We start from the raw sequence: 65,736 nt of genomic DNA, 5'->3' as shown, positions 1-65,736 counted from the left end.
CCCTTTGGCCATCTGTGTGTCTTCTTTGCAAAAATGTCTGTTCAGGTTTTCTACCCATTTTTAAATCAGATTGTTTGTTTATATTGATGTCTTGTATGAGCTATTACATATATGTATATATGGTATTAACCTTTTATTGGTCATATCATTTGCAAACATTTTCTCCCCTACAATAGGCTGTCTTCTTGTTTTGTTGATGGTTTCCTTTTTTTTTTTTTTAAAGCTTTTAAGATTAATTAGGTCCCATTTGTTTATTTTTGATTTAATTTCCTTTTCCTTAGGGGTCAGATTCAAGACAGTATTGCTATGACTTATGGCAAATAGTGCTGCACACTTTTTTCCAGCACTTTAAATATATCCCTCCATTCCTGGTCCTGTAAAACTTCTGCTGAGCTTATATTCTTATGGGGCTTCTTTTTTATGTGATTAGCTATTCCTCTCTTGCTCCCTTTAAGATTCTCTTTATGTTTAATTTTGTCATTTTAATTATAATATATCATGATGTGGTTCTCTTTGGGTTTATCTTGTTTGGGAACTTCTGTGCTTCCTGTATCTTGGTGTCTGTTTTTTTTTCTCAGAGTAGGAAAGTTTTTATTCATTATCTTTTCAGAGAATTTCTCTGCTTCCTCTCTCTCCTCCTTCTCAGACCCTTATAATATGAATATTACACATTTGATGTTGTCCCAGAGTTCCTTTAAACTCTTATCATTAAAAAATTGTTCTGATTAGGTGCCTTTCACTATTCCATCTTACAGATTGCTTATCTGTTCTGTACTATCTAGTGTCCTATTGATTCTCTCCCATTACGTTTTGTTTCAGTTATTGAATGCCTCAGTTGTGATTAGTTTTCTTATGAAAACTAATGATGACATTCTAATGATGGCATTTAACTAATGATGAGAATGATGACATTCTCATTGAGTTCTTTTTTTTTTTTGAGATTGATAAACATGCTTACAACTATTTTTAAAAAACTCTTTTATCAGGTGAATTACTCACCTCCATTTCATTAGGGGTTTCTATATTCTTTCATTTCATTATTTTGTTTGGAACATATCCCCCTTGTCTTCTCATTTGGTTTCACTGACGATTCTTGCTTCTGTGATAGGTGAAATAGCTACCTCTTCCTGGTGGCTGAGATAGTAAAGAATTTGCCTGCAGTGCAGGAGACACGGGTTTGATTCCTGGGTTGGGAAGATCCCCTGGAGAAAGAAAGGCAACCCACTCTGGTATTCTTGCCTGGAGAATCCCATGGGCAGGGAGGCCTGGTGGGATATAGTATATGGGGTTGCAAAAAGTCAGACACGACTGAGTGACTAACACTAACACTAAGCCTGGTCTTGAAAGAGTGACCTTTTGTAGGAGCATACTTTGAGTTGACAGCGTGTGTCTTGGGGCTTTGGCCATTAGGCTGGAGTGTGAGCCTTATACTGGGAATAGTATCTGGGGAATGCTGTGCCTAAAGCCACTTTGGAAGGAAGACTGGGGATTGAAAAGGTGCAGACGAGGGAGATCCCCAAGGCTCACTAGCAACTTTGATATCCAAGAGGGTTCCAGAAGTTCCCTGCTCATTTGACAAATGATCTAAAGTTATTAAATGAATTTTTTCCCATATAGTCCAGGTGCCCGTTAAACTATTTTCTTCACTGGGCTTCCCTGGTGGCTCAGATGGTAAAGCATCTGCCTGCAATGCAGGAGACCTGAGTTCAATTCCAGGGTCGGGAAGATCCCCTGGAGAAGGAAATGGCAATCCACTCCAGCACTCTTGCCTGGAAAATCCCATGGACGGATGAGCCTGATAGGCTACAGTCCATGGGGTCACAAAGAGTCGGACATGACAGAGCGACTTCACTTTCATGCAGATGACACCACCCTTATGGCAGAAAGTGAAGAGGAACTAAAAAGCCTCTTGATGAAAGTGAAAGAGGAGAGTGAAAAAGTTGGCTTAAAGCTCAACATTCAGAAAACGAAGATCATGGCATCCGGTCCCATCACTTCATGGGAAATAGATGGGGAAACAGGGGAAACAGTGTCAGACTTTATTTTTTGGGGCCCCAAAATCACTGCAGATGGTGACTGCAGCCTTGAAATTAAAAGATGCTTACTCTTTGGAAGAAAAGTTATGACCAGCCTAGACAGCATATTAGAAAGCAGAGACAATACTTTGCCGACTAAGGTCCATCTAGTCAAGGCTATGGTTTTTCCTGTGGTCATGTATGGATGTGACAGTTGGACTGTGAAGAAGGCTGAGTGCCAAAGAACTGATGCTTTTGAACTGTGGTGTTGGAGAAGACTCTTGAGAGTCCCTTGGACTGCAAAGAGATCCAACCAGTCCATTCTGAAGGAGCTCAGCTCTGGGATTTCTTTGGAAGGAATGATGCTAGAGCTGAAACTCCAGTACTTTGGCCACCTCATGCGAAGAGTTGACTCATTGGAAAAGACTCTGATGCCGGGAGGGATTGGGGGCAGGAGGAGAAGGGGACAACAGAGGATGAGATGGCTGGATGGCATCACTGACTCGATAGACGTGAGTCTGAGTGAACTCTGGGAGTTGGTGATGGACAGGGAGGCCTGGAGTGCTGCAATTCATGGGGTCGCAAAGAGTTGGACATGACTGAGCGACTGAACTGAACTGAACTGAACAGTGAGTTTGTATTCTGCCCTTTAGCTACATCTCTCCCTGCCACAATTTGCCATGATTGTTGTAGGTTTCCCATGGGTACCATGTTCCATCATTCCTACCTGTTTTGTGTATACTACTTCTGTGCAATAGCTGTTCAATCAGCTGTTTAATCTTCAATACTTGCTCCATATGTAGGTACAGATTCAGTGTGCTTATAGGAGGAGCTGAGTTCAGGGTCTTTCTAAGCTGTCATTTTGCCCTTCCCCCAGTCAGGGAATACCCTGGTTGTACAGTTCCTTGGAAGGAAAGATGACCTATGGTACAGATCTTACTAATCTGTGGACAGGGTTAATTGCTGATTTGTTAGTTTAAGACCTAACAAAGAACAAGAGTATAAGTTTCTTGAGATGCAATCTAGGCTGAATTATGTGGATGGACTTTTCAGAGAGGGTAGAGAATGCCCATATAAAAGTCCATTAGAGATTATTCACTATACAGGAGCAAGGTAACTTGCCTCTGTGATGTAAATCAGCCTCTTTTCCTTAGGATAGTACTGCTTCATTGATACCTTATACTGTTCATTCTTAATGGATTCTAAAGTGTGGCCATAGAAACATAGTTGAAGTCTCTACATAGACACAGCAACATGAGTTTCCCCTTACTACGGGTGATCTGACTACCATCATGACTGACTGTGCAAGTTTGTAACGCAGAAGTAAAGCCTGAGCACAATGGATGGTGCCACACTTCACCATGCTCTCAGTATACTCGCCATCCACCTGTTCTGGAAGGATTACGGACTTGTCTTCATAGGGTATAAATTTGTTCTGGGTACTGATTTTTCTTCCCCAACCATAGTGCTTCTGCTAGTACTACCATTATGGACTAACAGAACATTTTTGGCCTTATCTATTCCTATGCAACTTTGGCTCTGGAGACATTTTTTAAAAAAGTGAAGTGTCACAACAGGCTTATGCCCCTAGAATTCACTAGACTTATTCTCACTCAATAACCGAGAAACATCTCATGGATATAGTGGAGGAATGGCATGATGAATGGTCAGATTTTTTGTCAAATGGGAGGTGAACAGCTTAAAAGTTTATGAGGCTGCCTATTTGATGCAGAAAATAACTTAAACCAGTGGCTGCTCTATTGTCCTCTGCCTGATAGCTAGCATATATGAATCCCAGGGGTAAAAAGTCACCAGGGGAAGGAACTATTTACCAAACTATTTACTATGGGAATTTATGTTTTTTATTGGAGAAGGAAATGGCAACCCACTCTAGTATTCTTGCCTGGGAAATCCCATGGACAGAGGAGCCTGGTGGACAAATTCCATGAGGTCGCAAAGAGTCAGACATGACTGAGCAACTGAAGATGAAGATGCTTTTTATTATTGTGAACTTTGGTTTAGTAGGTTCAGAGGTCCTAGCGCTCCAGGGAAGAATATTCCAAAGGGAGCATAGCTAAGACTGGCCTCTGAAAACTTTGAGCTCTTCATATCGCTGAATCAATAAATGGAAAAGGGCTTGCCTCTGACAATTGTGGGAGCTAAGGAAACACTGAAAATGAAAGCTCATAAGCCATTTACTATAACATTGGAAGATTATAAATCAAAGAAACAAAATCTTGAGTGCAGTGTGTTCTATCCTTCAGCGTTGATAAATGTAAATGTGCTGTTTCCTCTTTGTCTCTAGTGTCTTTTTTTGGCTGCACTGCATGGCTTGTGGGATCTTAGTTCCCTGACCAGGGATTGAACCTGGGGCCACAGCAATGAAAATGCCAAGTCCTAATGCCAATTCCCTGGACCACCCAGGGAATTTCCTCTAGTGTCTTATTATGAGTCTTTAGGACCTTTGTTCTGGTCCACCCAAATAGGTCCCTTTGGGGTAAAGTCCCTTGATCCATGAACTCCTTCTAAATTCTGATCTTTGCAGTATCACTTGGTTATTGTCCCCTAGAGCTGTTAATAACCTTCGTTTACCACATGTGGCAAGATATTATGGAATTTTTTGTTAGCACAAGAAAATCTAAGACTCTATGAGGACTCTTTTCTTTGTACAGGTAAAATAGAAGACTTAGAATAAATTTAACATTAAGGCAAGTAGCTATAATGTTATACATGATACTGTTTTGGAATTGCTACGGACATGAGCCACATCTTTAGGTTTGCCGGGGTCCAGCCCTGGTGGATCCAGGGTGATTCGAAGGTGGGGACGGAGTCGGCGTCTTTGGAAAAATACATATTTAATCACAGATATAGAGAGATTAGAAATGGATAGTGTAGTAGGAAAATTAGTGGAGAAAAAGAAGCTGAATAACTTGGATTACATGGAATAGCATCCATGCTCCAGATGGGAATTCAGCCAGAAAAACAGGGAGCAAGAAAGAAACGACACGAGGGAATCAGTCTTTCCGGAAACTGATCCGATTTCTTTATTTTTGGGTTTGCTTATATACCTTTTGTTACACATAGGGATGAATACAGAGTCACGCGGGGGTCAGCAGTCCTGACCTTTATCAAAATCAGGTGCTTCAGATAAATGTATAAAAAAGGGTACATCATCTTCTGGCCATGAGTGAGACCTGCTGACATTTTATGATCCTTTCTTTCTGATAACCAAAAAACTTATTTCTTCCAAGGGTGTTTTTTCTTAAACCAGGCACCACCCTCCAAATAAAGTTACATTCCTACAGGGTGAGGATGTAGTGAGTTACAATCAAGAAAGGAATTTATTTAACCCAAGGTTAACATGATAAGTCTTAAAGGTTAATACTTATTTCTCCTATATGCTTAAAGGTTAATACTTAATTCTTCCTATATGTTAGTTATATTCATTATAAGGGTAGGGAACATGGAGATTTAGCAGCAAACATCAGCCCAACAAATGAAAATCCTTTCACCAATGCTCCCCTTTAGATCTATTTAGTCTTAAGATATGATAAAGTTACATTTTTACATAGCAAGGACACAGTGATTTATAACAAAGTACAGTGATCTGTTACAAAAGAGAAAATCCATTAACTCAAAAAGTCTAGTATTGCTAACATCAAAAACTACTATATTTCCTTTGCTATATTCCAAATACATTGATTAATATATTCCCAGGTGCCTAAGGATATAGAGGCCTGGCGGCAATCATTGACTCAACAAGAAGAAAAAGCTCTGTGCTAATTAAGACTCAAAATACTCCAAAACTCTCTGTGCTGTTTATGGTTAAGAGGTAGTAAACAATCATGTGGCAGGAGTATGGATAATCCTGTCACACAAGCTAGTCTGTCAGCAGAGAAGTTTGACCTGAGACATCCTTGTCCCACCCAGAGCAGGGAATTAGCAGCAATTATTGACACAACAAATGAAGAACCCTTCACCAATATAATTCCTAACCAACACACTATACTAATAATTTCTAATTCCCCAAAAGAATTTGCCTTTAGTAAGTCTAAAACATCTCATGCCTCTCAGATTGGGAGGCTGTGAACAATCACATGTGGCCAGACGAACCTATACAGGTGGGCTAGATAACCTTCAGAGGAGTCTGTAAGCTGAAACACTCTTGTCACGCCCAGGAATTTTTATTGCCTTGGAGCTGCATGTTTACTCCTTCTCCGAGAGAAACAGTTATGGGGGAGAGCCCCCCGTAAAGTCAGAGGTGTAGGTGAGAGCATAAAACAGACTCTGTTTTTGGGGTTAGATGCTCGGGAACAGGGGGTTTTCTGAGGCTTGATCACGCCTTTGTGTATGCCAAGCCTCCTTCCTCATGACCTTTGCCATTGGCGGAGTTCCTCACGCTGGCCCCCAGCAAGGTTCATGAGTGGTATCATAAAGCAGGATAGCTAGTGTCTGGGGGTAACAAATTGACCATTCAGTTCAGTTGAGCCACTCCATCATGTCCGACTCTCTTCGACCCCATGAACTGCAGCACACCAGGCTTTCCTGTCTGTCACCAACCCCCGGAGTGGGCTCAAACTCTTATCCATCAAGTCGGTGATGTCATCCAACCATCTCATCCTCAGTCATCCCCTTCTCCTCCTGCCTTCAATCTTTCCCAGCTGCTGCTGCTGCTGCTAAGTCGCTTAGTCATGTCCGACTCAGTGACCCCATGGACTGCAGCCTACCAGGCTCCTCCATCCATGGGATTTTCCAGGCAAGAGTACTGGAGTGGGGCGCCATTGCCTTCTCCGAGTCTTTCCCAGCATCAGGATCTTTCCCAGTGAGTCAGTTCTTTGCATCAGGTGGCCAAAGTATTGGAGCTTCAGCTTTAGCATCAGTCCTAATTGACCATTAGTGAAGCATAATTGTGAAAAGGGTATTGGCATACTGAATAAGGTAAACTGACCTTGAATTTAACTAGAATCACAGTGCCAGAGTACAGTGAAAGACATTAGGAAAAGTGAAATGACTATAATGTTGGGGGTAAGCATTCTATTGTTAGTGATAATTACATGAGTGATTCTCAACCTCTGCAATTTGATAAACAGGTAAGGAAAATTGGTGACACATGAAACTAAGAAACCAAGGGTTCTTATTATCTCCATTCATTTTTCAAAAGAGATAAAGTATAAACTGATTCTCTTCTGTGAAAAGAGAAACAAATTCATTTAGTACATGCAAAATTTTCAAGCTGGAAAAGAGTATAACTGATACATGAATATAAGAGAAACCCAAAGCCCCAAAGCTGAATAAATTATTTCTAACTATGTCACTTTAAGTTATGAAGTGGAAAATATACAAGTGATATGAAAATTACCAAGAGAGCAAATTGGTTCTCCTGCTCTCATATGTGCTTTAATATTTTATAATTTTTTAATGTTGTCCCTAAACTATAGATAGAAAGCAGAAAATTTTAGAGAAAGCTGACAAAAGTGAATTTTTTTGGGGAAGTGAAAGATAGGGGGTAAAGTAATCCTAAGAGGAAATATAAAAGGGATTGAGTTTTTGAGTCTTAGAAATATAAGTGGTGATATAGTTTGCTGGGTTTATATATCGAGAAAGTTAATTCAAAAAGACACAAAATTATTTATATTGCATGTAGTCATAAAAAGTAAAAGAAGTGGTCTTAAATTAGAGAAGGTAGATTTTTACTTGGATGTGGAGAAGAATTTATGGCAGTTTGAAAGATAAATTGCTGGACATTTTAGCTGATGGAAGTTACAATGTCTCAATATTTTTAGATTGAGAAGGAAATTTATACAGATGACAGTTTAGATTTTCAAAACCAAGATATGTCTATAGGCCTCATTCAGACTGATAATTCTATTACTTGGAACACCAGCTACCAATATTTTTCTCATCTATAAAGTTAAATGTCTGGGAATCTGTTTCTGGAAGATTGATCAGTTCTATATGGGCCAAGACAATGAATTAATCACCATAAAAGACAAAGAGCTAGACCTCTTCTTTCACATCATGAACACTTAATTAACTAAAACAAATGGTTATAATTAAGTGTTGAGAAAAATAGCCTAACAGCTTATTCTTTTGAGCAAAACCATCTTGTAAGAGAATGTGGTTTCAGAATCAATCAGGAGATTGATTGTAGGTATTTGATGACTTCTAGGTGAATAGACATTATATCCTGGTGTCTCCATCTAGAATCCCTGAGCTCAAGGCAATAATCAAAAGATACCCACTTTAAACTATGAGTTTTTTTAAAAGGCTTAAATGTTTTAATAGAGATCAAATTGCCATAACTTGATGTTGTAGGTGTATAATGCTTTGCTGTTAATATTGTACAATGTGCTTAACTATTTACCATAGGCGAAAAAAAGCATCAAATAATCAGTAGCATAATAGCATTCCAAAAAAGCTCTTGAGAAACTGATAACTCTGAAGCTAGAACTTCATGTAGACATGAAACAACAAAAAAACCCCAAATTTCTGTCTAAAGTAGTCAAGCTCACAGAGACAACATAGGATTGTGGTTTCCAGGGAGGAAGAAATGGGAAGTTGTTTAATACATACAGAGGTTCAGTTTTGCAAGGTGAAAAAGCTCTAGAGAAAAAAAAGAAAAGAAAGAAAGATCTATGACATGACACATGAGTTTTTAAAAAGAATACCACTTCACAGATGACTATTAATACCAGATACCGAAAACTACTGGTTTAATTGGTAGGCAGAGAAGTGGGGCTTCCCTGGGGACTCTGTGTAAAGAATCTGCCTGCAACGCAGGTGACACAGAATAGGCAGGTTAGACTCCTGGGTCGGGAAGCACCCCTCCCCCGCAGAAGGAACTGGCAACCCACTGCGGAATTCTCGTCTTTAGAATCCCATGGACAGAGGAGCATGGAGGGCCACAGTCCATTGGATCACAAATCAAACTATGAATCTTTATATTCTCTGATATTTGGTTGGATATTTCTCTCTCGCTCGCTTTTTATTATATATAGGTAAAATTTACTTTTGACTACTTCTAGATAGCATATTCAAAAGCAAAGACATTACTTTGCCAACAAAGGTCCGTCTAGTCAAGGCTATGGTTTTTCCAGTAGTCATGTATGGATGTGAGAGTTGGACTGTAGAGAAAGCTGAGTGCCGAAGAATTGATGCTTTTGAACTGTGGTGTTGGAGAAGACTCTTGAGAGTCCCTTGGACTGCAAGGAGATCCAACCAGTCCTTTCTGAAGGAGATCAGCCCTGAAGTTGATCTTTTAAAAAACTTGGGGGTAGGGCCACCAACATCCTGGACAGTGGAAAATATAGGTATAATTTTTGTCTCCCCCTGAACTTAAGTACTAATAGCCTATTATTCACTGGAAGGCTTACCAAAAATATAAACAATGGATGAACACATAGTTTGTATTTATGTGTAATATATACTATATTCTTACAATAACATAAGCTCTAAGAAAGAAAATATTTTTAAGAAAATCATAAGGAAAAGAAAGTCTGTCTACAGTGCTATAAGTTTGTATCATCTGTTTACAAGATGTATCATCTGTTTACAATATAAATCATCTGTCAATGACTACATCTACATGTCTTAGGGGATACCATATATTGTGGATTTTATCAGTTCACTTCAGTTCATTTAGTTGCTCAGTTGTGTCCAACTATTTGCTACCCCATGAATCACAGCACGCCAGTCCTCCCTGTCCATCACCAACTCCTGGAGTTCACTCAGACTCACGTCCATCGAGTCAGTGATGTCATCCAGCCATCTCATCCTCTGTCATCCCCTTCTCCTGCTGCCCTCAGTCCCTCCCAGCTTCACAGTCTTTTTCAATGAGTCAACTCCTCGCATGAGATGGCCAAAGTACCGGAGTTTCAGCTTTAGCATCATTCCTTCCAAAGAAATCCCAGGGCTGATCTCCTTCAGAATGGACTGTTTGGATCTCCTTATAGTCCAAGGACTCTCCAGAGTCTTCTCCAACACCACAGTTCAAAAGCATCAATTCTTCGGTGCTCAGCCTTCTTCTAGACATCAAAAATGAAAAGATAATGGGAAAAGAAATTCATATTTAATTACAGTCATAACAATTTATGTACTGTCAACAAAGAAGCAACAATATAATTGCTTTATGGTAGCTTTGGGTAGTTGATGCAATTTCTTCATGGCAGCCCTGCCTATATAATAGTGAATAAATCATTATAAAATTTTAATGGCATATAGTATTGCAGTCATAGTCATAACAGTGTTGGAAACATTGCTGTATTTTTAAAAAGCCCAGTTATCAGTGACTATAGGCAGTATGCAGTTTCTCCAGTTGAGAGAGATAGAGAGGCATACTGCATGGTAAAGTAATTTTCTGGAAGCACTTATAAAAGAGTAATAAAACTAACAAATAATAATTTTATATTCAATATTACTCACATAATATCTATATAAGGATAGGCTATCCACTTCAATACAAGCCATGCTATTAATACATGTTCTACATGTAAATTTTTGCATCTTCATATATTTATTGCAAAAATCACATCATGGAGACTTCGACTGTTCAAAAACAGGTTGTATGAGTGTCAACTGTACATATTATTTACCCTTTCAACAAAAATTTCTTGTGATTTTAATTTTTGATACACTGGGTTGAAGAAGAAGTTTTGGTACTTAGTTTTATGGGGCTTGCAGTCCAGATGGAATGGAGAAATTGAGTAAATAATAAATTAGGAAAGGAGAAATTGAATAGATAATAAATCCCATTTGTGACCCAAAAGACTGGAATGCACCAGGCTCCTCTGTCCATGGGATTTGCCAGGCAAGAACAGTGGAGTGGGTGCCATTTCCATCTCCAGGGAATCTTACCAACCCAGGGATCAAACCTGCTTCTCCTCCTTGGCAGATGGATTCTTTACCACCGTGGCTTCAAAAAGCCTGTGGCTCAGTGGTAAGGAATCCACATGCAATGCAGGAGCTGCAGAAGATGGGAGTTCAATCCCTGGTTTGGAAAGATCCTCTGGAGGAGAGCATGACTACCCACTCCAGTATTTTTGCCTGGAAAATGCCATGGACAGAGGAGCCCAGCAACTACAGTCCATTGGGTCCAAAGGGTTGGACACGACTGAAGTGACTTCACACCAGGGAAGACCTTTCATCACATTATGAATTTCATAATTCTAAGCTTTTCAAATCATGTGTAAGTACCTTAAAGCAGTGTTTCTCAAATTACTTGCGCCAAAGGATAGGTTTATTTTTAATTTATACTCTTACATGGACTATTATTTTGATAAAATACAAAAACAGAAACTTTAGTGCCACTGTAATGTCAAGCTGCTAGAGAAGTTTCTAAATATTCAGTCACAGACTCTCCACAAAATATGACACAAACTGGTAACAGACACTTCACAGACTTGCACCTCTCTGTGTGGGCCACTTTTTCATTGCTTCAAGGAGTTTGGATATGAATGGTCATAATCTCTGCCTTCAAGAAGTTTACAATCCCCTTGGTGAGTTAGAACTGTATTTAGTTCAATATAATACACAGGGTAGTAAAATAAATGGCTAGTAATAAAAAGACAAGAATTTGTAGATGTGGTACGCATCTGAGTAATACTGAAGATGAAATGTTCCCACAGGAAGGGCCAGAGGAAGGTAACTTCCTGAGAGATTGCAATAGTGATTAGTTCTATATGACTGAGGTAGGTCATATTAATTTAAAATCCAAAGTCAAAAGCTTTGGGGTTGAATTCCTGTTACTCTTGTTGACCATCGTGTATTTTAAGAGTGATATCAGAGCAGTCACCCAGAAAGGAAAATGAAAGTATTAAACGGAAAGCCAACTTTGTGGTCGAGAATAGCTCCACAAGGCAGCAACTAATTTTTCTGTGTGATCACGCTGCAAAGGCTGTGAGGTAATTTTCATGCAAGAGTAGAAATAGGCTTGCATAACTTTGGTTTCTCTTCTAGTTTATTAACATAATCATCATAATTTACATTTTTCTGTTGTCCTTCAGGTAGCCAAACCTACAAAGTCAATGTATGGAACAAATCAGTCTATGGTGTCAGAGTTTGTGTTCCTGGGACTCACCAATTCCTGGGAGATTCAACTTCTCCTCTTTGTGTTCTCCTCTAGTTTTTACATAGCAAGCACAATGGGAAACTTGCTCATTATGCTCACTGTTATTGCTGACCCTCACTTACACTCCTCCATGTACTTTCTGTTGGCCAACCTTTCCTTCATTGACCTGGGATTTTCTACTATCTTTTCTCTCAAGATGATTTATGACCTTTTCAGAAAGCATAAAGTCATCTCCTTTAGTGGCTGCATCACTCAGATCTTCTTCATCCACATCATCGGTGGGGTGGAGGTGGTGCTGCTTATAGCCATGGCCTTTGACAGATATGTTGCCATATGTAAGCCTCTCCACTATCTGACCATCATGAGCCCAAGGATGTGTGTTTTCTTTATAGTGTCTGCCTGGATTATTGGCCTTATCCACTCCATGGTTCAACTGGCTTGTGTGGTAAACTTACCCTTCTGTGGCCCAAATGTGTTGGACAGCTTTTACTGTGACCTTCCTCGGTTGATCAAACTTGCCTGCATAGACACGTTCCAGCTAGAATTCATGGTCACGGCCAACAGTGGATTCATCTCTGTTAGCTCCTTCTTCATTCTGATCATTTCCTACATTATCATCATTCTCACTGTTCAGAAACAGTCTTCAGTGGGTTCATCCAAGGCTCTGTCCACACTTTCAGCTCACATCACTGTGGTAGTCTTGTTCTTTGGTCCTTTGATGTTTTTTTATATATGGCCATTTTCCTCCACACACCTGGATAAGTTTCTGGCTATATTTGATGCAGTTCTCACTCCTTTCCTGAATCCTGTTATTTACACATTCAGGAATCATGAAATGAAGGTTGCAATGAGGAGAGTATGCAAACAGCTAATGAATTACAGGAGATCTCTAAAGTGATGAGCGATTTCTTCACTGTATTGTGAAGAGCTCTTGATTACTAATGTTCAGTGTTGATGGTCACAGTCAGAAAGAATCTTGTTTGTCTTTGATTTGATTACAGAAAGATATTGAGTCCATTTTGTCTTTTACTTAGGAAGCAGAGACATTCACCTTTGAAAAGAGACTTACATATAGAGTATTTAAAATCAAAGTATACAGAAACCTTGAACCTAAATTCTTAAGGAATAATGTTTATAAGAAGTAATTTTTAGAAATACCTAGGTGGGAAGATTTCTTTAAGGCCTTCAGAACAGGGAGAAGTATCTCCTAATCTACCCTAATTTGGGATAACTCCTATTTACCTTGAATATATCTGCAAACACCCTATTTCCAAGTATGTCCATATTCATAGATATTGGGGTTTAAAATTTTGACATGTCTGTTTGGTGGACCCAAATCAAGCCACAACAGTAGTATAAGTAGTATAGATAGCTGAAAACAGAAACAATTGTAGGATAACTACCTGTTAATGAGTGCAAATATATTAATATTGAAAATACATAATAGAACAAACATTAACTTTTCATAAGTAATTAACTATACCTTTAATGGAGTATGTAAAGTCAGCATAAGGTGCAAAAAATTACTTTTTTAAGCTAAAGAATCTCTAAGTAGGAAAAGTACACATAAAAAGAACATTTAGTTCTTTTAGTCAGGAGCAGAACAAATACATCAATATAAATTTGTCATGTCATTCTAACAGGGAAATCCAAATTCTAGGAAGGAAAGTTATGACCAACCTAGATAGCATATTCAAAAGCAGAGACATTACTTTGCCAACAAAGTTCTGTCTAGTCAGTTCAGTTCAGTTCAGTCGCTCAGTCATGTCGGACTCTTTGTGACCCCATGAATCACAGCACGCCAGGCCTCCCTGTCCATCACCAACTACCGGAGTTCACTCAGACTGATGTCCATCGAGTCAGTGATGCCATCCAGCCATCTCATCCTGTCTAGTCAAGGCTATGGTTTTTCCAGTGGTCATGTATGGATCTGAGAGTTGGACTGTGAAGAAAGCTGAGTGCTGAAGAATTGATGCTTTTGAACTGCGGTGTTGGAGAAGACTCTTGAGAGAGTCCCTTAGACTGCAAGGAGATCTAACCAGTCCATTCTAAAGGAGATCAGTCCTGGGTGTTCATTGGAAGGACTGATGCTAAAGCTGAAACCCCAGTACTTTGGCCACCTCATGCGAAGAGTTGACTCATTGGAAAAGACCCTGATGCTGGGAGGGATTGGGGTCAGGAGGTGAAGGCGACGACAGAGGATGAGATCACCGGATGGCATCACCGACTTGATGGACGTGAGTTTGAGTGAACTCCGGGAGATGGTGATGGACAGGGAGGCCTGGTGTGCTGCGATTCATAAGGTTGCAGAGTCGGACACGACTGAGTGACTGAACTGAACTGAACTGAGTCTTCATTCAATACAGTATTTGGTGGTAAAGCATTCCTAAGTTAAAAAAAACAACCCTATCAAAAACTATGAACTATGCAAACTTTGCCAAAATATTAACATGTATCATTTTTTCTTTTCAGTATCATTATGTAAATATTATATAGTTTAATTTATATTTATATTCCTATGTATGTATATATGACCAAGGCAAACAATTTACTTCTTGAAACTTCAATCTTCTTTGTATTTTGTCTTTTAATATCCTCTTTCAGACTATGGAATAAGCAGACATTTTATCATAGGATAAATTTGTCTTTTTATTTTCCTTGATGAACAAAACCAGATCCTATTATGTTGCATTGCTACTCATATTTTGAGGGACTATAATTACTTCTAATACAGTTTCAATCACCCATTTTATGACTTTAGCTAAAGTAATTAACATTTATTTTACAGACAGGACTGTTAAAAAAAAGAATGACAATAGTTTAAGTGGAAAAAACTGATATTTTTTAATTAAAAGAACTTAAAAATAAAGTATAGTTGATTTACAATGTTGTGTTAGTTTCAGGTATACAGCGAAGTGACTTCAGTTTGTGTGTGTGTGTGTGTGTGTGTGTGTGTATGTATGTATATGTATTTTTCATGTTCTTTTCCATTACAAGTTATTATAAGATATTGAACACAGTTCCCTGTGCTATACAGTAAGTAGGTCCTTGTTGTTTATCTATTTTATATATATAGGAGTGTGTGTGTGTGTGCTCAGTCACGTCTGACTCTTCATGACCCCATGGACCACAGCCTGCCAGGCACCTCTGTCCACATGTATACGTTAACCTCAAACTCCTAATTTCTCCCTCCCCAACTCTTTCCCCTTTGATAGCCATGTTTGCTTTCTATGTCTGTGAAAAAGAAAAGTTTTGTAAATAAGTTCATTTATATCATATTGTAACATTTCATAAGTGAGAGCATATGATATTTGTCTTTCTCTAACTTACTTCACTTAGTATGAAAATCTCCAGGTCCATCCATGTTGCTGCAAATGGAATTGTTTCATTCATTTTAGTCACTGAATAATACTTCACTGTATATATATATATATACACACCTTATTTTCTTTATCCATTTATCCATTGATGGGCATTTAGGGTGCTTCCATGTCTTGGCTATTGTACATAGTATTGCTGTGAACACTGAGGTAAGTGTATCTTTTTAAACTAAAGTTTTCATCTTTTTTTTAGATATATGCCCAGGAGTGGGACTGTTGGATCATATGGTAACTTTATTTTTAGTTTGGCAAAAACTGATTTTATTCAGAAACTACTGCAATATGGAAAAAGAGACCTCGGTATGGAAGTGTGGTCAATTCCCAGGCTTCCTTGGTGGCTCAGTGGTGAAAAATCTACATGCCAATGAAGGGAACATGGGTTTCATCCCTGGTCGGGGAATATCCCACATGCTGCAAAGCAACTAAGCCCATGCACCACAACTATTGAATCTGTGCTCTAGAGCCCACGAGCTGCAACCACTGAGCCCTTGTGCCTCAACTACTGAAGCCCGAATGCCGTAGAACCCATGATCTGCAACAGGAGAAGCCACTGCAGTGAGAAGCCCAGGCACCGCAACTAGACAGTAGCTCCCACTTGCTGCAACCTGCAACAAGCCCGTGCAGCAATGAAGACCCCATGCAGCAACGAAGACCCAGCACAGCCAAAAATAAATGAATAAAATGATATAAAAAGAAACGAGGTCAATTTCCAATACAATTAAAACAAGTGGGAATTTACTGCCGAAGAGAAGCAGTTGGAGGCAGGGAGCATGGCAGTGAATGGAAATACCTAAAGATATGAAGAATTCTTGCTAAACTGACTTTACAGGTGCTTACTGAGGGCAGGAAATGATGATCAGATATCAAGAATAGAGGTTTAGAAATTTTGTTAGGTATTAAGGCTAGGGAATTTCTTCTATAATAATTTAGCAGGATTCTTGCTATAACTGGGTTTTGCAAGCCCATCAAGGGTGTGCCTCAGGTTGAGATCTAGTGGAGAAGAGGGCTCAGAGGAGTCTGAATAAAGTTTGGTCAAGAACAGAGTCTTTGTCAACTTAAAGGTGGAAAATTGAGAATCTTCTGTTATTTATAATTATTTATTAACTAACAAAGCCCTGGAACACTGTAAATGTAACCCCCAAGGGCCACAAACATTCTATTTACTTACACCTTTTTTAAAGGTAGCAAACATTATTTTTAAGTAGCAAAAGTGAACACATTTGCTAACATGAACCAAAGAAATGAATGCTCTAGAAAGGTATGTCACACACACACACATATACATACCCTCACCATGACCAATGCTTCAGTACTTAATCTTATTTAAAAATTACCCAGAAAAGATCCACTAATTACTTTATTAAAACTAAACCCAAATTTTAAACAAGTAAGAATCATAGAGGTTATATTCCAGTGGACTCATTATAAATCTGTCAGAATTATAATTCTAATTGATTAATAAATGATTTTACATTTTCCAGAATTTTAAATCCTTGTTTTATATACCATTTTGATAAGATCAGAGAGAGGATGCATACCTATGTTATAAAAAAAACATTATCAAACCTACCTGAGTTGTATAAGAATTTATTTTGATTATTTGAATTTGGATTCTCATATAAAAATGCTCTGAGTCATAATTTCTTTGAGAATTTTTTTTCTGAAAAAGATGGCATATATAAAACAGTAAAAATTCAGTTTTCCTTGTTTGGGGGAAATTTGGGGAATATTAGATTCAAGATAGTACTTAATCTCCATAAAGCAATACTAACAGAATTTCTTTAAGAGGCTTTATTTTATTTACTAACAAATCCTTGAAGTAGGAAAATACTTCATACTTATACAGTGAAGGATTAAAAACTCCTCAATTCTTTAAGCATAGTCACACATAAAACTACTAGGCTCAGTTCTGGAATTTCAGCTACAGGTCAAGACTTAGATATACAAAGAAATTAAAATTAAAAGTATAGGTGGATACACGAAATCTCATATTGAATCTCTAATCAAATTTCTCTTCTATTTCCAATGGAAATAAGACAAATAGATAAAAAAGGAAACAGGCAAATAGGTTGAAAAATAAAGGTCAACTAACAAACCAAAATCTCTATTACCTCTCATCTGATAGCAAATACGTCTTCATTATCCTAAGAGAACTACCAATGTTTTAGGTGTTACTGAGGTATTCTTGGGTTTTTAAGGGATATAAGCCCTAGATGATGACATCCAGTGCCCCTCTAGTCTGGTAGGTAGAGTCCTTACTGGTCGTGAGTCCATTATTAACACAGCAGAGAGGAAAGCATCAATAAGCTATGTCCATTTGGTAATGTAACTTACCCTTTGTCCTAAATGGGAAGTATCTCATATGACTAAATAACTGAATTTATTCCTTCTGTTGACCAATTACACTGTTATAGTCATGGGAATTCCATGTGGTCATGAGAATTCCATGTGCTCATGATACTATTTAATAGTATATATGAAAAATAAAACTGTATTGACAGTATATCCTAGAAATGCCACATCTCATTTTGTAGACCCTGGAAGCACTTGCACACTTGTATAACACATGTGAAAATATTTGTTAGCACCTTGTGAAGCAAATTTTGGACAAACTCAAATATCCATTAATAAGACAATGTTAAACTGTTTTGATGGTAATTCTTTAATTACCTTCTTATATGTAATTTTCATTGTGTCCACTATGCTCTGTAAAACTGAACTTTGTGGATGGGTCAACCAAAGGCTCTTGCCCTCTGGTTTCTGCTTAGGTGAAGTTATTGGAAGCTATTGCAGGAAGGTGGAGGAGAAGAAAGTGATATGATAATAAGTCCCTTACCTTTCTTCCTTCTGAGTTTTTTTTGGCAATTACTGCATTTCTCCACCAGAGCTCTATCACTGGTGGCCTTCTCCTGTTGCTGTGGCTCTTTCTCTGAGTTATGGTCCTGTACCTCCCATTGCCCCTCAGCTTTAGGGGCAGTAATGCTTCCCTGTTGTTGCTAGTCCTGGTAATCCTGGCTAGTCATCTAAATGGACTAGACAGCCATTTGGTGAATTTCAGTCAGCTCCTGCCCCTAGCCATTCCAAGACTTGATCAGTTGCACATGTGCAAAGCAGCCGTGGTAACAGGGATGGAAGCCGTGAAAGTGCTGAATACCACAGACTTCCCCTTAACAAAGCTGATCTGTGTACGCTCATAACAGAATCCCAGCCTGCCAATGGAGGAAACCAATTAGCATCATTTCCTGGGGGAAAATAGCTAGATACTTGGAGATACATTGATTACACTGGACCTCTTTTATCATGGACGAGGCAGTGATTTATCCTAGGAAGAATAGATATATATTTCACGATGAATTTGCATTAGTAGTCTGCTATCATGGCTTCATACTGTGTCAATTCAGCTAAACCAGAACTATGTTTCCAGAGTTTCCTTCCATGTATGTTCCCACATTAGGGTTCACCACAAGGAAAGTTTGGGATTTGGAAGAAGGAAGTGAAGTAGTAGCCATTTTTGTTCTGAAAGCCATGACAGGTAAAGTACTGTTACAGATCGCGCATGGGGCTGGCTCACCTTGCTGGTGTGGGACAACAACTTGGGCCTGTAGCTCCTCTAGCTCTTACTGGATTTCCACCTCAGTTCTTCCAAGTCCTGGCCAGGAGCATGTTTATGATGAAGATCATCAGCTTACTCAGCAGGTCACCTGCATCATCAAAATTGGAAGCAATGAGAGGTAGAGATGGTTCTAGTTTATCTTGATCTTCATTTCCTGTCTCCTTCCCGTCCAGAGGTTCTTCAGGCTTCAGGATCAGCATGAGGTTAAATGGCCATAAACTTATACTGCTTAATGGTCTCCACCATTGCATGAAGTCTAATGCCTTTAAGAACTCCCTATTCTAAGTCACTCATGTGATTCTACTCTGATCAGACTCTGAATAATACACCTTCAACATGTTTATCAGCCTAGTCTTTTAAAGATTTACAGAATGCCTTATCCTTTCCATGATATCTGCACAACATTACATTTTACTAGGGGAAGATAGAAAATCAAGTATAATAAGGAGCCCATATACATATGGAACTCATTCCATTTATATGTACTATCAGTTAAAAGCAACTAACTTGATTTGTGAAATGGCCTGCAGAGATAGAGTTACCCTGGTAGTTGGAGCACCACTTCTGATAATGACATGCTATACTGTAGGATGGCCTATAAGTCTGTGATAAGCTACAGAAGCAATTTGTTATTTTCCTCCTTCTGTGTCCCTAATGAAACATTTAAAGAAGAGTTAATGCCTATCTTCCTGAAACTATCCAAAATACTGCAGCATAAGGAACATTTCCAAACTAATTCTGTGAAGCCACAAACACCATGACACCAAAACCAGATGAAGATAATTCAAAAAAAGAAAATTACAGGTCAATATCACTGATGAATATAGACACAAAAATCCTGAGCAAAATGCTAGCAAACCGAATCCATAACACATTAAAGATCATACACCATGGTCAAGAAGGATTTATTTTAGGGATGCAACCATTCTTCAATATCTGCAAATCAATCAGTGTGATACACTACATTAACAAATTGAAGAATAAAAACTATATGATCAAGAGATACAGGGAAAGCCTTTGATAAAATTCAACACTCATTTAAGATAAAAACTCTCCAGAAAGTGGGTAGGAGAGAACTTACCTCAACATAATAAAGGCCATGGGCTTCTCTGGTATCTTAGCAGGTAAAGAACCACCTGCAATGCAGGAGACCCCGGTTCAATTCCTGGGTTGGGAAGATCCCCTGGAGAAGGGATAGGCTACCCACTCCAGTATTCTTGGGCTTCCCTGGTGGCTCAGATGATAAAGAATCCATCTGCATGCAGGAGACCTGGGTTTGATCCCTGGGTTGGAAAGATCCCCTGGAGGAGGGCAAGGCAACCCACTTCAGTATTCTTGCCTGGAGAATCCCCATGGGCAGAGGAGCCTGGTGGGCTACAGTCCATGGGGTTGCAAAGAGTCAGACATGACTGAGTGACAAAGCATAGCACAGCACATTACAAATCTACAGCTAACATCACACTCAAAAGTGAAAAGCTGAAAGCACTTCCTCTGAGATCAAGAACAACCCAAGAATGTCCACTCTCACCACTTTTATTCAACATAGTTTTGGTAATCCTAGCCACAGCAATCAGGGAAGAAAAAGAAAAACAAGGAATCAAAATTGGAAAAGAAGTACAATTGTCACTGCTTGCATATGACAACATATTATATATAAAAAATCCAAAAGAAGCTACCAGAAAAGTACTAGAGCTCATCAATGAATTTGGTAAAGTTGCAGGATACAAAATTAATATACAGAAATCTGTTGTATTTCTATACACTAATAATGGAAGATCAGAAAAAGAAATTAAGGAAACAATCTCATTTACCATCACACTGAAAAGAAAAAAGTTACCTAGGAATAAACCTACCTAAGGAGGCAAAAAATCTGTACTCTGAAAACTATAAGATACTGATAAAAGAAATCAGAGATTACATAAACAGATGGAGAGATATACCATGTTCTTACATTGGAGAAGCCAATGTTGTCAAAATGACAATACTACCCAAGGCAATCTACAGAATTAATGAAATTTCTATCAAAGTACCAATAGCATTTTTCATAGAATTAAAGAATTTTATATGGAAATAATTTTTTTGTGAGTTTCCTTGTATGGAAACAAAAGATCCCAAATAACCAAGCAATCCTGAGAAAGCAAAGCAGAGCTGGAAGAATCAGACTCCTTCACTTCTGACTGTACTAGAAAGCTACAGTAATCAATACAGTGTGGTACTGGCATGAAGTCAGAAATAAAGATCAATGGAATAGGATAGAAAGTCCAGAAATAAACCTACACACTTATGGTCAATTAATCTACAACAAAAGATGCAAGACTATACAATGGAGGAAAAACAATCTCTTCAATAGGTGGTGCTGGGGAAACTGGACAGCTACATGGAAAAGAATGAAATCAGAACATTCTCTAACATCATTCACAAAAATAAATTAAAAATGGACTAAAGACCTAAATGTAAGATCAGATCAGATAGTATAAAACTCCTAAAGGAAAACAGAACACTTTGACATAAACTGAAGAAATATCCTTTTGAATTTGTCTACTAGAGTAATGGAAATAAAAGCAAAAATAACAATGGGACCTAGTAAAACTTAAAAGCTTCTGCATAGCAAAGGGGACCATAAAAAAAAAACAAAACCGCCTGTAGAATGAGTGAATGTATTTGTAAACAATGAAAATGATAAGGAATTAATCTTCAAAATATAAAACAATGCATAGAACTCAATATCAACAATTCAATTAAAAAAATGAGCAGATCTCAAAAGACATTTATCCAAAGGAGATAAACAGATGACCAAAAGTCATATGAAAAGATATTCACAAAGCTAATTATTAGAGAAGTGCGAATCAAAACTACAATGAGGTATTACCTCACAGTGGTCAGAATGGCCAACATCAAAAAATCTACAAACGATAAATGCTGAAGAGAGTGTGGAGAAAAAGAAACCCTCCTACAGCGTTGATGGGACTGTAAATGGGAACAGCCACTTGGAGAACAGTAAGGAGATTCTTTGAGAAACTAAAAATAGAGTTACCATATGATTTTCCAGTCCCACTCCTAGACATATATCTGGAGAAAAACATAATTCAAAAGGATACATGCACCCTAAAGTTTATATCATCAGTATTTACAGTAGATAAGACATGAAAGCAACTTAAGTGTCCATCAACAGATGAATGGATAAAGATGTGGTGTGTATATATACACACACCTGGGAGAATCAGTTCAGTTCAGTTCAGTCACTCAGTTGTCTCCAGCTCTTTGTGACCCCATGGAGTGCAGCATACCAGGCTTCCCTGTCCATCACCAACTCCCGGAGCTTGCTCAAACTCATGTGCATAGAATCAGTGATACCATCCAACCATCTCATCTTCTGTCATCACCTTCTCCTCCTGCCTTCAATCTTTCCCAGCATCATGGTCTTTTCCAATGAGTTAGTTCATTGCATCAGGTGGCCAAAGTATTGGAGCTTCAGCTTCAGCATCAGTCCTTCCAATGAATATTCAGAGCTAATTTCATTTAGCATTGACTGATTTGATCTCTTTGCAGTTCAAGGTGACTCTCAAGAGTCTTCTCCAACACCACAGTTCAAAAGCATCAATTCTTCGGCACTCAGTTTCTTTATGGTTCAACTCTCACATCTATACATGATTACTGGAAAAACCATACCTTTGACTAGATAGACCTTTGTTGGCAAAGTAATGCCTCTGCTTTTTAATATGCTGTCTAGGTTTGTCATAGTGTGTCTTTCAAAGAGCAAGTGTCCTGGGAGAATAGAATAGTATAAAACACGCAAACTTTTGAAACTTAGAACTTTATGAAGAATTTAATTTAGAATTTATATTTTCTCAAATTTGGCATATACAGGGCTGAATAAGTCTTTGTTCTGGGGGGTGGGCTATACTGTTATCCTGTGCATTGTAGGATGTTTAGCAGCATTTCTGGCCTCTATTCATTCAGTTCAGTTCAGTTTAGTCGCTCAATCATGTCCGATTCTTTGTGACCCCATGAACCACAGCATGCCAGGCCTCCCTGCCCATCACCAACTCCCGGAGTTTACCCAAACTCATGTCCATTGAGTCAGTGATGTCATTCAATCATCTCATCCTCTGTCATCCCCTTCTCCTCTTGCCTTCAATCTTTCCCAGCATCAGGGTCTTTTCAAAACAATCAGCTCTTTGCATCAGGTGGCCAAAGTATGGAGTTTCAGCTTCAGCATCAGTCCTTCCTTTGCTTACATCATTTCATTTATTGAAAGCCCAGTGTGCTTTCTTTCTTTCTTTATTTTTTTTAAAATATAAATTTATTTATTTCAATTGGAGGCTAATTACTTTACAATTTTGTATTTGTTTTGCCATACATCGACATGAATCCGCCACAGGTATACACGTGTTCCCCATCCTGAACCCCCCTCCCTCCTCCCTCCCCGTACCATCCCTCTGGGTCATCCCAGTGCACCAGCCCCAAGCATCCAGTATCATGCATTACCTGGACTGGCGATTCGTTTCATATATGATATTATACATGTTTCAATGCCATTCTCCCAAATCATCCCACCCTCTCCTCTCCCACAGAGTCCAAAAGTCTGTTCTATACATCTGTGTCTTTTTGCTGTCTTGCATACAGGGTTATCATTACCATCTTTCTAAATTCCATATATATGCTTTAGTATACTATATTGGTGTTTTTCTTTCTGGCTTAGTTCACTCTGTATAATCGGCTCCAGTTTCATCCACCTCATTAGAACTGATTCAAATGTATTCTTTTTAATGGCTGTGTAATACTCCATTGTGTATATGTACCACAGCTTTCTTATCCATTCATCTGCTGATGGCTTTCTCTTATATTTTAGTTTGGAGCAATTTTTCCTCTAGCTTTTTGAAAGTCTTCATGAAATGTCATGGTTCTTTATGTAATTTTAATTCTATCTTTCATGGAGTCATTTGAATACTATATCAAATGCTTTCTCTCTCCTCACTCAGTCCTATGAAACTTTGAATATGTATAGGAATTCTTTATCTATTGGCTTTGGTGGGAGTGGGAAGAATGTTTGCAATTTCCTTTTGCCTAGGTTTCAGATAATTATCAGATTTCAGTTACAGAAAAATTGTTCTAGTATAGCAGTGACAGTTATTAGCTCTTTACTTTCAGAGGTAAATATTCTTCAGTGTTGAATTCACCCTGGCTCTATACCCATAAATAGAGGCTAACTCCTTAGAGACGCAGAGTAAACTTAAGAGGTACAACTGACACTTGGCTGTAATATTTCAATGTTTGCTTCTGGGGTCTCCAGTTAAATATACACAATTTTACCACAGCTCTAGATGTCTCCATGGAACAAATGCATAAAACACATAAAGAGAATGACTTCCTTGTACCATTTGCCATTTATTGTAGTGAAAGTGAAAGTTGCTCAGTCGTGTCCAACTCTTTGTGACCCCATGTTCTTCTATACAGTCCATGGAATTCTCCAGGCCAGAGTACTGGAGTGAGTAGCCATTTCCTTCTCCAGGGGATCTTCCCAACCCAGGGATCAAACCCAGGTCTCCTGCATTCTTTACCAGCTGAGCCACCAGGGAAGCACTTTATTGTAGTATATGTGGCTAATATGTTTTTAATGATATATATCATATACCAAAAACTTGGGCTGGGCCTTGACAATATTTTAATCCTCTGTCATTGTTTGTGCTATTGAGCTATTGTGTAAGGGATCACTTCACTTTATTTCCCTCAGACTCCTTTTTAAAGCTTCAAATGGCTCTTTATTCTGGAGTCTTTTTAAAAGTTAGTGACTAAGCCAGGACATGGAAACAACCTAGATGTCCATCAGCAGATGAATGGATAAGAAAGCTGTGGTACATATACACAATGGAGTATTACTCAGCCGTTAAAAAGAATTCATTTGAATCAGTTCTGATGAGATGGATGAAACTGGAGCCGATTATACAGAGTGAAGTAAGCCGGAAAGAAAAACACCAATACAGTATACTAACACATATATATGGAATTTAGAAAGATGGCAATGACGACCCTGTATGCAAGACAGGAAAAAAGACGCAGCTGTGTATAACGGACTTTTGGACTCAGAGGGAGAGGGAGAGGGTGGGATGATATGGGAGAATGGCATTCTATCATGTATACTATCATGTAAGAATTGAATCGCTAGTCTATGTCTGACGCAGGATACAGCATGCTTGGGGCTGGTGCATGGGGATGACCCACAGAGATGTTATGGGGAGGGAGGTGGGAGGGGGGTTCATGTTTGGGAACACATGTAAGAATTAAAGATTTTAAAATTTAAAAAAAAAAATAAATAAAAAAATTAAAAAAAAATGAGAGTATTGCCATGTTTCTTGAGTGGTACATGGCACAACTACTTTGAAAGCATTATGACAGGATCTAATAAACTTGCAAATGTGCATAAAAAAAAAATAAACGTTAGTGACTAAGTGTGTATTTACCCTATTAGTAACTTTCATAATTTTGTAGATTTGGGGTTTTGTTTATTTTTATATGAAAATTCTGTAATGAGGTGCACTATTTCACAGTTTCCAAATGGTCAAGGATATCTATAGTGCTGGACATTTCATTACGCATCATGTCAATCTATCGAGACTGTACCATGTCTCACTATCTCTACCTTTATCACTCTGATCTAAGTCAGCATCATCTCTTGCTAGAATTATTGCAATGACTTCTAATAATTTCCCTGACTGTATCCTTGAAGCTCTGAAGCATGAAGCAGCCAGAATGATCCATTTTCAGCTTACATTGAAAATGTAAGCCTGTTGTTCCCTAGTTCAAAATCCAGTTGCTTGTCTCATTTTGTATAATAACCAAAGCCTTTATAAGAGGATATATATATATATATATAATTTCAAGTAATGAGTTGGAAGCAAAATAATCACGTGTTAAAATTCTGACAAAGTTTGCACAGCTTAGCTTTGATGGACTTATTTAAAAAAACTTAGAAATGCTGTAGTACCAAATATCATATTACATCAAGACTGGAGTTTTACATTCACCATCACAATGACATAACACATTTATCTCAGAGTGTTCATTCTGCTTTTAACTAGAAGTGGTAAATATTACTATCCATCTATTGTTTAATTTTCTTAGCATAGATTCTGTTACTCAAAAAAATTGACTGTAAAGAGAAGTTGAAAAAAGATGAAAGACAAGAAAAAACTATTTTTTAAAAAATAAATACAATTATGTAAAACTTTAAGTTCTTTTAATTTCCTTATGGAGATGGAGTGTGGTATGTATTACAGCATCTACAGTGTTCCTTACTGTGGGTCAGTTGAAAATATGAAAGAAACTTCTGTAAGTGAGCCCTGCCCTTGCCATTTAGTTATTCTCCTTTCACTCACTTTCCAGGGCTCAGCTCCCAGGACCAAAACAATCAGTCTTTCAAAACATGAAACTGATTGAGGAGGTAATTTATAATAATTACAAGAGGGCAATTTTAAAGGGGAAACATTAAGGGACGTTCAAAGGGAAAAGAGCAGCAAATTCTGGGAAGTGGGGAAAGGAAGAGGATTAATGGGAGGGGAAGAAAAAGAGAGAGGAGAGGAAAGGGGGAAAAGTTTTTCCTAGCCCAGAGACCATAAGTGGCAGGAGAAAATTAAAGAGGAAGACATAGGAAGAAAAGAGGCATGAAAATGTAATGGGGTTTGAGCAGCATAATTCTAATCACAGAGAAAATCCTCGTGTTTCTCAGCTCTTTGTATTCCAAGAACAGTTCCTTTGGTTTCTACTGAGAGATACGTGACCTCATACATGTTTGTTCTCAAAGATACTGTGTGTTTGCTCTTGAAGATTCTGCCATCTTTGCACAGCCCTGGCAGAGAGCCAAAGGAAGGGTAGAATGTGGGCAATCTGCAGTATCCAATAGGAAGACTTAGTTCAGTCCTCACTTAGCACGTCTCCTATTGGGTGCTAGGAATTCCTGACCATGAGGCATGCTTTGTTAGAAGGAGTCAGACAGGTTCTCCCTGTTCTTAAAGCCTTAAAAAATTGTTCCATGTTTTGTATTTCTAATAGTTACTACACATAAACATTATTCCTTAGGATCTGAGGCTCAGATTACTATAATATTTGAATATAAATGCTTCATATATAATTCCTTTTCTCTTTTCAAAAGTGAATTTTGCTACCTCCTAAGTGAAAGACAAAGCAGACTTGCTATCAGTGTGCATAATAAAAGCAAAGTAGGATAAAGAAAAGTTTTTCTCTGAGTTTGATCATCAGCACTGAACATCATTAATTAACAAGGGCCTTACAATACAGGCATCAATAAAGAGATCTTTCTATAACTCACTAACTGTCTGCATACTCTTGTCATTGCCACTTTCATTTCTTGATTCCTGAATGTATAAATGACTGGATTCAGGAAAGGAGTGAGAACTGCATAAAAGATGGCCAAAAACTTATCCAGGTGTGTGGAAGGAAATGGCCATGTATAGATAAAAATCAAAGGACCAAAGAACAGAGCTACTGCAGTGATGTGAGCTGAAAGTGTGGACAGAGCCTTAGATGAACTACCTGAAGAGTGTTTCTGAACAGTGAGAATGATGACAACGTAGGAAATGATCAGAATGAAGATGGAGCCAATAGAGATGAACCCACTGTTGGCCATGACCATGAACTCTAGTTGGTACGTGTCTATGCAGGCAAGTTTGATCAACCGAGGAAGGTCACAGTAAAAGCTGTCCAACACATTTGGGCCACAGAAGGGTAAGTTTACAACAAAAGGCAGTTGAACCATGGAGTGGGTAAAGCCTATTATCCAGGCAGCCACTAAAAAGGAGATGCACATTCTAGGGTTCATGATGGTCAGATAGTGGAGAGGCTTACATATGGCAACATATCTGTCAAAGGCCATGGCTATGAGCAGCATCATCTCCACACCACCAACGATGTGGATGAAGAAGATCTGAGCAATGCAGCCTCTAAAGGAGATGACTTTATGCTTTCTGAAAAGGTCATAAATCATCTTGGGAGAAGTGACAGAAGAAACTCCCAGGTCAATGAAGGAGAGGTTGGCCAACAGAAAGTACATGGGAGAGTGTAAATGAGGGTCACAAGTCACAGTGAGAATAATGAGAGAGTTTCCCATCATGCTTGCCACATAAAATGTGGATGAGAACACAAACAGGAGTAGCTGGATCTCCCAGGAGTTGGTAAGTCCCAGGAGCACAAACTCTGCCACCACAGACTGATTTGCTCCATCCATTAGCTTTGTTAGCATTACTACCTGAAGGAGGACAATAGAAAAAATGTAAATCATGATAATTATGTTAATAATAAATTAGAAGGAAAGGGATTACAGTTATGAAAGCCTATTTCTACATTAGCATTAAAACTGACCTAATATGCTTGTGACCTTAAAATGTCTTTACCCAGGAAAACTGATAGCCATCATATGGGGCTATTCTTAGCACCTTATTTTTTCTGCATTTAATACCCTCTGCTTCCTCCCAGGATTAACACCCTGTATTACTCATGAGATAAAAGATGTTCAGCATTAGTATAAGGAATTCAACCTCAACCCTTTGAATTTGGGTTCAAAACCAATATGATCCAATCCTAGTTACAATGAACTAATCACTACTGCCATCTCTTTCAAGCCTACAAACTTTCACCTGGCCCCACCCATGGGAACACATTCACCTTCAATATTATTTAAAGGTTTACCATATTTACACAGTTTTGGCTTACTATTAGTAGCTTTTATTTTATTGTCCCTGTATTATAGTGAACTGATAATAATTCTAACTTACCAAGTAGACTCTAAGCTTCTTGAAGGCAGGGATTTTGGCTTATTCATATTTGTACTCCCTAAAAAGTGGTCCAGAGAGGTGCAGGTCCATGAACTGTCTGTTACCAATTTGTATCACACCAGGTAGAAAGTCTGTGAGTCAGTATTCAAAAACTTCTCTAAAAGGGAACCCTCTTACACTGTTGGTGGGAATGCAAACTAGTACAGCCACTATGGAAAACAGTGTGGAGATTCCTTAAAAAACTACAAATAGAAATGCCTTATGACCCAGCAATCCCACTGCTGGGCATACACACTGAGGAAACCAGAATTGAAGGAGACACGTGTACCCCAATGTTCATCGCAGCTCTGTTTATAATAGCCAGGACATGGAAGCAACCTAGATGTCTATCAGCAGACGAATGGATAAGAAAGCTGTGGTTCATATACACTATGGAGTATTACTCAGCCATTAAAAAGAATACATTTGAATCAGTTTTAATGAAGTGGATGAAACTGGAGCCGATTATACAGAGTGAAGTAAGCCAGAAGGAAAAACACCAATACAGTATACTAACACATATATATGGAATTAATTATATATGATAATGATAACCCTGTATGCGAGACAGCAAAAGAGACACAGGTGTAAAGAACAGACTTTTGGACTCTGTGGGAGAGGAGAGGGTGGGATGATTTGGGAGAATGGCATTGAAACATGTATACTATCATGTAAGAAACGAATCGCTAGTCTAGGTTTGATACAGGATACAGGATGCTTGGGGCTGGTGCACTGGGATGACCCAGAGAGATGATATGGGGAGGGTGGTGGGAGGGGGGTTCAGGATTGGGAACTCATGTACACCTGTGGTGGATTCATGTCAATGTATGGCAAAACCAATATGGTATTGTAAAGTAAAAAAATAAAATTAAAAAAAAAAAGAAACAAGAAAAAAAAAAAAGAAAATGTATACAATAAGAAGCAGTTGGTAGAAAAACATTGCTGAAGGGTTCCCCATGAAGTTCCCCATGAAGTTCACTTAACTAAAAATGTATTTTTCAATTTAAAAGCTATTTGAAATTAAACATTTTCTTCCTCCACCTGAAAAAAAAAAATAAAAGCTTCTCTAGCAATTTGATATACAGTGATGCCAAGTTTTGTACTTTACAAAAGTAATAGTCCATGAAGAACTAGAAATAAAGGGAAAAATCTTATCCTTTAACACAGGTAATTTGAGAAACATTGTCTTAGGGTTCTTAGCATATGATCTGAAAATCTTAAAACTATGAAATGCACAATGTAGTGGAAACCATTTTGTATAAATCTCTGTATAAGCCCTTATCCCAGTATCATGTGATTATTAATTCTAGAGATACAACATAACTTAGTGAAGGGAATATGGGTTTTGGATTTAGATTTCAAGATTTATACTAAAGTTCATCCATTGATAGCTTTATCTTGGACAAGTTGCTTAAATTCTTAGAGCTTCAGTTTATTTACGTATGGAACTGCAATTAGTAGAATAACTAATGCATCGAGACATAAGGTGATAGTAAGTGAGGAAGTGTTAGTCGCTCAGTCATGCCCGACTCTTTGTGACCCCATGGACTGCAGCCCACCAGGCTCCTCTGTCCATGAGATTTTTCAAGCAAGGATACTGGAGTGGGTTGCCATTTCCTTCTCCAGGGGATCTTCCCCACCTAGGGATCGAACCCACGTCTCCCAAATTGCAGACAGATTCTTTACCGACTGAGCTACAAGGGAAGTTAGGTGATAGTAAGTATTCAGTAAATATTATGGTTACTTTATTTCACTTGCCCTCATAGCACTCAGTACATGAGACATAATGAGAGTGAATAAGAAAATAAAACACTATTGACATACAGGGAGTTGCAGACTTTTCTATCAGAAAATATATTTCACAAATAAGAAAAATATTAATATTTACATTTTCTTAGAAATTATCTTGTATCAGTTTAATTGATTTGCTCTCAAAGCACACTGTATTCTAACAGTATTAACAGATATATAATTGTTTGTTCAATTTCTCCTTCCCACCTAGGCTGCAAGTTCTACAAAGTTAAGAACTGCATCTGCCTTCCTCAGTCCCATTCACTGAAAATTTACAATCAAAAATAATTGTTTGCTAAAACTCTGAATAACAAGTAAAGTTGTCCCTTGAACAATATGAATTTGGATTTTGTGAGTCCATTTACATGTGGATTTTTCCATAAATATACAAAAATATACCCATAGAACATTGTGCAAAACTTTTATTGAAGTGGATAGCCTGTCCTTATATAGACATAAGGTGATTAAAACAGTGTGCTAGTTTCCTTAATCTTTCATAACTTGGGTTTCTAAAATTATTTTACTATATAGTAATTGGAGACACTACCTATCAGTCTGTGATCACAAGTAACTGTGTTTTAAAAACTCTAACAATGTTTCCAATGCTAAGTTACAAATATTATTGTGATGCTGTATACCATAAAGGGCTTCCCTGATAGGTCAGTTGGTAAAGAATCCGCCTGCAATGCAGGAGACCCTGGTTTGATTCCTGGGTCAGGAAGATCCACTGGAGAAGGGACAGGATACCCACTCCAGTATTCCTGGGCTGCCCTGTGGCTCAGCAGGAAAGAATCCACCTGCAATGCAGGAGACCTGGATTCTATCCCTGAGTTAGGAAGATCCCCTGGAGAAGGGAAAGGCTATTCATTCCAGTGTTCCAAGAGTATATATTCTGGCCTTGGAGTACAAAATAAAGCAGGGCAAAGGCTAACACAGTTTTGCCAAGAGAATGCACTGGTCATAGCAAACACCCTTCTCTAATAACACAAGAGATGACTCTACACATGGACATCACCAGACGGTCAATACCGAAATCAGATTGATTATATTCTTTGCAGCCGAAGATGGAGAAGCTCTATACAGCCAACAAAATCAAGACCAGGAGCTGATGTGGCTCAGATCATGAACTACTTATTGCCAAATTCAGACTTAAATTGAAGAAAGTAGGGAAAACCAATAGGCCATTCAGGTATGACCTAAATCAAATCACTTATGACTATACAATAAAAGTGACAAATAAATTAAAGGGACTAGATCTAATACACAGAGTGCCTGAAGAATTATGGATGGAGGTTCATGACATTGTTCAGGAGGCAGTGATCAAGACCATCCTCAAGAAAAAGAAATGCAAAAAGACAAAATGGTTGTCTGAGGAGGCATTACAAATAGCTGAGAAAAGAAGAGAAGCTAAAGGCAAAGGAGAAAAGAAAAGATATACCCATTTGATTGCAGAGTTCCAAACAATAGGAAGGAGAGATAAGAAAGCCTTCTTCAGTGATCAGTGCAAAGAAATAGAGGAAAACAGTAGAATGGGAAAGACTAGTTATCTGTTCAAGAAAACTAGAGATACCAAGGGAACATTTCATTCAAAGCTGGGCACAATAAAGGACAGAAATGGTATGGACCTAACAGAAGCATAAGATGTTAAGAAGAGATGGCAAGAATACACAGAAGAACTATACAAAAAAGATGTTCACGACCGAGATAACCATGATGGTGTGATCACTCACCTAGAGCCAGACATCCTGGAGTCTGAAGTCAAGTGGGCCTTAGGAAGCATCACTATGAACAAAGCCAGTGAAGGTGATGGAATTCCTATTGAGCTATTTCAAATCTGTGAAGATGATTCTGTTAAAGTGCTACAGTCTATATGCCAGCAAATTTGGAAAACTCAGCAGTGGCCACAGGACTGGAGATGGTTAGTTTTCATTCCAATCCTAAAGAAAGGTAATGCCAGAGAATGTTCAAACTACTGCATAATTGCACTCATCACACATGCTAGCAGAGTAATGCTCACAATTCTCCAAACCAGAGTTCAACAGTACGTGAACTGTGAATTGCCAGATGTTCAAGCTGGATTTAGAAAAGACATAGGAACCAGAGATCAAATTGCCGACATCTATTGGATCATCAAAAAAGCAACAGGGTTCCTGAAAAACATCTACTTCTGTTTCATTGATTACATCAAAGCCTTTGACTGTGTGGATCACAGCAAACTGTGTAAAATTCTTCGAGAGATGGGAATAACAGACCACCTGATCTGCCTCCTGACAAATCTGTATGCAGGTCAGGAAGCAACAGTTAGAACCGGACATAGAACAATAGACTGGTTTCAAATAGGGAAAGGAGTACGTCAAGGCTATATATTGTTACCCTGCTTATTTAACATATGCAGAGTACATCATGCGAAATGCAGGGCTGGATAAAGCAAAAGTTGGAATCAAGATTGCTGGGAGAAATATCAATAACCTCAGATACACAGATGACACCACTCTTATGGCAGAAAGCGAAGAAGAACTAAAGAGCCTCTTGATGAAAGTGGGAGAGTGAAAAAGCTGGCCAAAACTCAACATTCAAAAAACAAAGATCATGTCATCTGGTCCCATCACTTCATGGCAAATAGATGGGGAAACAATGGAAACAGTGACAGACTTTATTTTTCTGGGGTCCCAGATCACTGAAGATAGTGCTTGAGGCCATGAAATTAAAAGACTCCTGCTCCTTGGAAGAAAAGCTATGACCAAGCTAAACAGCATATTAAAAAGCAGAGACATTTCTTTGCTGAAAAAGGTCTGTCTAGTCAAAGCTATGGTTTTTCCGGTAGTCATGTACGGATGTGAGAGCTGGACCATAAGGAAAGCTGAGCGCTGAAGAATTGATGCTTTTGAACTGTGGTATTGGAGAATATTCTTGAGGGTCCTTTGAACTGCAAGGAGATCAAACCAGTCAATCCTAAAAGAAATCAGTCCTAAATATTTGTTGGAAGGACTGATGCTGAAGCTGAAACTCCAATCCTTTGGCCACCTGATGTGAAAAACTGACTCATTGGAAAAGACCTCAATGGTGGGAATGATTGAAGGCAGGAAGTGAAGGAGACGACAGAAGATGAGATGGTTGGATGGCATCACTGACTCAATGGACATGAGTTTGAGCAAGCCCTGGGAATTGGTGATGGACAGAGAAGCCTGGCGTGCTGCAGTCCATGGGGTCACAAAGAGTTGGACACGACTGAGTGGCTGAAGTGAGTGATATACCATAAAATTTTATAGTGATTCATTCATTATCAAATCAGCAAGGCTACCATGAAACAATTGTGGTGATTACTCTAGGTTACTTTGAGGCTATTATATTACTGCTTCTTCATTATCAGTATATAAATTGTTATGATTAAGTATCAGTCTCTGTCCACTTTATCTTTTCTTTTTCGATGTCTAGTGTTAGTAATATGTGTAATATACACAATATTTTGTATCCTACAAGATATAGAGATGTAGGTATAGACAGATGATTTATCTTATAAACAGATGATGTAAAGTTACAGTGCTGTAAATATATTTTCTCTTCCTTATTACATTTGCACGCTACTATACTCAATGGGAACCCACCCCAGTACTCTTGCCTGGAAAATCCCATGGATGGAGGAGCCTGGTAGGCTACAGTTCATGGGGTTGCAAAGAATTGGACATGACTGAGCAACTTTACTTTCACACTTAAAATAGGTAACCAACAGGGACCTACTGTATAGCACAGGAAACTCTGCTCAATATGTTGTAACACCCTAATTAGGAGAAGAATTTGAAAAAGAAACAGATACATGTATATGTATTATAAGTGAATCACTTTGTTGTACACCTGAAACTAGCACATTGTTAATCAATTATGCTCTAATATAAAATAAAAAGTTAAAAATATTTTCTTTCTCTAGCTGACTTGATTTTAAGAATATAGTATGAATGTGTGTGTGCTCAGTTATGTCTGACTTTGCAAACCCATGGATCCCAAACAAGGGATCAAACCCACATCTCCTGGATTGTGGGTATATTCTTTACCTACTGAGCCTTGAGGGAAGCCCAAAAAAGAAGAGGGGGAGATATCAAAAATATTTGTTCTGTGAAAAATTGGCTAAAATTTTCAGTGATGTAAAAAATAGCATGTAAATAAATAGCCTTCAACATCGGAGAATCAGACTGCAAATCTTATACTAATATGTCATAGCAGATTATATACTTATAACAAGTCAACAAAGATAGAATGGATATAATTGGATGTTTAAAAAAACATTAAAATATCCCTGATTATATAACTGGTGAGATGCACTAAAGACTGAGAAGAGTTCTCAAGAGACAAAAAGTTAGAGACTAGATTATAAAAGTGAAGGGATAAGGAAAAGAAACTATGTTAAAATGAGTACTAAAAAGAAAGAAGTATTAAAGAAAGTATGTATATAATGACAAGAAGAGAAAAGACAAGGACCACTTCATGAGATAGTTTAAGACTATCTTTCATGACTTTCTGGACCCACTCTTCAGAAATTTTATAATCATAAACAACATTTAATACTGTATATCAGGTATCTTTTAGGCACTCAGTCTCTTGGAAGACATTCTTCATAAGCCTTATCAATTATACACATCAAGTTATAAGGTTTATTTGCCCTTTGGATCTCCAATACCTTCAACTACTTAAGAACTGGAATTTGAGGAAAATGAGTTTACAGGGTAAAGAACTATAACCGTGAAGCCTGATAGGATAATGCTAATAGTGATTTACTTACCGTGAAATAAGTACTGAAAAAAAAATGTTTAGAAGAAGTCAAAATTAAAATTTCCCTAGATGTACTAAAAGGAAGAAAAATATACATCAAATATCATAATACAGACACTCACAGTTTTAAGTGTGAAATTCTAGATGGAGACACCAGGATACGAAGACTAGTCACCTCTTGTTTACTCACTAAGTCGTGTCCAACTCTTTCGTGATGCCACCGACTGTAACTTGCCAAGTTTCTCTGTCCATGAGATCTCACAGGTGAGAATACTGGAGTGGGTTGCCATTTCCTTCTTCAGGGAATCTTCCTGACCCAAAGATCAAACCTGTGTCTCCTGCATTGCAGGTGGATTCTTTACCATTGAGCCACCAGGGAAGTGCCATGATGTCTAGTCACCTAAGAGTCACTTAATATCTACAAACCACCCCCTGATTCAGAGAAGGCAATGGCACCCCACTCCAGTACTCTTGCCTGGAAAATCCCATAGATGGAGGAGCCTGGTAGGCTGCAGTCCATGAGGTCGTGAAGAGTCGGACACAACTGAGCAACCTCACTTTCAGTTTTCACTTTCATGCATTGGAGAAGGAAATGGCAACCCACTCCAGTGTTCTTGCCTGGAGAATCCCAGGGAACGGGGGAGCCTGGCGGGCTGCCGTCTATGGGGTTGCACAGAGTCGGACGCGACTGAAGTGACTTAGCAGCAGCTGATTGACGATGTTGTAAAACCCGGTTCCCTTATAGATTGGTTTTTCTCAAAAGAAAAAGTTGTTAGATTGTTTTGCTCAAACACGTTAATTGTAACTCTTTGTTAAAGTAATTAAATATTCAGATATAAAAGAAAAGACCCAATCCTTTTGCCTTTTATTGTGATTAATTCCCTTTCTTGACCCATATAGAATCAATGTCTCCAGAAATAGATTCTAAGACATTTAATCTTTATAGATAAGGGAAATATTGGCAGCTATGGTTCCAAATTATAGAATTATTAAGCTGAAAGGGGACTATGACATCTTTTGGTTTTGAAAATCTAGACTATCATTGCTGTAAATTTCCTTCTCAACCTAAAAATATTGAGAGGGTATAATTTCCCTCAGCCCTGCATTTTGTTTAAAAATTGTCATAAATTTGTCTCCACACCTAAGTAAATATCTGCCTCTCCTAAATTAAGACCAGTTCTTTTTTTTTTTAATTTTTATTTTTACTTTATTTTGCTTTACAATACTGTATTGGTTTTTAAAACTGTGTGCAATAAAATGATTTTCAATGTCTCTTTCAATTAACTTTTTATGTACATAAACTCAGCAAACTAAGCTTTCAGTTTTCAAGACTCAAAAACTCAATCCCTTTTACATTTTCTCTTGGGATCTCTTTTTCGTGTACTTCCCATGTCCAAAAAAAAAAAAAATCACGTAAGTCAACTCTCTCTCAACCTTCTGCACTCTACTTACAGTTTAGAGACAAAATTAAAAAATCAAAATTCTAAAGTTATAAAGCACTTAAGACAGTAGTAGAGACAACCAATATTTAAGTTTTCATTTTATTTGTATACTTTCCATATCATAAGATGACATTTACACTGGAAATAATTTATTCAGTTTCACATTTTTGGATATCTCTTCTATTCAGGTAGCTCCTATACAGACTTTTTTCATCTTGAAAATTTTACAAGTACCTAATTAATTTTTTTTCCCTTTTTAAGATTGGTTTATAATTTATCTCTTTTGAAAAACTAATGGAGATGACAAGAACCCTTGTTTTCTTAGTTTCTTATGTCAGCAATTTTTCTTACCTGTTTATCAAACTACAGGATGAGAATCATTCAGATAATCATCCTGGCAACAGAGTGCTAAACCCCAAACATTAAAAAATCATTTGACTTTTCCTAATATCTTTCATGTTACCCTAATGCAAAAGCTGTGTGACTCTAGTAAAAGGTCAAAGTCAGTTTACTTTCTGCAACATATCAATACCCCCTTTACACTTATACTCCACTGCTTGTCAATTTGTTACCTCAGACACTAGCTACCCAGTTTTAGGATAACACTCATGCATTTGAACATATGACTCACATCCTTAGCAGCTCATATCTGACATTAGAATTACTTTCCTTATTGTTAAGTTTACCCTTATTATTCACTTTTACCTGTACAAAGAAAAGAATATCTTCACAGAGTCTTAGATTTTCTGTGTTCTCTAATATAAAGTGCCATAAAATATTGCTGTTATAGAAATAAAGTTAATTAATAGTTCCAGAGGACAGTGATCAAGTGATACTGCCTAGACCAGAGTTTACAAGGAGTTCATGGGTCTAGGGACTTTACCCCTGGGGACTTATTTGGTTTGACCAGAACAGAGATCCTAAAAAACCCATAATAAGACACTAGAGACAGAGAGGAAACAACATATATTTATTAACATTGAAAAACAGAACACAAGATCTGTAATCAAAATTTTGTTAATTTGACTTATAGCTTTCAAATATTTCTTTCTTCTTAAAAAAAATCTTTTGGTTGCAGTGTACAGCATGTGGGATCCTAGTTTCCAGACCAGGGATCAAACCCCTGCCTCTGTATTGGGAGCCTGGAGTTTAACCACTGGACCACTGTGGAAGTCCCTCAAATATTTCAATATATGGCTTACATACTTTTGTTTTCACTCCTCCCCATGTCCCCACAATTGTCATAGGCAATAACTCTTTCATTTACAGATTCAGTGATACGAGGAGCCCAAAGTTGTCAGAGGCCAGTCTTAGCTGTATTCCCTTTGGAATATTCTTCCTAGGAGGCATTAGGACCTCTGAGTTTACTAATCCGAAGTTCACAAGAATGGGGAGTATAAATTCCCATAGTAAATGATTTGATCCTATTGCTAAAGTGACTTTTCCCCTCTTAGGTTCACATATACTGGCTATAGGGCAGGGGACAATATGTAGTGGCCGCTGGCTTGTAAGATATGTTCTGCACAGAATAGCCTCCTAAACTTGCTAGATGTTCACTTCCCAACTGATACAAAAGCAGAACATTACAAGGCCATTCCATCACTCCATCAGTGAACTGTTTCTTAGTTATGGAGCATGCATGTGTGTATGCATGCTATAGTAAATTCTTTTGGTCTGTTGTTATACTTCATTTTCTGTAAAAATGTGCCCAGAGCTGCTGATGTTTCATGGGACACCACAAGAACAGATAAGGCAGAAAAGTTATTCTGTAAGCCTATAAATGATAGTTTCTGCAGATGCACCATGGTTGGGAAAGAAAAATCAGTACCCTGAATACATTTATATCACTATGAAGACAGGTCTGTAATCCTGGAAAATCTAGATGATGAGTCTACTGAGAGTATGGTGAGGTATGGCACCATAAAGGGTTCTGAGGCTTTATATTTCAGAGAGGGCACAGAGAATGCCTATGCAAAAGACTGTTAGAGATCACTCACTATACAGGAACAAAGATGATTTGCCTCTGTGATGTAAAACTTGCTTCCACATTCTCTCCCTAGACTTCGTGTCAAGGAATTTATACTTTTGGTCTTTCTTAGGTCTTAAGGGAAAAAAACCAACTATTAGCCTTGTTTACAAATTAGTAACATCTATAGTAAGTATTTATAGTAAGTAAGTACTTTGGCAACCTCATGTGAAGTGTTGACTCATTGGAAAAGACTCTGATGCTGGGAGGGATTGGGGGCAGGAGGAGAAGGGGATGGCAGAGGATGAGATGGCTGGATGGTATCACTGACCCTATGGATGCGAGTTTGAGTGAACTCTGGGAGATGGTGATGGACAGGGAGGCCTGGCGTGCTGCGATTCATGGGGTCGCAAACAGTTGGACACAACTGAGCGACTGAACTGAACTGAACTGATAGTAAGTAAGATTAGTAAGTATCATAGGACATCTTTTCTCCCAAGGAAAGTATACAATTACAGATATTCCCTGTCTGAGGGAAGGGAAAGATGGGATGTATAGTAAGACCCTGAGTTCATCTCCTTCTACAGGCACATTGAATATATACCTACATAAAGAGCAACTGCTTCTGAAGAAGATCTGAGGATTATTGACCATCTACTGCACAGAGTCAGTCTACATAAAAATGGAATACCCATGATGAGGGTAAAAGAGGAGAGTGAAAAGCTGGCTTAAAACTCAACATTCAAAAAACGAAGACCATGGTATCCAGTCCCATCATATCATGGCAAACAGAAGGGGAAAAAGTGGAAAAAGTGGCAGATTTTATTTTCCTGGACTCCAAAATCGCTGCTGACAGTGACTGCAGCCACGAAATTAAAGATGCTTGCTCCTTGGAAGGAAAGCTAGGACAAAACTTAGACAGTGTATTAAAAAGCAAAGGTCTGCATAGTCAAAGCTATGGTTTTTCCAGGAGTCATGTATGGATGTGAGAGTTGGACCATAAAGAAGACAGAGCACCAAAGAATGCTACTGCTGCTAAGTCGCTTCAGTCGTGTCCGACTCTGTGCGACCCCATAGATGGAAGCCCACCAGGCTCCCCAGTCCCTGGGATTCTCCAGGCAAGAACACTGGAGTGGGTTGCCATTTCCTTCTCCAATGCATGAAAGTGAAAAGTGAAAGTGAAGTCGCTCAGTTGTGTCTGACTCTTCCCAACCCCATGGACTGCAGTCTACCAGGCTCCTCCGTCCATGGGATTTTCCAGGCAAGAGTACTGGAGTGGGGTGCCATCGCCTTCTCCGGCACCAAAGAATAGATGCTTTCAAATTGTGAAGCTGGAGAAGTCTCTTGAGAGTCCCTTGGTCTGTCAGGAGATCAAACCAATAATCCTAAAGGAAATCAGCCCTGAATAATCATTGAAAACTCCAACACTTTGGCCACCTGAGGCAAAGAGCCGACTTACCGGAAAAGACACTGATGCTGAGGAAGACTGAAAGCAAAGGAGAATGGGGCAGCAGAGGATGAAATGGTTAGATAGCATCATTGACTCAATGGACATGAATTTGAGCAAAACTCCAGGAAACAGTGAAAAACAGGGAAGCCTGGCATGCTGCAGTCCACGGGGTTGCCAAGAGTCAGACACGACTTAGAGACTGAACAACCACCCTTCATGGGAACCCCACCAGTCATAGAGACCTCCAACAGGGAGGGATACGGCTGGTGTGCTCCCCTGAGACATGCTGAACAAATAGTAGTTTCAAGTACACCTAAACTATATGAGAATACAACCTATTTAGTAACCGCAGGTCACCTGTCAAACAGGAAACTGCTGGAGCTCTCTCAGAGGTCAGCGGTGCTAAGGAGCTCCATTTTTGATGCCCCTCCCACTATGGAGAATCTTCATGGTTTGTACTTCCTCAGTGCCCAGCCATCCCTCTCAGATTGTCTTAGTGCTGCACTCCCCAGGCACTGCCTCCAGTCTGGATACTCAAGTTACAGCCAGCTTGCCAAAGCCCCAAAGCACAAATAGTCTACTCAAGAGGATGCTTCCCCACAGGGACACTTTTTCAAGACCAGGAGAGGTCGCTGTTTCACCTAATTCATAGAAACAAGAACCACTGGTCAAACCAAATGAAAAGACAGATAAGTATGTTCTAAACAAAAGAACAAAATGAAACACCAGACAAACCCTAATGAAATGGAGATAAGTAATTTACCTGATAAAGAGTTCAAAAAATGACTATAAGGATGTTCATAATACCTGGGAAAAGAAAGGAGGAACCCAGTGAGAACTTAAAATCTTAGATAATGTAAGAAAGATAATGTAATCTTAGATGATGTAATCTTAGATAATGTAATCTTAGATAATGTAAGAAAGAACCAATCACAAATGAAGAATTCAATAACTGAAATAAAAAATAACTAGGAGGAATAAACAAAAGACTGGATGATATGGAAGAGAAGCAATCTGTACTCTGTGCTAGTGGAAATCACCCAGTCAGAACAGAGAAAAAGAAGAAAGAATTTTTTGGAATGGAAAAGATTTTTTAGTAAAATTATGATGTCACAATTTAAAAGCTCTATGGAGTTGCAGTCATGAAAAGTACAAGTTCTATGGTGCAGAAAGTGATAGCTAAAGCTAAAAAGAAAACAACAAATTGGGGGGAGATATTTGAATACAAATAGTCAAAGACATTTGAATACAAATACAAAATATTTGTATTATACAAATACAAAAATTCAAATACAATATTTGAAAGCAAATAATACAAATATTATAATAAAGGAATTAATATCATTAGCATAGATGTGGAACTGATAAATCAATATGCAAAAGCTAGTATTCCACTGATGAGGACAGGGTGGATGAAGATCTCAACATGGGATGTTACCTTCTATTTCAATAAGAAAAAACGTGACAACTTTTTGTCTGTCTTGAATCATTTTTTTCCTTCCACTGATGACAGTACCCCATCTCCCCCATTTGAGAAATGTTTCTCCTTAAATTCATATAGCTCTCTGGAGGTTGTCAACCACACACTTTGGCCGTTGCTACTAAGGTGGGTGTCAAGACGTAGTCCATGAAAGATCTGGCATAGAGCTAAAACAATGCTAACTAGAATTCTTTCATTGTGTTTTAATGTAGATGTTAGGAAAGAAAACCTCTCCCTTTCCTACAGGGTTGCTCTGCTGAAATGACTTAAAATTTGAGTTATTTGCAGCCTCTCTTCTCTCCCTACAAGATGCATAAAAAAGTCCATATGCAACAGAAGAAAATAAGACCAATGTACAGAGAAAAAAATAGTCAATAGAGAAGGAGAGAAAGAAACAGAGCAAGAAGGAAGAGAAATGGAGTGAATAAGAGAGAAAATCCAAAAGTGTGCAAGTAAATGACTCTCTGGAGTCTGTGAGGCTGGATCCACTATTAGACATCACAGTAACCTGAGTCAATAAGTTCCTTTAAAAAATATTAAAAGAGTTTTTGCATTGTGGTAAAAATCTATGTATATAAACATACATTGCAACAGTTCTAAGCACAGCTCAGTAATGTTAAGGATATTCAAGTTGTTGTACAATAGATCTATAGATCTTTTCCTCTTGAACAACTGAAACTTTTCAATTCTTTGTTTTAGTTACTTTAAGCTTTCTTTGATTGGATTCCTGACATATGTAATTCAAAGAGTTCAGATTAATAACGTGAAAAAGTACAAGTATAAAAAAAAGAAATTTAAGGTAATTTAAAAAAAAAAGAGCTTCCCAAGTAGCTCAGTGGTAAAAGAATACGCCTGCCAATTCAGGAGATACAGGAAACGCGGGTTTGATCCTTCGGTTGGGAAGATCCCCTGGAGAAGGAAATGGCAACCTGGTCCAGTATTCTTGCCTGGGAAATCTCATGGACAAAGACTGATGGGCTACAGTCCAGGGGGTCACAAAAGAGTAGGACATGGCTTAGCGACTAAACAACAAAATAAATGGATATACAGGTATTAGTTTCCCAAGGTCCAAACAAGGACTCAACGATGAATAAATGGTATAAGGGCAATGGAAATAAAGAGAAAAGGGAAAGAAATTATCAAGTAAGATAAGATATAAAGTAAATAACAACTGCTTGTAAGACCAAAGGAATATTGATAAACTATATAAGAATCTATACAAATCAGAGTTATTTGCAGTACATCCTTGAGAATAAGCCTTAGTTCTTCTTTGTTGAAATGGGTATGAATTCTAAACCTGTTGATGCAAATCCTTCATTTCTTTATAAGGGAATATAGTCATATGCAAAGCATTTTCCAAACTTAAATTTAGCTTGCAATTCATTCAAATGCAACAGGAATAGTCACGCCAGGAGAGGGAATAGGAAGAACCTGGCTAGTTACATGTGGAAAGAAGAAAGTATCTGTAAGAGCATAGGGGTTAGATGACCTGGAACATAGTATGAAAAAGAGTCAAAAGGTAAACTTTGTGATGCCCAGCGAACACTGTCCAGATAGAATTCCTGACCTAAGGATCTTATTTTTCCAGTGTGATGGTAGGCATATCCTAGTGTGGAGATATAGTCATTAAATATAAAAATCTGATATGATTAAATATTTGTATAATCCAGCTAACTCTTGCTCTGATTCCCTGCTCATTAACGTTTATGTCACTGTTTAACTTCCCAGAAATTTTCCTACAGTTGAAGAATGAGTTACATTTATGTGGAAGTTCAGGCCACTTAACTGATTTTTCTATGACAAGTTAATAAATAGGCATCTTGATGTATATATTTCCATGTCATAGTGCTTTACTAAGTGTCAACTGGCAATCTTTTATATAACCTACTATGACACTGAAGAGACAGTTTTGAAGTTTCAGTTCAGTTTAGTTGCTCAGTAGTGTCTGACTCTCTGCGACTCCATGGACTGTAGCACACCAGACTTGCCTGTCCATCACCAAATCCCGAAGCTTGCTCAAACTCTTGTCCATTGAGTCTGTGATGCCATCCAACCATCTCATCCTCTGTATAGAAGTCTAGACCAGTAAATCTATCAGATAATGTCTCTTGAGAGACAAGCAATTGGCCTTCTCCAGATGATACTTTTTACCACACCATATACTTCCTCCAACCATAGGCAGTGACATGGTTTCTCAGTTAACATTTTTAAAAGAATCATATTATTTTAATCTGGGTCATCTAAATGTGAGTATGGTACTTGGAAACTCCCAATATTAAAAATAGAAGTATAATATCACTCCAACTCAGTAAAGAGACTTTATAATACTTTGGGCATTTAAGAAATCCTTTTGCAAATAATAAATTGACTGCATACTTTCTTCATTGCCAGTTTCATTTCTTTGTTCCTCAATGTATAGATGACTGAATTTAAAAAAGGGGTGAGAACTGCATCAAAAACAACAAGGAATTTGTCTAGGTGTGATGTGGAGTGAGGCCAGATGTAAACAAAGATGCAAGGACCGAAGAACAAAATCACCACCATGACATGAGTTGACAAAGTGGAGAGGGCCTTAGACGAGCTACCTGAAGAGTGTTTCCGAACAGTGATGAGGATAAAAATGTAGGAGACGATCAATGTGAAGAATGATCCCAGGGATATGAATCCACTGTTGGCTGTGACCATGGACTCCAGCCTGAAGGTGTCTGTGCAGGCAAGTTTGATGAACCGAGGAAAGTCACAGTAAAAGCTGTCTATTATATTAGGGCCACAGATTGGCAATTTTACAACAAAACCCAGTTGAACCACAGAGTGAATAAATCCAATTATCCATGCAGCAACAAGAAGCAGAAGACACATTTTTCTGCTCATAATGGTGAAATAGTGGAGAGGCTTACATATGGCAACATATCTGTCAAAGGCCATGGCAATAAGAAGCACCATCTCCACCCCACCAATGATATGGATGAAGAAGATTTGCGCGATGCAGCCTCCAAAGGAGATGACTTTACGTTTTCTAAAAATGTCATAAATCATTTTGGGAGAAATTACAGAGGAAACTCCCAGGTCAGTGATGGAGAGGTTGGCCAACAGAAAGTACATGGGGGAGTGTAAGTGAGGGTCCATCATCACAGTGAGAACAATGAGGGAGTTTCCTAGCATGCTGGCCATGTAGAAGATGGAAGAGAACATGAAGAGGAGAAGTTGAATCTCCCAGGAGTTGGTGAGTCCCAGGAACACAAACTCCGACACCATGGAGTGATTCATTCCATGAATTGATTTATCAGTTAGAATGTTGAAAACGAAACTAAAGAAAAAGAAAAGGAAACTAAAATATTAATAATTTTTTATATTATTAACATAATGATCACTTATTCAAGGATATTCACACTCTGAAGGCTATAAATCTCCTCAATTCCTTCTCAGGACAGTATACCTACTAAATAGCATTTTCCCTGCGGTCATCTAAAGTAGTTGGGTCACTTCCATGTGCAATGTCCCTTTCACCACAGTCTCCAAGACTGCTGCTGCGACTGCTGCTGCTACTGCTGCTACTGCTGCTGCTAAGTCGCTTCAGTCATGTCCAACCCTGTGCGACCCCATAGATGGCAGCCTACCAGGCTCCCCCGTCCCTGGGATTCTCCAGGCAAGAACACTGGAGTGCGTTGCCATTTCCTTCTCCAATACATGAAAGTGAAAAGTCAAAGTGAAGTCGCTCAGTCGTGTCTGACTCTTAGCAACCTCATGGACTGGAGCCTACCAGGCTCCTCTGTCCATGAGATTTTCCAGGCAAGAGTACTGGAGTGGGGTGCCATTGCCTTAGACTACTCATCTATAAATAAGAGAATAGAACAAACATGCTGATATAGTAGATGTCCATGGCCAGAATTGGAGGAGTAGGGATGGTGGTATAGTGCATCACAAAGAGAAAAAGAAGAGGTAGAGATGGCATTTGCCAAAACACACATATTCCATTTTTAAACTGTTCATAAAGCAATCCTTCAGCCATTCAAGTTGTGTCATTTCTTAACCTCACCTCATCTCTGGCACATAATATGTGTCTTGAATCATTTTATGTCACTACCTACAACTACATTTGCAATTCACACAAAGCACACAAATAACCTGAGATATGCAGGTGACACCACCCTTATGGCAGAAAGTGAAGAGGAGCTAAAGAGTCTCTTGATGAAGGTGAAAGAGGAGAGTGAAAAAACTGGCTTAAACTCAACATTCAAAAAATGAAGATCGTGGCACCTGGTCCCGTCACTTCATGGCAAATAGATGGGGAAACAATGGAAACAGTGACAGACTTTGTTGTCTTGGGCTCCAAAATCACTGCAGATGGTAACTGCAGCCATGAAATCAAAAGACACTTGCTCCTTGGAAGGAAAGCTATGATCAACCTAAACAGTATATTAAAAAGCAGGGACATTACTTTGCTGACAAAGATCTGTCTAGTCAAAGCTATGGTTTTTCCAGTAGCCATGTATGGATATGAGAGTTGGACTATAAGAAAGCTGACTGCCAGCTTTTGAACTGTGGTGTTGGGTAAGACTCTTGAGAGTCCCTTGGACTGCAAGGAGATCCAACCAGTCCATCCTAAAGGAAATCAGTCCTGAATATCCATTGGAAGGACTGATGTTGAAGCTGAAACTCTAATCCTTTGGCCACCTGATGTGAAGAAGATTTATTAGAAAAGACTTTGATGCTGGGAAAGATTGAAGGTGGGAGGAGAAGATGACGACAGAGGATGAGATGGTTGGATGGCATCACCTACTCGATGGATTTGAGTTTGAGCAAGCTCTGGGAGTTGGTGATGGACAGGGAAGCCTGGCGTGCTGCAGTCCATGGGGTCACAAAGACTCAAACAAGGCTGAGTGACTGAACTGAATTGAAGATCATGGCATCTGGTCCCATTAGTTCAGTTCAGTCTCTTAGTCATGTCTGACTCTTTGCGACCCCATAAACCACAGCATGTCAGGCCTCCATGTCTATTACTACCTCCCGGAGTTACCAAAACTCATGTCCATTGAGTCGGTGATACCATCCAACCATCTCATCCTCTGTCGTCCCCTTCTCCTCCTGCCCTCAATCTTTCCCAGAATCAGCTTCTTTTTTAATGAGTCAGCTCTTCCAATCAGGTGGCCAAAATATTGGAGTTTCAGCTTCAACATCAGTCCTTCCAGTGAACACCCAGGACTGATCTCCTTTAGAATGGACTGGTTGGATCTCCTTTCAGTCCAAGGGCCTCTCAAGAATCTTCTCCAATACCACAGTTTAAAAGCATCAATTCTTCTGTGCTCAGCTTTCTTTACTGTCCAACTCTCACATCCATACATTACTACTGGGAAAACCATAGCCTTGACTATATGGACCTTTGCTGACAAAGTAATATCTCGGCTTTTGAATATGCTGTCTAGGTTGGTCATAACTTTCCTTCCAAGGAGTAAGCATCTTTTAATTTCAGGGCTGCATTCACCATCTACAGTGATTTTGGAGCCAAAAAAAATAAAGTCAGCCACTCTTTCCCCATCTATTTGCTGTGAAGTGATGGGACCGGATGCCATGATCTTCGTTTTCTGAATGTTGAGCTTTATGCCAGCTTTTTCACTCTCCTCTTTCACTTTCATCAAGAGGCTTTTTAGTTCTTCACTTTCTGCCATAAGGGTGGTGTCATCTACATATCTCAGGTTATTGATATTTCTCCCGGCAATTTTGATTCCAGCTTGTGCTTCCTCCAGCCCAGCATTTCTCATGATGTACTCTGTGTATAAGTTAAATAAGCAGGGGGACAATATACAGCCTTGATGTATTCCTTTTCCTATTTGGAACCAGTCTGTTGTTCCATGTCCAGTTCTAACTGTTGCTTCCTGACCTGCATACACATTTCTCAAGAGGAAGGTCAGGTGGTCTGGTATTCCCATCTCTTTCAGAATTTTCCACAGTTTATTGTGATCCACACAGTCAAAGGCTTTGACATAGTTAATAAAGTAGAAATAGATATTTTTTCTGGAACTCTCTTGCTGTTTTGATGATCCAGCGGATATTGGCAATTTGATCTCTGGTTCCTCTGCCTTTTCTAAAACCAGCTTGAACATCTGGAAATTCACCGTTCACGTAATGCTGAAGCCTGGCTTGGAAAATTTTGAGCATTACTTTGCTAGCATGTGAGATGAGTGCAATTGTGCAGTAGTTTGAGCATTGTTTGACAAAAGACTTCCCTGGTGGCTCAGACAGTAAAGCGTCTGCCTACAATGCAGGAAGACTGGGTTCGATTCTTGAGTCAGGAAGATCCCCTGGAGAAGGAAGTCTCAACCCACTCCAGTACTCTTGCCTGTAAAATCCCATGTACAGAGGAGCCTGATAGGCTACAGTTCATGGGGCCTCAAAGAGTTTGACATGACTGAGCGACTCCACTTTCTTTCTTTCTGGTCCCATTACTTCATGGCAAATAGATGGGGAAATAACAGAAACAGTTATAGACTATTTTCTTGGACTCCAAATCACTGCAGATGGTGACTGCAGCCATGAATTTAAAAGACACTTGCTCCTTGGAAGAAAAGCTATGACCAACCTAGACAGCATATAAAAGGCAGAGAGATTACTTTGCTGACACAGGTCAATTAGTCAAAGCTATGTTTTTTCCAGCAGTCATGTATGGGTATGAGAGTTGGACTATAGAGAAAGCTGAGCACCGAAGAATTGATACCTTTGAACTGTGATGTTGGAGAAGACTCTTGAGAGGCCCTTGGACTAAAAGGAGATCCAACCAGTCCATCCTAAAGGATATCAGTCCTGAATATTCATTGGAAGGATTGATGCTGAAGCTGAAACTCCAATACTTTGGCCACCTGATATGAGGAGCTGACTCATTAGAAAAGACCCTGATGCTGGGAAAGATTGAAGGCAGAAGAGAAGGGGATGACAGAGGATGAGATGGTTGGATGGTATCACCGACTCAAAGGACATGAGTTTGAGCAAGCTCCGGGAGATGGTGATGGACAGGGCAGCCTGGTGTGCTGCAGTCCATGGTGTTACAAAGAGTTGGAGATGACTGAAGGACTGAACAACAACCAGAACTACATAATCACTACTGAGGGTTATGGGATAATAATTTATAACCAATTTCACTCCTCATGCACAATGAGATATGCATTTGTGTGAATATATGAACAGCCATAAGTTCAGTTCAGTTCAGTCACTCAGTCGTGTCTGACTCTTTGCGACCCCATGAATCACAGCACACCAGGCCTCCCTGTCCATCACCATCTCCCAGAGTCCACTCAGACTCACGTCCATCGAGTCCGTGATGCCATCCAGCCATCTCATCCTTGGTCGTCCCCTTCTCCTCCTGCCTCCAATCCCTCCCAGCTTCAGAGTCTTTTCCAATGAGTCAACTCTTTGCATGAGGTGGCCAAAGTACTGGAGTTTCAGCTTTAGCATCATTCCTTCCAAGGAAATCCCAAGGTTGATCTCCTTCAGAATGGACTGGTTGGCTCTCCTTGCAGTCCAAGGGACTCACAAGAATCTTCTCCAACACCACAGTTCAAAAGCATCAATTCTTCGGCGCTCAGCCTTCTTCACAGTCCAACTCTCACATCCATACATGACCACAGGAAACACCATAGCCTTGACTAGACGGACCTTAGTCAGCAAAGTAATGTCTCTGCTTTTGAATATACTATCTAGGTTGGTCATACCTTTTCTTCCAAGGAGTAAGCGTCTTTTAATTTCATGGCTGCAATCACCATCTGCAGTGATTTTGGGGCCCCAAAAAATAAAGTCTGACACTGTTTCCACTGTTTCCCCATCTATTTCCCATGAAGTGATGGGACCGGATGCCATGATCTTCGTTTTCTGAATGTTGAGCTTTAAGCCAACTTTTTCACTCTCCTCTTTCACTTTCATCAAGAGGCTTTTTAGTTCCTCTTCACTTTCTGCCATAAGGGTGGTGTCATCTGCATATCTGAGGTTATTGATATATCTCCCGGCAATCTTAATGATAACAGCCATGTTAAAAGGCAACGTTTTGGAATCCATTTTTTTCTATTGCTGGGTTTCTTTTGCCCCTTCAGTTCCAAGTTAACCATTTGAGAATGAAGAAAGGGGTCCAGTGAGAAACAAGCAACTAGTTATTGACAGATAATCCAGATTTTATATTTCATGTATGGCTTCAGAGTTTACCCACTAGAAAAGCAGTAAGTGAGAAGACATCAGCCAAACCCTAGATCTATTCAGTGCAAAACAGTAGCTACTAGTTATATGTTGTCATTAAATGAAACTAAAAATCTGTTTTCTCAGATGCACTGGTCACATTTCCAGTGATCAATCACTATTGTTTATGTAATGGATGGTGCAATAGACCATTTCTGGAAAGCATGCATCCTTTAAGGGCTTCTCAGGTGGCTCAGCAGTAAAGAACTTGCCTGCCAGTGCAGGCGACAACAGGTTCCATCCCTGGCTCAGGAAGATCCCCTGGAGTAGAAAATGGCAACCCACTCCAGTATTCTTGCCTGGGAAATCCCATGGACAGAGGAGCCAGGTGGGCTATAGTCCATGGAGTTGCAAAAAGTCAGACGTGAATTAGCAACTAAGCAACAAACATCCTTTAAAGGTCAATCAACATACCATTTTCTCCATAAACATTTCCCTAGCTACTCTATATTGATATCTTCCTTCTCTTATTCCCAGAAGTTAGGAAAGTTAAATTTTGATTGAAATAATTAATAATTCCCCATATAAAAATAAATATATGACATCATGGGAGAAGCTTCAGGTGCTTGTTGTCAACCAGGAAGAACACACAAGAGTCCACTGGATATTCAGAGACAGCTTTACAAAGAAGAAAGGATTTGAAGTAAGTTTTGAAACATCAGTAGGAGTTTAATAAGCTGAGAGGAAGGGGCAAAGTATTCTGAGAAAATATAATCAGTATCCCTTATTTAGAGCAAATCCTTGGCTATTTACCATAGTTCTTCAGTGATTTTAATTTTTAATCTGTAGATTCTCTCCCCAAATATACTATAAGTCTGAGGAGGATAAAGACCATTTCTTCTGGTTCTTGTGTTTTTAAAAATAACAAATGTAATAAACAGCTAAGATTTCTTGATTGTTTAGGCAGTAACAGTCTTCTGAAGTAAGGCCATTTTTTTCAGTTCTGTAATTTTCCACAGTTCCTGCTTTAATAGTCTAACATATTTTCCTACCAAGTCCAGTAGGCATAAAAGAAGTTGAAATTAAAAACTAACCATTAAAACTTTCCCAACAACTCTGAAGAGAATGCCTGGTATTCTTGCCTTAAATTCCCAGTTGTCTAGTAAGGAAGCCTCAGCTCAAGGCTTCTCGAGGTCCATGGTTTAACTTCTGAAATTTTAGAAGACAAGAAGAAGCATGTAGAAAAGAAAGGTAGAGGAGGGAACAGGGAGATAGACAGAGATCGAAAGAAGCAATAGCAACCAAAATAGAAGGGAGCTAGTTTCTATCTTCCAAATTTCATAATACAATTAACAGTCATCTTCCATGCTATTCTGAAATTCAGGGAAGCAAATACAGATGCTTTAAAATAATATTTTAAAAGTCTCTAAAATAGTTAATGATTAATGATATTTTAGAACTGAAAAAACACACATTATCTGTATGGCATATATATACTAAGTACTGTCACATATTAGATGCTTATGATTACCTTTTGGGCAAATCTTTCCATAATAAAATTATTTTCATTTATAGGCGAGGAATCTCAAGTTCAGAAAAGTTAGAATTTATCCCAGAATATAGAGTTATTTAGTTTGGAACCAAAAATCAAGTCTTCTGATTCCAAACCCATTGCTATTTGAATACATCAGGCCAATATGGATTTTTGTTCATGATCTAAAACAACTATTCTTATTACAAATTTTAAGCATGAATTTTAAAAATGTGCACCTGAAACTTACACAGTATTATATGTCACTTTTATCTCTATAAAGTTGGAAAATAAAAATCTCATTTTACTTAGAAAATTCCATTTACATGTAAATACTTAAGGCATAAATAAATTAACTCATCTAAGATTTCAAATCTACTAGTAGGAGAGCCTAGACTTAAATCCACATATTATTGCTATAGCTTAAAGGGAAGGGAGAAAGGCAGTCTGCTGGTTAGAATAGGAAAGAAACAAAGTAAACCAAGGATTTGGTGTCAATAAATGATTCACCAAAGTCAGGAGGCAATTTATTCATAAAGAGCTGTAATAACTGACAGACCAGAAACATTCTAACCAGAAGCAAAATTTGGAAGGTATCTAAAATTTGAAGTCATGATAAAAATGCTTATCTAAAGGATAGCATATAAAGAGATAAAAGAAAATTAATGGAGAAACTATACAAAGCCCCCAAAGAACAAATACCCTGAATTTGTCACCATCCTTATCTTATTACTATTGCATCTGCCTTTAAAACACCATTTCTGTGCCCAGCAACAAAAATCAAAGGAGAATGAAATGTCGGAGGGTTAAACAAGGGCTATCACTTTCACATGCTTCAAAGAAATCAAAAAGAAGAGTTTGGGAACACATGTAAGAATTAAAGATTTTAAAATTAAAAAAAAAAAAAAAAAAAAGAAATCAAAAAGAAACACTAAGAAGATAGTATGACTTAGGGCTAAGATATCTTTGGTGACATAAAGGAGAGCAGATGAAATCAAACAGTAAAGTGAGAATCAAGATTGTAGGGAAGTAACAAATGGTGACAGAGAAGGCAAATCAGAAATGATGAATGCTGCTGCTGCTAAGTCGCTTCAGTCATGTCCGACTCTGTGCGACCCCATAGACGGCAGCCCACCAGGCTCCGCTGTCCCTGGGATTCTCCAGGCAAGATCACTGGAGTGAGTTGCCATTTCCTTCTCCAATGCATGAAAGTGGAAAGTGAAAGTGAAGTCACTTGGTCCTGTCTGACTCTCAGTGACCCCATGGACTGCAGCCTATTTCAGTTATATAAGAGAAAAAAGGGGTTTCAGGGGAAATGTGGAAAATCAGACAATATGCTATGTGTACAAAATTTGCAGAAGGCGGAAACCTATAAACAGTTAAAAGATAAATAAAATTTCCAAGCAACTGTGAAAATCTTGTTGAAGATTGGAATCACGAACTTGGAGAAAAGCTAGATGGAATATTTTTATGACACCACTCAGAAAAACTCAGGAATTATTTAATACTTGGAATTTTTGAGTAGCACATTTATTTTGCATAATATGCAGAAAGGAGGATCAAATGAGACAGAGATCCTTAAAGGTTACAGGTCACACTGAAATTGTTTAACCAAATTTCACTCTGGGAAACACAGCAAGTGAAACCAAAAATGACCTGATGTAGAGAAAATAGAATATAGGACCAGAAATCTTAAAAACAGGGACAGCAATTGTCAGCTTATGATAACTACTCTTTCTCCTCTATCTTGATTCTCAAATCTTAGTTCTCTATTAAAAATTAGCTTCACTACAATGTGATAACTATAGTTATCACTGCTGTATGATTCACAGGAAAGTTGTTAAGAAAGTAGAGCCTAAGAGTTCTCATCACAAGGATAGTTTTTTTCTTTTCTATTTTACCTTATGAGATGATGGATATTAAGTAAACCTATTGTGGTAATAATTTCACAATGTATGCAAATTAAACCATCATGTTGTACACCTTAAACTTATACAGTGGTATATTTCAGTTATTACTCAATAAAACTAAGAAAAAGAAAACAATCTCATTTCCTGAGGAGATTCTTTTTGTGGTAGAGTACAATCCACCAACCCCTCACCCCACGTACCTAATCTATCAAAAGATCTCAGATGGCAGCATGGTCAAGGACTTGGAGAAGTTTCACAAGCTAAATTTTCTTCTGTGCAATAGCATTATCCACATCCTTCCACCCTCCTCCCTAGGATAAGAAGCTATTATTGATAATATATAAAACACTGTTACTTTGAGAGATGTGACTAATTAGCTTTAGGGGAAGGTGGTGACCAAGTGATGCATTAAGAGTTCTGGGATGCTCTGACTGAGGTCATCAGGACAGGAAATTGTCCCACAGGATTGTGAGAGAGGAGAAAAGGGAATGTATAGTTTTCTTATAAAAAATGCAAACACTTACCATTTTTTAAATATACTTATTTCATTACATGACCCAGTGGTATCTCTAATGAAGGAATGTATATTTTTCTAATGCTTAAATGGGAAAAAGTCCAACAGTTTCTTGAAAAGACAGAAATTAGATAACTTGACAAAGTCAAGATAAGTTGACTTGACAAAGTCAACTAAGTCTCTCTGTGTGTTTCAAGTTTCAACAACAATTAGGAGCAGCAAGCATGAATAAATATGAAAGACTTAGAATAATGGAAAAGGATGGGAATACCTGGAGTAGAAACAGAGCAGAAGAGAGACAGGATGGAAGCAGAGACAGTGACAGACAGATGTGTGCACATACCCTTTACTTCCTGGAGAAACAATAGGCAGCCAATTAGAAGAATTGTTCAGTTCAGTTCAGTTCAGTCACTCAGTCGTGTCCAAGTCTTTGTGACCCCATGAATCCCAGCATGTCAGACCTCCCTGTCCATCACCAACTCCTGGAGTTCACTCAGACTCATGTCCATCGAGTCAGTGATGCCATCAAGCCATCTCATCCTCTGTCGTCCCCTTCTCCTCCTGCCCCCAATCCCTCCCAGCATCAGAGTCTTTTCCAGTGAGTCAACTCTTCTCATGAGGTGGCCAAAGTACTGGAGTTTCAGCTTTAGCATCATTCCTTCCGAAGAAATCCCAGGGCTGATCTCCTTCAGAATGGACTGGTTGGATTTCCTTGCAGTCCAAGGGACTCTCAAGAATCTTCTCCAACACCACAGTTCGAAAGCATCAATTCTTTGGTGCTCTGCTTTCTTCACAGTCCAACTCACATCCATACATGACCACAGGAAAAATCATCTGGAAGTTCACAGTTCATGTATTGCTGAAGCTTGGCTTGGAGAATTTTGAGCATTACTTTACTAGCATGTGAGATGAGTGCAATGACTTCCTACTTTTGCATTCCAATCCCCTATAATGAAAAGGACATCTTTTTTGGGTGTTAGTTCTAAAAGGTCTTGTAGGTCTTCATAGAACCATTCAACTTCAGCTTCTTCAGCGTTACTGGTTGGGGCATAGACTTGGATTACTGTGATATTGAATGGTTTGCCTTGGAAATGAACAGAGATCATTCTGTTGTTTTTGAGATTGCATCCAAGTACTGCATTTTGGACTCTTGTTGACCATGATGGCTACTCCATTTCTTCTAAGGGATTCCTGCCCACAGTAGCAGACATAATGGTCATCTGAGTTAAATTCACCCATTTCAGTCCATTTTAGTTGCTGATTCCTAGAATGTCGACGTTCACTCTTGCCATCTCCTGTTTGACCACTTCCAATTTGTCTTAATTCATGGACCTAACATTCCAGGTTCCTATGCAATATTGCTGTTTATAGCATCGGACCTTTATAGCACCAGTCATGTCCACAGCTGGGTATTGTTTTTGCTTTGGCTCCATCCCTTCATTCTTTCTGGAGTTATTTCTCTGCTGATCTCCTGTAACGTATTGGGCACCTACCGACCTGGGGAGTTCCTCTTTCAGTATCTTATCATTTTGGCTTTTCATACTGTTCATGGGTACTCAAGACAAGAATACTGAAGTGGCTTGCCATTACCTTCTCCAGTGGACACATTCTGTCATGCAAAGATGGGCTTGATAAAGGACAGAAATTGTATGGACCTAATAGAAGCAGAAGATATTAAGAAGAGGTGGCAGGAATACATAGAAGAACTATACAAAAAAGATCTTCACGACCCAGATAATAACGATGGTGTGATCACTCACCTAGAGCTAGACATTCTGGAATGTGAAGTCAAGTGGGCCTTAAAAGAATCGCCATGAACAAAGCTAGTGGAGGTGATGGAATTCCAATTGAGCTATTTCAAATCCTGAAAGATGATGCTGTGAAAATGCTACACTCAATATGCCAGCAAATTTGGAAAACTCAGCAGTGGTCACAGGACTGGAAAAGGTCAGTTTTCATTCCAATCCCAAAGAAAGGCAATGCCAAAGATTGCTCAAACTACCACACAATTGCACTCATCTCACATGCTAGTAAAGTAATGCTCAAAATTCTCCAAGCCATGCTTCAGCATATGTGAATTGTGAACTTCCAGATGTTCAGACTGCTTTCAGAAAAGGAAGAGGAACCAGAGATCAAATTGCCAACATCCACTGGATCATGGAAAAAGGAAGAGAGTTCCAGGAAAACATCTATTTCTGCTTTACTGACTATGCCAAAGCCTTTGACTGTGTGGATCACAATAAACTGTGGAAAATTCTGAAAGAGATGGGAATACCAGACCACCTGACCTGCCTCTTGAGAAATCTGTATGCAGGTCAGGAAGCAACAGTTAGAACTGGACATGGAACAACAGACTGGTTCCAAATAGGAAAAGGAGTACGTCAAGGCTGTATATTGTCACCCTATTTATTGAACTTCTATGCAGAGTACATCATGAGAAACGCTGGTCTGGAAGAAGCACAAGCTGGAATCGAGATTGCCGGGAGAAATCTCAATAACCTCAGATGTGCAGATGACACCACCCTTATGGCAGAAAGTGAAGAGGAACTCAAGAGCCTCTTGATGAAAGTGAAAGAGGAGAGTGAAAAAGTTGGCTTAAAGCTCAACATTCAGAAAACTAAGAACGTGGAATCTGGTCCCATCACTTCATGGGAAATAGATGGAGAAACAGTGGAAACAGTGTCAGACTTTATTTTTTTTGGCTCCAAAATCACTTCAGGTGGTGATTGCAGCCAAAAGTTAATAGATGCTTACTCCTTGGAAGGAAAGTTATGACCAACCTAGATAGCATATTCAAAAGCAGAGATATTATTTTGCCAACAAAGGTCTGCTTAGTCAAGACTGTGGTTTTTCCTGTGGTCATGTATGGATGTGAGAGTTGGACTGTGAAGAAAGCTGAGCGCCAGCGAATTGATGCTTTTGAACTGTGGTGTTGGAGAAGACTCTTGAGAGTCCCTTGGACTGCAGGGAGATCAAATCAGTCCATCCTAAAGGAGACCTGTCCTGGGTGTTCATTGGAAGCACTGATGCTGAGGCTGAAACTCCAGTACTTTGGCCACCTCATGAGAAGAGTTGACTCATTGGAAAAGACTCTGCTGGGAGGGATTGGGGGCAGGAGGTGAAGGGGACGACAGAGGATGAGATGGCTGGATGGCATCATCAACTCAATGTACATGAGTTTGAGTGAACTCTGGGAGTTGGTGATGGACTGGGTTGTCTGGATTGCTGCTATTCATGGGCTCGCAAAGAGTCGGACCCGACTGAGTCAATGAACTGAACTGAAATCATTTACAATGTAAATTTATGCTTCCTGTTCCTGTGAACTTTGGTTTATTGCATTCAGATAGCTCCGTGCCCCAGGAAAGAATGCTTCTAAAGGGAACATAACTAAGACTGGCTTCTGACAACTTGGGGTGCTTCGTGTCATTAAGCCAGCAGATGGAAAAAACTTGCCTCTGATATTTGTGGAAACTATTGCAAGAGTAAAAATGGATGCTCATAAGCCATACGTTTAAATATTTGAAAGTTATAAATCAAGGTAACAAAATTTTGAGTACACTGTGTTCTGTCCTACATTAATAAACATATGTTATTTCCCTTCTTCTCTAGTGTCTTATTATGAGTCTTTAGGACATTTTTTCTGGTCAAGCTAAATAGGTCCCTAGAGGTAAAGTCCCATGATCCATGAACTCCTAAACTTCAGTCTTTACAGTGTTATTTGGTCATTTTCCTCTAGACTTATTAATAAACTTCATTTCTATAATGGCAAGATCTTACGGCACTTAGAGAACACAAGAATATCTAACACTCTATGAGGAGGCTTCTTTTCTTTCTAAGGTAAAATGGAAGAATGAGAATAAACTGAACAATAAGGAAAGTAGCTCTCTGTCAGATATGATTCTATTTTGAAACTACTGTGGAAATGAATCATATCTTAAAATGCATAAGTATATCCTAAACCAGCATAGCTAGCATCCTGGGTAAAAAATTGACTAGTCGTGGAGAATAATTGTGAAAAAGGGTATTAACACGTTGGAGAATGTAAACTGAATATCATTTTTAACTAGAATTACACAGTGTTAGGGTAATGTGAAAGATATTAGGAAAAATCAAATGGGTTTTATAATGTTTGGGGTTTAGCACGCTATTTTCAGTGATACTGAAATGAATGATTCCCATTCTCTGCAATTTATTAAAAACGTAAGAAAAGTCGGTGACACATGAAACTAAGAAAGCAAGGGTAATGCTGTAATCTCCATTGGTTTTCCAAAAAAGATAAATTATAAACTGGTTTTCTGTGGAAAAAGAGTTTTAGAGACACCTAAATAGATAAGACACTCAAAGTTCCAAATATGAACAAGTTGTTTTCAATAAAATGTCAACTTAAAATATGATGTGCAAAATTTAAAAACAAAACAAAAACTACCAGGAGATCAAATTGGTTCTCTTGCTCTCTTATGTGCTTTACAATTTTAAAATGTTTTTTTATTAAGTTTTTCCTCTAAATAGTAAGAGTAGTAAGGATTTAGATGAGAAAGGAATACTAAGAGGAAACATAAAAGACTTTGAGTTTTAGAAACAGAAAACTAAGGGGTTACTCAGTCTTTTAAAATTCATATATATAAAGGAGTAATTGAAAAAGATGCTGAAAATGATTTCTATACACACAGCTATAAAAAGTAAAAGAAACAGTCAAATTAGGGGGAACAGAATTTTACTTAGGTATGAAGAAAGATTTTTATGACAATTTGAAAGTTAAAATTCAGGACATTTCAGGACGGCCCTGGTGGTAGAGTGGATAAGACTCCACCTGCCAATGCTGGGGACACAGGTTTGATCCCTGGTCCAGGAAGATTCCACAAGCCACAGAGCAACAAAGTCCATACAGCACAGCGACTGAGCTCATGTGCCATAACTACTGAAACTGGTGCACCTAGAGTCCATGCTTTACAACAAGAGATGCCACCACAATGAGAAGCCACGCACCACAACAGAGAGTAGCCCCCACTTGCAGCAACTAGAGAAAGCACATGTGCAGCAATGAAGACCCAGCACAAGCAAAATTAAATAAATGAATAATTTTTTAAAATGCAAAACATTTCAGCTGAGGGACTTTCAAACCTCTCAAAAATTTTAGATTGAGAAGGAAATGTATATGAATAGTGGTTTAGATTTTTCAAAACTATGAGATGTCTGTGGATAGCATCTTTCAGCTTGATAATTCCATTATTTGGAACCCCCACCTACCAGCATTTTCTTCATCTATAAAGAATTAAATGTCTGGCAATGGGTTTCTGGAAGATTGATCAATTCTCTATGAGTCAAGAAAAAATTAATACAGTAAAAGGTAAAGAACTGGACCTTTTCTTTTTTACCATGTAAATTTAATTGCTTAAATAATTATTGTTTGATCATTTATGATTCAGTTGGCTTCAGATGGCTCTGTGCCGCAGGAAAGAATGCTTCCAAAGGGAACACCTAAGACTGGCCTCTGACAACTTGAGGTGCCTCGTGTCACTGAGCCAGCAGATGGAAAAGAACTTGCCTCTGATATTTGTGGAAACTATTGTTAAGAGTAAAAATGGATGCACAACCAATCTATAAGAAAATGGTTTCAAAATCTAATCAACTGGGAGATTGATTGTAGGTATTTGTTGACTCCTAGGTGACTGGACATCATACCCTAGTGTCTCCATCTAGAACCCTCTCTTTGACTATTGCTCAGGACATAAAATAGAATTCTTATTGTGCCTCAGATGCATTTAAAACTTTGACATTAGAGTTTTACACATCAGACTATGAATTTCTATATTCTGTCATTTGTTTGTATATTTCTCTCCCTTTTGGAACATATGGGGAAATTTCATTTTTCACTTCTTTCTTTTCTTCTAGTAGTCATTGCAGGGTAGTTAAAGAACAATCAGTGTTACCCCAGTAGTTTCCATATTTATAGCTCTTCCCTCTTTAGATGCACTTTTCCTCAAATTCCCAGTTGTTACATTGTGGAAGATATTCAAGATCGAAAGGGAAACTAAATTCATAACTAGATGTGTGTTACTAGTATAGGCATATGGAAAAAGTCTTCAAAGAGACTGAGTACTTAAAAGATACCTGTAGACATGGTCCTAAAAGTTGCTATGATTAAAAAACTGCAGAATGGGCCCAGAAACGAATATAACTCATATCCCATAAGCTACCATTTACTTCGTTTAAAGTGGACTTTGTCTTTCTTTGTCATTATACACATACTTTCCTTATCTCCCTTCTTTTTGACATGGGCTACTCATTTTTCCTTAATCCTCCTTCATTTTTATAATCTGTTTATTTTCTTCTATCTCTTCAAAACTCCTATCAGTTTTTTAAACTCCTGCCATAGATACACAAAGCAGGCATATTTTTATGGTTTTCAATCATCTAATTATATTCTCTTTTATCTTTGTTGAATTGTTATGTTATAACTATATAATCTGTATTCCTATTTCTATTTCAATTGCAATCTTATCTTCCTATTTGAGGCTGTCTTTATTATGTGTAAATCATAATTGCCAAGTCATTGAAGGGGGCTTCACTGGTGGCTCAGACAGTAAAGAATCTGCCTGCAGGGCAGGAGACCTGGGTTCGATCCCTGGGTCAAGAAGATCTCCTGGAGGAGGAAATGGCAACCCACTCCAGTATTCTTGCCTGGATAATTCCATGGATGAGGAGCCTGGGGGCTAAATCCATGGGGTCACAAAGAGTCAGGCACAACTGAGTAACTAACACTTTCACACTTTTGTATCATTGAAACCTTTAGCAAAATTTTACTAAGACAATGTTTTTAATGTTTCCCTCCTACCCTTTTTTATTTTGAATTTGTTAGCAGTTGAGTTTATAAGAGAGTGTGAGCACAGTTCTAACCCTCAATGCATTTATATAAAAACTAAGCATACTGTAATGCAATAAATGGTGATTTAGATCATGAACATAGAGTTATGAATGGGAACATAGATTAAGAAGGTATGACTCTACTTAAACTGTGAAGAGTTGGTTAAAACAGGGAGTCTAAATATTATAGCATGTGTTTAATTTCCGGTGTGAGAAGTGCGTGGAGATGGTGGAAAGGGAATTGGTGGACAAGAACCTGTATAATTAAAGACATGGAAGAATATACATGTGTGGCATTTTCAGATAATAAACAAGTGTTGCTAGATCATTGAGTGTAAGAAAAGAAGCAGGAAAAGGAGATAGGAAATGAGGTTGAAAAGAACCAGACTCCAGAGGACTTTGAATGCTCTGTTAGAACTTTGTGGTTTACATGAAGGCAAAAAGGGACACACTAAATTTTTAACAATATGATTGGATCTGTTGTGAGAATTGATGTATTTTTGTTGGAAGGGAAAGTACTTGAAAGAGAAGATAATTCTGATGAGATTTTTGTGATAGATGTAGCTAGAACTGATGAAAGTAGGGGTAATGGAAAGAGAAGGGAATGGATCCATGGCAAATGCATTAAATTACAAAAAGAAATTCTGACATAGTTCACTCATTTAAAAAGTACCCAAAACTGTATGATTGGGTATTTAATTTCCAGATTAATGGACACTTGTTACTTAACAAATTTATTTTGAGAGTATATCAGTGCAAGTAAAATTGAAATCACTCATCCTATCAGATTCCTCTATTTTCCTCCTCAGAGAAAATCACTATTCTGACATTGTTGGATAGCATTCTTGTTCAAACTTTCTATTGCATCCATATATATTTATATTCAATAATGTTTTGAAAAATATAAAATGATATTTATATTAGTATATAATTTTATGTTTTTCATTCAATATAAAATATTTGAGTTTTTCATGATGATAAATATAAATCTGGTTTGTTTACTTTCCAAATAATTCATTTCATTTCACTGTATTAACTTACAATTTACTTATGTATAACCTCATTGTGGATATATATATATATTACTCCCTTTACCAGAGACATTAAAGAAGAGAAATTAATTAGATTTGATGACAAATATTGTCTCACATTCCCAGTTCTGAAAGACATTCATTTTCTCCATTCTACAAATGGCAAAAGGGGTCAGATATGAACTGTATGTTATCAAAGTCACCAAGTATTAGGTGACAGAAGGTGAAATATAATTTTTCAGATATTAAATCCTATACTCATTTCATTATCCCATGCAGCTTCTTTTAAAAATAATAGAAACAGTTGTTATAGAATATGATAAGGGCTAAATTAAGAGGAACTCAAAGAATAATGAAATCATATAATCAGTCTACTTAATACAAAGTCCCAAATGGAGTCTCTTGTCCCTGATTCCACATTGAGATTGATGATTAACTGCAATATACTTTGACTAGAATGAGGCACTCAAGCATTTTACTGAAGACCTGTTAATTCCTCTAGGGACTGTGGTGCTTATAAAGAAATATAGTGGTAGAATAGCCCTATAACATATTGAGGGAGTAAAAAGGAAATATTAGAAGCAGAAAACTACTCAGGTTGGAGGAATTAAGAATGATTTCTTAAGGAGGTAGAAATTGAATACAGGCAACTTTATGGAGACTTTTGAGTGGTTAGGTGATAATGATCCTCTTATGGTGTCTGAGGCCCCTTAGGAGATAGAGAGGTTGAGTAGAACAAATTAAGCTGGCATTTTTTTATCATGAGTTCATCCAAAAAACCTTATGTTCCAAATAAGACTACTTTCCTGGACAAGTAGAGTAAGAACAAATGTTTTAGCAAGCTTCCAAGTTTCCCAGGACACTGAGGTACATTAATTAGTGACAGAAGGTTGTTGTAGGTAATTAATCATGAAGACCAAGGCAGCAGTTACCAGCTTGATAATAAATGACTGTCATCAGCTATAATAGGGGCTTATCTTTCCTCAACAGTTTCTACTATCACTCTGTCACATGTTTTTGTTGAAACTGTATCCTCAGAAAGTAAGATTAAGGAAAAAATAAACAGAAAATACGACTGATCTTGGAGTCAGTAGATTTGGGTTTTAGTATAAGTGCTAACACTAAGTAAACTTATGGTTTGGATCACGTTATTTTACATATTTAGGTATTTATTTCCACATCTATAATGACTAAGGATTTTAATAAATAAAGGATATTGATTTTATCAATAGCTCTGAAGGAGGAAACAGAACGGCTTTATCTTGAAATCAGAACTCCATCTTGGGCCGGACTGTGGACTTTGAGCTATATGCCCAGTATCTATGGAAACGACATACCAACTGGAAAACCAGAACCCCCACCCACCCAGATGGAAGAACCCCAGGGCTCTCTGTCACTAAAAGAATACCCTAATTATCTGTGTAACAGAATAGAATCATACATTCTATTATGCTTATTGGGCTATAACCACAGGCTTAGTAACAATTGTCCACTGTTAACTATCTAGGCTTAAAGCAAATGAATCATGGGTTAACTTTGATTGTCAGGGAATTTGGGGAGGTGGGTTTGTGCATATACAGTCAGGGTATATAAGGTTTTCACAAAAACTGATCGGGGTCCTTGGCTAAGAGGAGACTCTACCTTGGGCCCACCGGTGGATAAACTGGACTCCATTATCTGCATTATCCTTCTGAGTGAGTTTGTTTCCCGGAACGCGTGGCTACAACAGTTCCTGAAGTTGATCTCATTGAGTTCACTAGTCTCTTTCACTAGATTGAAAACTTTAATTTTAATCCTATTCCCTATTTTCATTTTTATTTATGCAGAATTTTCTTTTCCCTAAATTCCCCAACTCATAACTGTGTTCCTTCTTTCTTCACATAATCAGTCTCTAACCAGAGTAAATACATATAATTTACCTTTTCAGCAAATCTATATTTGTGATTCTAAGTTTTTGGTTCATTGCAATGAAGAAGACAAATATGGTCCATAATTTCATGTAGCTTGCAGCCTAGTTGGGAAAGAGAAACAAATAATAAATTACATTTGTGGTGTTATTACTAATATATACAGTGTTCTTTGAGAGCAAAGGAATTAAACTTGTAGAAGATAGTTTACTTAATATAATTAATAGGATATAAATGTTATAGTCTTTATGATTATTTACTGAAATATATTTTGTGATATGAAAGTTTGATGGTCCCTGTGGGTCAATATTTTTTGTTTTATTATTCATTCACTCCACAGTGTTGAGTGCTATCAGGGCAGTTGAAATAAATAGAAGCATAACACTTACTGAATGCTTAATACTGCCATATGATTAGTATACATTAATTATTTTACTAATTATGATTTCATAGATAAATAAAATGAGGCTCAAAGAGTTTAAGTAACTCACCCAAGATAAAGCTGTCAGTGGCTGAACATTATATATGTATATATCTTTGTAATCTAAAGATATATACTAAATCCAGAAATATTATTTTCTTTTCTAAGCTAGGATATATCTCTAAATAAGAATAAATAATTACAAAATAATGTGATAAGACCTTATATCAAGACTTGTACAAACTGGATTTCACTATGTTACACATTTCATAGCTTTAAAATTTCGAATCATGTTCTAAGTACACTAAAGCAGTGTTTCTCAAATTACCTTTGTTGAAGGATTTTTCTTTAGTCCATAGTCTTTCATGGACTATTTCTTTGGGAAACAAACAAAATCAGAAACATGACTGTCACTGTAACGTCAGATTGCTAAAGAAGTTTCTAAATACTCATAAATTCTGTACCTCAACGAGCAAACTAGAAAGACAGTTTATGGACTTGCACCTCCCTGTATGCACCTCTTCCTTCAGTGGAACTGGGGTCATAACATGATATTTTTAAATGCAAAATCAAAAGTTTTGGGGTTGACTTCCTCTTACTCGTGATGACCATCTTGTATGTCATGACTAATATTAGGGCATCAACCCTGACAGGAAGCAGAAGGTATTAACTGCAGAGACAAGTTGGTGATAAGAACAACCTCACATAAGAACAACTAATTTTTCTGTGTGATGACACTTATAGCCATAAGTATACTAGGTCAGTTTTAATGCTAAAGTTGAAATAAGCTGTACAAGTTTGACCTTTTTTTGTTCAGCATTATAATAATTTACACTTGCTCCTTTTGTCCTCCTTCAGATAGCAATGCTAACAAAGTCCATGGATGGAGCAAATCAGTCTGTGGTATCAGAGTTTCTGTTCCTGGGACTCACCAACTCCTGGGAAATACAACTTCTCCTCTTTGTGTTCTCCTCCACATTTTATGTGGCAAGCATAATGGGAAACTCCCTCATTATACTCACTGTGACTTGTGACCCTCACTTACACTCTCCCATGTACTTTCTGTTGGCCAATCTCTCCTTCATTGACCTAGGAGTTTCTTCTGTCACTTCTCCCAAGATGATATATGACCTTTTCAGGAAGCGTAAAGTCATTTCCTTTGAAGGCTGCATTGCTCAGATCTTCTTCATCCATGTCATCGGTGGGGTGGAGATGGTGCTGCTCATTGCCATGGCCTTTGACAGATATGTTGCCATATGTAAGCCTCTTCATTATCTGACCATCATGAGCCCAAGGATGTGTGTTTTCTTTATAGTGGTTGCCTGGATGATTGGCCTTACCCATTCAATAGTTCAACTAGCTTTTGTGGTAAAATTACCCTTCTGTGGCCCTAATGTGTTAGATACTTTTTACTGCGACCTTCCTCGGTTCATCAAACTTGCCTGCATAGACACATACCAACTAGAGTCCATGATCAGAGCCAACAGTGGATTCATCTCTGTTGGCTCCTTCTTCATTCTGATCATTTCCTACATTATCATCATTCTCACTGTTCAGAAACAGTCTTCAGCAGGTTCATCTAAGGCTCTGTCCACACTTTCAGCTCA

At 38.2% G+C, this 65,736-nt stretch overlaps 4 protein-coding genes across 4 annotated transcripts in view; 2 read left to right on the top strand and 2 right to left on the bottom strand.

Moving 5' to 3' along the window:
• Nucleotides 1–12,034: 12,034 nt before the first annotated feature.
• LOC128053958 (olfactory receptor 4F3/4F16/4F29-like) lies at nucleotides 12,035–12,979 on the top strand. Its single transcript, XM_052646471.1, has one exon. It carries the CDS (start codon nucleotides 12,038–12,040, stop codon nucleotides 12,977–12,979), a length of 942 nt encoding a protein of 313 aa, XP_052502431.1. The 5' UTR covers nucleotides 12,035–12,037.
• Nucleotides 12,980–27,358: 14,379 nt separating this feature from the next.
• On the bottom strand, nucleotides 27,359–28,330 carry LOC128054784 (olfactory receptor 4F3/4F16/4F29-like). Its single transcript, XM_052647351.1, has one exon. It carries the CDS (start codon nucleotides 28,328–28,330, stop codon nucleotides 27,359–27,361), a length of 972 nt encoding a protein of 323 aa, XP_052503311.1.
• A 10,255-nt stretch (nucleotides 28,331–38,585) lies between these two features.
• LOC128053962 (olfactory receptor 4F3/4F16/4F29-like) lies at nucleotides 38,586–45,064 on the bottom strand. The gene is made up of 2 exons (XM_052646478.1): nucleotides 44,171–45,064; nucleotides 38,586–38,612 (listed from the first exon to the last, which is right to left on the bottom strand). Exons 1-2 carry the CDS (start codon nucleotides 45,059–45,061, stop codon nucleotides 38,586–38,588), a joined length of 918 nt encoding a protein of 305 aa, XP_052502438.1. The 5' UTR covers nucleotides 45,062–45,064.
• Nucleotides 45,065–65,008: 19,944 nt separating this feature from the next.
• Nucleotides 65,009–65,736, top strand: part of LOC128053940 (olfactory receptor 4F3/4F16/4F29-like) — an 807-nt gene continuing 79 nt past the window's right edge. Inside the window, exon 1 of the mRNA XM_052646447.1 lies at nucleotides 65,009–65,736. This exon is cut by the window's right edge and continues 79 nt beyond it. Within this exon, the coding sequence (XP_052502407.1) occupies nucleotides 65,009–65,736 (728 nt within the window).

This window comes from Budorcas taxicolor, chromosome 10 (assembly GCF_023091745.1).
Source record: "Budorcas taxicolor isolate Tak-1 chromosome 10, Takin1.1, whole genome shotgun sequence".
Classification (NCBI taxonomy): domain Eukaryota; kingdom Metazoa; phylum Chordata; class Mammalia; order Artiodactyla; family Bovidae; genus Budorcas; species Budorcas taxicolor.
The sequence above is the reverse complement of the archived record's forward strand: the minus strand, read 5'-3'. Positions and strand labels throughout refer to the sequence as shown.

What these genes read in the sequence shown, in the direction of transcription:
- LOC128053962 (XM_052646478.1), bottom strand. Translation starts at nt 45,061, where the DNA reads ATGAATCACTCCATGGTGTCGGAGTTTGTGTTCCTGGGACTCACCAAC. An exon ending in TGAAACTGGCAATGAAGAAA is followed by an intron (nt 38,613 to 44,170) that starts GTATGCAGTCAA and finishes AAACATCAGCAG; the next exon opens with CTCTGGGCACATTTTTACAG.
- LOC128053958 (XM_052646471.1), top strand. Translation starts at nt 12,038, where the DNA reads ATGTATGGAACAAATCAGTCTATGGTGTCAGAGTTTGTGTTCCTGGGA.
- LOC128054784 (XM_052647351.1), bottom strand. Translation starts at nt 28,330, where the DNA reads ATGCTAACAAAGCTAATGGATGGAGCAAATCAGTCTGTGGTGGCAGAG.